A 70046-nucleotide genomic window follows, 5' to 3' on the forward strand; every position below is an offset into this window, starting at 1 on the left:
CACCCTCCAATCTCCTCTCCTACCCCAGATGCTCTGCCTAGGTGCATCCTGTGTATTTTTATTTGGGTCGTTACAGATTCTCCAGTGGGTGTATCCCAAATGATACAATTATCCACTCCACGAGAATTCCCAGCTGCCATCAACCGTTGAAAATTTGAAATACATTGCAAAAATGACTTGCAATCAATCTTAAGACACAAGGAAGATGGCTTGTAACTCTCACCTCAATTAATGATATCAACCCCAACGGAAATAAATAGTGACAGGGTTTTGGGTTGTTTCCCTTGTTTTCTGCTCGTCTGAGATTGCCCCTATTGTAAATGTGTTATGGATCTGTGTTTTAATGGGCGAAGCCAAGCCTGTTTGTTTTGATGATGAAAGACTGTATTTCTCTTTCCTTACTATCCTTCACCTCTATTTTGATTGAAACTCGATATTGTTTAGAAAAGGTATTGTTCTAAACATCCTCTGCAGTGAGTGCAGTGGTTCGGTGAGCATCGGATGGCTGAACGAATCTTGGGGCATGTGTCTGGATGCTCTTAGTCATCATTGATGTTCACCGCATAGCGGCACTCATTGTAGAGAATAATCACCCGACATGAATAGTGTTGAAATTTTTTGGACATCAAGTTTGTCAGTGAACCACTCTTTGTTTGTCAGTGAACCACTTTTTGCTTGAAGTGGGGGGGGGGTTAAAGTTGTGTATATTATGACTTCTCAAACTTCATAGTAACAGGATTCTTGTCCATTAGGTATCTTCTTTTTTTTTTTAAATTGTGCAAAGGTATCAAGTTTCAGTCAAAATAGAGAAAATAGAGTTGATTAATGGGGATAGTGGTAGCACACCAATGAATAGCAACGAAACGGTAAAGTCATTTCATAAGATAGAGTGTTAATTGTTACTACCGCTGGAGAACTTTTTTTCCCAACTTTTATAAGAGCGATCCAACACAAAACGAGGAGAAGGGAAAAGATGATTGGACCTACTACACTCCACGATTCCATCTATACGGGTGGATTCCTTTCCTTTCCTTTCCCATCACTTTTTTTTGTTGACAAGTAATAACTGAAGAAGAGAGAGGAGGAGGTAAGAGCATTGGAAACCTTCAAACCTCACCTCCCCTAGTGCAAGGTTTCCTCAAGCAGTAACTGCGGGAAGCCGTCTTGTAACTAGTAGAAAAAAGTCTTTCTTGAAAGGCTAGCCTCCCAGTCATTATTAGTAATGTGGTCAATGGTTCATATTTTGGCTCTGTCTATTCCTCTTCCTCTCTGCTCACACCTCCATTGCACTTGATGGGACTTGGGCTTTTTTAGCTCAAAGTGGACTGATTCAGGAGCTTCATCTTTGGCTCTTGCTCTCTGTGCAGGCTCCAGGTAACCTTTAATCGCATCTTAGGGATATCATCATCTTCATTGATCACTATAGTTCTCTGTTTTCATTTCAGCTTAAATTGTCCTCTTCTCCCTTTGTGTTTAGGAAGATAAATCCTCAAGTAGGTATTGGGTAATTGTTGGATTAGTTAAATCTTGATGAAATCGGTGGAGGAAGAGAGTAGCTTGGTGACCGTGGAACCAAAGAAGGCAGTACTAGTGCGGATATCTATATCGACATCATCGATATGTGGGTGGTGCTCCTGCCTGAGCGGCATAGTTGGGGTCATACTCTTGACGTGGTGGTTGCTACGGCATAAACAATCCAATACCCAACTATGGATGGTCCCTTTCGGCCTTGTTCTCTTTGCAACGCCGGCGGTTGTATGGTTCTCCGTCTTCGCATCTGGCACCAGCCCTTCTTCTTCTTCTTCTTCTTCTTCTTCTTCTTCTTCTTCTTCTCTCCATGGTGATGATCCACTTCCGAGTCGACTCGTCATTCCCAACGACTCAGTTCACGATCCAGAGAGATAATATAATCAGACATGTTTGGTGTGTCCTTTATTTTATGATGATATTTTCCCTGTATAATATATTATAATTAGATGATCAAGTTCTGAGTTGTCCTCGAATCCCCATCCAATGGTCTCTCTCTCTCTCTCTCTCTCTCTGGTTTGGTAGAAGACTAACAGGTGGGGCGTCTGGGGACTGGGGACTAATGCAAATGGTTGTTTATTCAGTCTGCATTATATATTAAGGGATTATATATAGATATATATATATACAAAGAATCAGGTGAGCCTAAACCAGAAAAGGGTAGGGGGAGGTGTCACTCTGCCAGGTTTGCCTGGTGAGGGACCTGGGATTAAGGGATATCTGTTTCACTTTTTGCGCTAATCACGTAAGTATTGAAGGTTGGTTCCAGCGGCATCTTTAATTTGACTTATCTTTACACGTGAAAGCAGTTTTCAAATAAGTTAGGCGTTAAGTGTCTTTAGTCTTTACTATCCTATACACAAATGTCCCCACTTTTTTTTTTTAGTGAAACAAATGTCCCTTTCTTTGTTGAACGGGTGATTGACGATATCTCTCACTTAGTTTCTTATTTTTTTGCATTATAATTTCTTATATATATATATATATTTTTGTAAGGAGATAAACACTATGATTCTTGAGTTTGGAAGGTATTTTTAGTTTCGAGCAGTACAGTTTAGTTAAATTTCACTTCATAGGAATCTTATAATCCGACATCTACGAGATTTTCTTATTTATTTAGACAAATTCGATCATGGTTGGTTTTCTCGTTTATTTAGATAGGTTGGATCATGGTTTAAAAAAAGGGTATAGATATTGGGTGCATCAATCTATTCGTATACCCAATATCGATACAAACCTATCTTGTATCAGGGAAACAATTCTAATTGAAGAGAAATTTGTCCAATAATAATATTATTTAATCAAAATTAATTAAAAAGCCAAACCGTTCAAGTCAGCTGATTCGTATTGATATTGGTATCAAAATTAAAGGGCAGATACCAATTTTTAAAACGATGGATTAGATATAGAGTTAGGGTTTAAAGGAACGGAGTTGAGTTTGAATTAGTTAAGAATCTACCAAAATATGCCCTAACCCTATAAATCTAGTACAGACTAACCTATCTGTGTTGGGAGACCAATCTCAATCCGAAAATGGTAAATCCAACCAATCCGATTCTTAAAATAGTGTGGAGTGGATGCTAAAGAATCCATATTTGATCCGTTAAATAAACCAGAGACCAGATATCAAAGATTCCATTATCCATTAGATATAGAACATCTTATCCATATTGTATTCGATATATCGGCCAGGATATTAGATATTTGATTAACTGGAATGATTATTAAAAATTAAGATATAAAAATTTTGATTAGATTGAATAATACATAATATTTCGAAAAATCATAGAATTGCTATTCAACTAATCAAGTATTGGGGGGAAAATAAGAAAATATCGCTTATAACAGGTCATACCATAATTTCATACTTACTTTGTTTTTGAAGGGGAAGAGGGGGAGGGGAATTGAGTTCCTATGAATTGGATATTAGCCTATTACCTATGAGTTTATGATGCAGGGAGCTTTAAGGTACCTACAAGCCTATCAGCACTCACAAGGGCCTTGGCTTGTTGTAGCTAGTTCTTTGGAACAGATTCCTCCCTTCAACTTGGGGGATTAGGTAGGGGAGGGGTCAAGGGTGGTTATATATATATATATATATATATAAAATAAAGATGAGGGGGAGCTTTGGCCTCAATCTTTAAGTGTCTTTTAGTTGGTTATCTATTGGGTCCTAGGGAACAAGCAATAACTATCAATAGTTCATAGATTCTAATAATAAATAATGATGATGAGGGGGCCTTGAGCATCCATCTTTTAGTGTTTTTTAGTTTGCTATCTTTTGGATGTTGGGAAGTGAAGCAACAACTACCAATACTTCGTTGATTCGATGCTCGATAAATAATAGGTAACTTATCGTTATCATAAGGGTTTATTATTTTTTTAAAAGGTCACAAGACATGTATTTTACCATGTGGATAGATGATATGTCCATTATTATTGGATAGAAAGGATGTTGTCTAGATTTGTCATTAGTTAATTTTAAAGTTTAATTCAATTGAATATTTTCTTGATAAGCATCCAAAGTATATCTAGACAATACTGTGCAGTCTTGCAACTCTAAGCAGAAATTGATAATTTAAATACAAAAAATCATAAAATTGGATGATTCAAAATTTTGTCTTGTGATTCCAAAAATATCACATTCTGTTGTTACATGGATAACTACTCTATCATAGTTATGGGCTCTGACATATCTACCAATGTTAAGCTGCCACATGGCCAATATTAAGTTATTAAATTACATAAGAAATAGTGAAGACATGATTAAAACAAATGGATTATGGGTTGCATGTTGAGTTTAGCCTTCCTAATGGGCTTAGATGAACCCGATGGAGCCCCAAGTCATCAATCTTGAACATCATTTGGGGAACAGAAGTCTCTCCAGCCAACTCTAGTCTTGATTTATCAGAGCAAATTAACATTAGGACTCAGAAGTTTCATCAGCATGGGTTTTTTTGCACACCACAGCTCATTAACTGTACCAGGCAGTTGTTATTCTCTCTTGAATGCTTAAGGTCGGTTTGATTTTGTTTCTAGAAATGGTTTTTTATTTTTCTGTGCTCAGAAATGGAAAAACACCCAAAAAACATTTTGATTTTTTTTTTTTGTTTCGTTTCACTTGTTTTTGGAAACAATAATAGAAATTTATGCCTATTTCTATGTTTGGAAACATGAATGGAGAAACAAGTTAGACTTGTTTTTATGTTTCTAGAAATAAGTGGGAACAAAAAAAATTGTAAAAAACCTGATACTTCACTTGACCTATCCAAACCCCCAACCCATCGTTGAAACTTCTTGCTATCCAAATGTAACGATTCCAACCTAGTTGTGCGGAGCTCACAATTTCGGATTGCTTTTATCCTTTTGAAGCTCATCTCTATGAAGCATACATGCAACTCCAACATCATGCCTTCACTCGTGAGTTGCATTTCTATAACGTCGTGCCTTCACTCATGTCTTGAACTAGACTATACTATTGAAAAAGTTTCGGGAAACAAAAAAATCAAACACCTTTTTACATTTTTGAAAAATTGTTTCTTATCACAAAAACAGCAAAAACTATTTCTATTGTTTCTAAACACAGAAACAGGAGAAACAAAATCAAACGACCCTTAATGTCTTAAAATGCATCAACTAATGGTGGATCCTCCTAAATTGTGGAGCCCATATCAAGTAATCAGATTCCTCTCCCCTTATGAGTAACCACCACAATCTATCTCACACCGTCCCCATCCACGTCCCCACACCCCCATGGATTGTGTGAGGTGATTTTCTGCAAGGGAGGGGATTCCGATCTTGAACGTCTTGCATGTGACGAAGCTCCGTCGATTCGACGTCAACGATGATGATGGATGGATACGGTACAAAAAAGGCCACGGCAGTTGAGTCAAACTACGACAATAAGGAAACTACGGAGCAACTCATATAGTTTTGGTCCTTACTCATTCTGGAGATTATCAATTGGACAATTGCTACCGGGTCCCCGCCATTATCCGGCGGCTGGAGAATCTTTTTCTCTAATTAATTTATGAAGAAAAAGACAAAATATTATATATTATGAGCGCGTGCAATGCGCGTAATCAGATTTGGGTTGGTAGAGCATTGGATCAAAATCCTTTGTTTTCCTCATTCATGTTTTTTCTTGTTTTGCTATCTGCAGAAACTGACACGTGGACAACAAGGAGACCAACGGTCAAGATTGAGTGAAAATTATTACATCCAGTGCGTTGGTCTTAAAGTTGTCCACGTGTCGCGTTCTACAGGTACCAAAACAAGAAAAAACTGGGATAAGAAAAACAGAAAATTATTTTCCTAGAGCCATAGGGGTAGGAAAGGAAAGAAGAAGATATAATTGAGCTTTGTCTTTTCTCAACTTTCTTCCTTATCTGTGCAAAGAGGGTAATTTGGTCATAATGTAGAACTGTACGGGGAAAGAGGGGGCAGTTTGGGAAACAAGAATGTTACTGGTATATAGCGAGGAAGATGAAGGAGCAGCACCTGGGGAGGACAGAGAGGCTGGAGGTGGTTGTGCTAGTATCAATGAAATCATATTTTGTTGGTATTAAAGGATAAGGGTCGGTTGTTGTGGTCAAGCTCCTGCATCCTCTCTCTGTAACCGTTGCCATTTCCATGATAAACTCTTCTAACGCGGAGTCTATTTCTTCTCTCCGCTCCTCCTGAGTTCTGTATATCTCCTTTAGATTAAATTCGATCCGTTCATTGGTTATAGCTCGCACCCAGTACAACTATAGATAGCGTAAACACAGAGAGAGAGAGAGAGAGAGAGAGAGAGATATGAGCACGACGGTTCCTGCGACCCGCACGCGTGTGGGGAAATACGAGATCGGTAAAATGCTTGGGGAAGGCAGCTTCGCCAAGGTGAAGTATGCCAAAAACATTGAGACCGGCGATAGCGTAGCCATTAAAGTCCTCGATAAAGATCATGTCCTCCGTCACAAGATGGTGGAACAGGTCTCTCTCTCTCGCTTGTTCTCTCTGCGTTTGTTTCCATACTGGAATTGTATTGCTTTTTCTTTATTCAATCCTTTGTTATTTGGAATAATTGAACAGGATCATCATTCCGATTAAATTTATGATTAACGGTCGAAGTCAGACTTATCATTGAAAAAATTATTAGATTACTGCTTTCATTTTCTCACTCTCCCGTTTCTGAATCTGCTGTACCTGGAAATTTAAACATGGAGAATGGTACAAGGAACCAATACTAATATTAAAATGGATAATCAAGAAAAAAAAAATTGCAAAAGGGTAGATGTTCTTGTCGCAGAAATCTAATTAGCTTTCTGTTATGGACCATTGATCTTGTTTTGCCTTGCTTTCGCCAGATACAAAGAGAAATTTCAACCATGAAGCTTATCAAGCACCCTAACGTCATCCAAATCCACGAGGTAAAAGCTTATCAAGCACCCTAACGTACATCCAATTTAGTAAAACCCAACTGATTGGATGTTTAATACTCATCGAGAGGACATGAGTTTCATCTGTGGCCAATGCAACTCGCGGCTAAATGTTTGGGTGGTCTGCATTGTTGGCCATATGCCCTTGATGCTTCATAATGTGAAATATGAATTTCTTTAACGGACTCATCTTTTGCCTTCTGTTTCTTCGGTGCTTATGTATGTGTGCAGGTGATGGCGAGCAAGACAAAGATATACATTGTGCTTGAAGTTGTTGATGGAGGAGAGCTTTTCGACAAAATAGTAAGGCATTTTTATATTGGGTTCATTTTCATTACCTCTAATTTATCCGGTGATATGTTAGATTATTGGGATGCACTACATAATCATGTACACTTGCTCACCCAGATTGCTAGCAAAAAAATGAATGAGGAAGAAAGGTTCCAGTTTAAAATGCTCTGTTTTAAAGCATTGTCAGAATAGGAAAAGCAAATCAAAACACTGAAAATACTTCCCATGAATTACTCATGTTTAAATAACGACCGTTGTCACAGAGAAAAAACATAAAGTCTTACGCCTGTATGATTTTTTTTTGGTGGTTTTTAATTAGCAACAAATATTTATTTTGAGTTTTTGACATTTATTAGAATTAAAAATCAATTCAAATTAATAGATACTCAGTATAACTCTAAGAAAAATAAAACTTTTTCTTGAATCCTTTCAATGTAGTTGTCATAAAATGCAATTTTTATTTTATTTTTTAATTGTTATCTTCCTCTGTAAATGACATTTTTAATGTTTCAACATGAAAACTTGTTTTTCCCTCCATTTTCTGAAGAAATGTGTTTCAAATTAAGTTTTGGTACCAAATCGTTATGCATTTTTCATTAGGGTTTTACAAATTTTCATTGCACCTGCCCAATGAAGCTAATATATTACTCTTAATCATATGAAGTTATGATTTTTTTCATGAAAAAGTCTAGTGCTGTCTACAGCCATTCCAGTTATAGAGGATTTTGTTAATCCAATATAATTTGGATCCCAATCTGATTACATGTGTGCATGCATGCACATGTGCAAAGAACTTGCTGAATACACTTAATCAGAGATCTGGATCCTGGAATACAAGTTTCTTCTAATGTTTGAATTAATGCGAAGATTTAGTATCATAATTGGATTGAATCATGGTTCCCTAGATCCCTTTAAAATCTATGCAGTTTACAGAGTTTGGGGCATGTGTGTTTATTCATGACTTCAGCGTTTCTGACTAGTTCTTTGTGTTTATGCATGTTTACAAATTTAAGTAACATTTCCTTACAAGTTATTTGATTTGTAGGTGAAAAATGGGAGACTTAAAGAAGATGAAGCTAGGAGATATTTCCAGCAGCTAATTAATGCTGTGGATTACTGTCATAGTAGAGGCGTGTACCACAGAGATTTGAAGGTTTTGCAAGCTTCCCCGAGTTATCTTTCCTTAATTTCCTAATATCCTGTCTTACATTGTGTTAAATCACACCCCCTCTATTTTTATCTGTGGCTGAGCTGCGTGGGTTGTGATCTGCCAAGTTTGGTATTTAGCTGTAATTCTTAGCACCCAGCTCACCATGACTAATGTTGTACATTTTCATATTTGGCAGCCTGAAAATTTGCTTCTCGATTCTTATGGTGTTCTTAAAATTTCAGACTTTGGATTGAGTGCATTTTCACAGCAAATACGGGTAAGTTTTTGTCAACATTTCTGATGTTCATGGTGTTAGAGTTGAGTATTGTGTTGAATTTGGTACCTGGCCAAATTTAATGAACAATTTGTCAATGTCCTTGCAAAATTCTGTATTAATATCTGGATTCTTTTAGGAGAATTAACCAGTTGTATTCTTCTAGATCCTAACTAACTTCTACAACACAAATATTACTTGGGTTGTCCAGAAGAAATTGCAATATTGATGAATGTTCAATATGCCAACACTGATGGATGCCAGCTAAGATTCTCTAGCTAATGGTGAATGGATGTAAAGCATAGTTGTAAAGGATGGTGCTCCTATGCATTGAGCTCACTAACAACACCTATAAAAGAGCTCAAGAGTATCACAAGTATTCACAACCAAAGGAACATGTGGGGCTTAATTTTTGTAACTTTAAGTCATGGTTTTCATGCATCAATTCCTTGGCAGTTCTTGGATGCACCAAAAGTTTTTGTAGGACTCATACGTGGTTAAGAAAGCATCGGATTCCTTGCACATAAGTGATGACTAGCTTGTTTGTGGGATGCAAATTAGGAAGAATGCAGAGTAATTCTCATCTAGTTAGTTTTGTTTGCCATCTGTACTTAGGTTTAGTATTTTTTCAATTGTATGATAACAAGTCCTTGTCTTTGAAGTATATCTGCTCTGCCTGAAGGCCCCAAAACTGAAGTGATTTTAGGAACCAACAGTAGGAGATTGGATCTGATATGTGTTTTACACTAAATTATGCATGCCTGATCGATTCATCAGTGAGAATAGAAAATGTGGTACAGGGTACCATTAGTGTAAATTGCTATAGTTATTCTTCACAGAGACTTATTTTGATTAAGCAATATAGGAGCTGTTCACTTTTAGTCATCATTATGTGGTGTTAAATGGTGACTGGCTTCCCATGAAGAAACCTGTGTTCTCTGCACTGAAGTTACCTTAGCTTTATATGCAAATATCAGATTTCTTCTTATTACCCTTCTATTTATTCTAGGATGATGGGCTACTACATACTGCCTGTGGGACGCCAAATTATGTTGCTCCTGAGGTGTGTATTTTCATCATTATCCTTTTATGAACTGATCGTTATATTGAATGATGACACTTTATTATTCTTTATTTCTTTTATAAGTGAAAAAATGGCATTGTAATTTATTGATTTTATTTTCATTTTTATTTGGTATTTATTTTCTCTCAGGTGCTCAGGGATAAAGGTTATGATGGTACAGCAGCTGATATTTGGTCTTGTGGGGTAATTCTTTTTGTTCTTATGGCTGGGTTCTTGCCTTTTGATGAGCCAAACATCATGGCTTTATATAGAAAAGTAAGTATTTCAATGTTATGAATCGAACCCTCTTGTTTCCCTTTGAGTCATATGCGAAGAACTTATGTGTACTTATGTACTCAAATTGCAGTTACATAGGGCTGATTTCAAGTGCCCACCATGCTTTTCATCTGGTGCCAAAAACTTGATAAATCGTATTCTTGACCCAAATCCTCTCACGGTAAGTGAACTTAATGCAGAGTTATTGGTTTTTCAAACTCCACAACTTACTGCTTCCTCCTGTGCACCTTTACTAACAACTTGTTTAGTAGTTTATTACAGATAGGCAGTATTGCAGTCGTTTAAATAGATTTAAACATGTCATTTTCCTACGTTCTGGGATCTGATGCTGAAATGTTGACATTCATTGTGGTTTCAGCGGATAACAATTCCAGAAATCTTGGAAAATGAATGGTTTAAGAAAGGGTACAGGCCACCAAACTTTGAGCAACGGGAAGTTGTCAGCCTTGATGATGTAGATGCTGTTTTTAATGACTCAAAGGTGAGTAAGTATATTTGAAATTGTAGTGATCATATTTCAACCTGGATGTCTGTACCACTTCTTGAATTAGGAACACTTATCTTTTTGCTAACGTTCAAACCCTGCTTTAGAAAGCACTCCGGTCTGAGGGCCTTAAATATTTTCCATTCTAGTTAAAGCTTTGCTTGACCAGTTGGCTCTTGATAGTATTACTCAAATCTAGTAAAAACTTGCTCTTGGTAGTATGACAACTGTCTATTCATCTCTAAACTGAATCATGATAACAAATGCCTTATGAAGTTCCTTATTTTACTTTTGCAGGAACACCTTGTGACTGAAAAGAAAGAGAGACCTGTATCAATGAATGCATTCGAGCTTATTTCTAGATCGCAAAGCTTCAATCTCGAGAATTTATTTGAAAAGCAGAAGGTATGTTTAAACATGAAATTATTGGTTTAAATATCTTTAATTGCTTTTTGTAAACTAATTCTCATTTACACACTAAAATTCATCCCAGTGGCTATCTACAAGTTGTACTATGGTCTATGGGGCCCCTGAGATGAGTTTAGATCCTTGATACTGTAGAACCCAAGAGATGGTGATGAGTGCATTCATTTACCCTATGCCCACGTTGCAAAGATGACTTTCAAAAGAAATCTGCACATTTTCTTCTTTCTAAATTGTAAAATCTAGTGTTCTTGCCTGAATGATATATATATATATATATATATTTTTATTTTCTGTGTGGTGCCACCTCTTCCAAATTTTAGGGTCTTGTGAAGCGAGAGACGCACTTTACCTCTCAGTTCCCTGCTCATGAGATTATGTCTAAGATTGAGGAAACTGCAAAGCCTCTTGGTTTCAATGTGTGCAAGCAAAACTACAAGGTGCAGCCTCTTTGTTTTCAAGTGTTTTTTTATAAAGATTCCCAAACAGTGTTGTATGTTTACAACAATGAATTTGAACCTGAGCTAAGATTTCTATGTTGAACACTTTCTAGATGAAGTTGCGAGGTGACAAAACTGGAAGGAAAGGCCACCTTTCAGTAGCTACAGAGGTACTCAATTCCCCTCGTGAATGGAAACTCCTCTTTCACAACTCTGAATTTCTTCAGTATATCAGTTTAGTAGTACTTAATATTTTATGTTGTTATAGTATAATAATAGGGGAGACCTTCCTAAACCACCACCATTTTGAAGCATGTGGACAGTCGATGTGGCAATTCTAATCATCCAAGGCAAAGCATATGGTCCGGATTATCCATATGTAAAATTTCATTCTCAAATTAAATAAAATACCATCCCATGTATGCCCATGCACAGCTATGGTACTCTGACTACTAGCATGCACTCTTGATTCTCACATGGTACTGAATTTTTCAAAGTTCTATTTTGCCACAGGCAACCTCCTTTTGGGCTGAAACTTGACATGTGAACAAGGGACCTATGGTTCTACTTTTCCACAGAATTTGGGCCCATTCAATATGTCACATGGCAGATTTTAGGGCCATCTGGGGTAGGCTTCTTGAACAGACTGTAGGAAAAGACTCCATATTTCTGAAATAAGACAAGATATGGAAAATACCGTTTAAATGTTTGCATACAAGTTCCATATTGACAGATACATCTCTTCTTTGCTTTATTTTCTCTAGCTATCTTGTAAAATGATGTCCCTGCTCCCTCAGATTTGGCTGTTGCATGGTGCCATTATTTTCTTTGTTCATGCCAATACCTGATTTGGATGCCTGGCCATAGCAAGTATTGACAGAATGGTTTTTCCAATTTTTTTTGTTGGTTCTTAATCTTATCCATAAATTCATTGCATTTCCATTCTAGGTTTTTGAAGTTGCTCCTACTCTGCATATGGTAGAGCTCCGGAAGACTGGAGGTGACACATTGGAGTTTCACAATGTATGTTGAACCTCAAACTTTTCCTGTAGGATTTTCAGGAAAGCTATCTGACTACTTCACAAATTCTTTGATGACATGACAGTTCTACAAAAGCTTCTCGACTGGATTAAAAGATGTCGTCTGGAAATCCGAAGAAAACACTGAAGAGACAAGGTGACCTGTCTGATAATCTAAACAAATGATGCTGTTGACTACTTTCTCTGAGCTCCTACTGTAGTATCATCATCTCTAATTCCTACCTTTGCATGGCTGCAGGTCATAGCCAATCACCTTCCTCTGCAAGGGAAGATATTTATTGGCTGCTTCTTTTTGTTCTTCGTCCTTTCTTCATTTTTATCTGCTAGTTTTATGATGTGTAGAGGTCCATGAAAGTCTTGAATAGATGAACTGAATCTTCTCAAGCATGAAGGTCTATGTAAATGGTGGGATTCCATTGTCACCACAAAATTGTGTACATAATGCCCAAGATTGTGAGTCGCATGTTAAAGCCGAGTGAGATCAATTGGCATGGTTTGAATGAGTATTTGGTCAGTTAGTATAAAAGAAATATCTGTGAGGCTTTCAAATAGGGGAGCCATTCTTATTTTTCCTCTGTATCAATGTATAGATGTACTTTATTGTTCATTTTGGTTTGTACAGACTCTTCTTATTTTCCTCCACATCAATGTATAAAGTACTTTATTGTTCATTTGGTGTATGTAGAAAATATGGTTTGAGAGATCAGACCCTAATCTGAATTGGTAAGAATGGGGCATAAATTTGCAGGAATCAGCCAAAACCCCAATCCAGATTGGTGGGAATCAGCCGAAGGTACTGATTCCCCGAACTCTGGTAGAGACTGTTGCAGATAGTGTAATCAGCCTCTCTTTCTTCCTGGCCGTAGGGGCACGTGACTAGAGAGTGTTCATATCCCTTTTTGTTAATAGAGAGGTGGGTTGAGGGTAGATCTCTCATCTAATGACCTTCAACAACTAGCTGCTCTTGATGTGAGTAAGGCAAAGCTAAAATTAGGAGTGTAAATGAATAGTTGAAAATTCTAATTCAATTCGTATATGTATCCATTTAGGCATATCCTGTAAAATGGTATCTGAATCCGAATCCGAATTTGAATTCAAATTATTTGTGAACTGTGAAGTAAAAAACTCAGTCCTTAAATTGAACCAAATAAGATAGCGATTAGAATCCTTAAATTTCTGTCTTTGAGAGATTTTTTATACTCTCTCTCACTCTCTCATATGTTCACACCAGTCATCAGCTCAACAAATCGTGTTAGGAGAAAGAAAGAAGTAGAAGGAAACGAGAGAGGGGGGGGGGGATATATGGAGATTATATAGATGGATAAGGAGAAGTAAACGGCAGAAGTGGAGGTTAAGGAAGATTCATTTTCTATAGTGATCAAAATCTGGCGGAGTTTGCCTGACTTCTTGATGTCTGTGACTCTGAAGCTCAAGTACGTGAAATTGGGTTATGTCCATGCATGTCACATGTTAAAGATTCTGTATATTTTACGTGTTAGAAGACTATTCCGGCGTAGTTACATGCATAGACGTAACCCAATTTTGCATAATGCTTGAAGAGATTGGATCCGCTGATTGTACAAGTCAGCATCCACCTGTCTCACTTTTTGCCATTACAATGGTGAGGAGGGGCATATTTGAAAGCCAAAAAGACACGTGTTGGATGTTAATTTGTAGGATCAGGTGATCATACAAGCAGCAAATCCTTTCTTCTACTCTTTGAGCTTCACTTAGGCAAAGGCCCGAGTGAGATGCGAACAATGAATCTGGTAGTTCACTTTTGGGTTGGGTTTCAAATGTAACAGTGCGGTCTGAATAGCACTAAGAACCATTCCAGCAACAAGACTGGATTAGGTTCACGTACAAAAACAATCTCGTTTGTTCTTAAAATCTATTCTTTCTCTCTTCATTTAATAGATTCTAAATCGACACATCAAATAATAGATTCTAAATCGACGGATCAAATAAGTATGTAAACCTGATCCGGATTCTCCAACAACAGGGGAGTGCCAAGCCTCCTGGACCAACAACCCATGGGCCGACTCTGTTGATCGCTACCCTGTTTAATTAGGTCCCATAAAACTCAATATCCCTGACACATGGTAGGTTTTAGCCAGCTAATTACCTTATAAATGTCAACGTGGCAGGCAGATATATGGTAGGACCTATGTCTATACTACCCATTGGTATATGCTATAATAACCGACGTTGTTATCGGATTATTATTAGGGGAGGGTTCCCTCCGACCGTATGCAATTTCGGGTCTTGGAGGGGTTATTATAGGAAACATGGAAATAAGAAGGTATGCAAGACATTTTACAGGGATTTGTTACAATAATGAGTTTCAAGTTTTGGAGGGGGTAATATAAGAAACACTGAAGTGATGTAAGATATTTTATAGGATTTGTTACAGTAATCTAAGTCTCTTACCCCCTCCCAAAAAAACCAAAAGGATCGAGTAATCTGAATTTTAAGAGGGGGTGTTTGCATGCATTTCTGAATTTCACTTGAGGCATGTGCTTATAATTAATTGGGAGAGTGTTCTTGAGCAGGTAGCATTAAGAAGCACACTAATAAGGTGTGCCGAACTGATTTCATACATAAAAGATGACAACGTCATTTCATGTGAGGAGAAGGAGACAGAGCGGGGAGAGAGTGACTTAGCGAATATTTTCCTTAATTTTAATTCTTTTTTAAGGTTTAAATATTTAAGTTGCAAAGAGTAGAGATTTAGTTTTCAAGTATCGGATCAATATTGATCTCAGCCAATACAAATCTGACACCAATTAAGATCAAACTGGATTGATCAATTTTACTCAAAGGAAATGATGTTTTCGAATTCGTTAATAGGTGATGAGAGTTTGTTGATGATTAAGGAATCTCATCCTATGGTCACATCACCAGCATGGGCTGGAAATTCTTCCTCCGTTAGTGAAGGAAAACTTTCGCCGAAAATGTTTTTCCTTTTCTATTAAGACAAAAGTTTTCTTGACCTACCAAGACTAGAGAGTATTTTTAAACTAAAACCATGTTTTGTATACAAGTAGGTCCTTTGATATCTTGATCACTTTTCAAATTTTGCTTAGTTAGAGTTGAGGATGTAACATTATAAACCTTTCAAGATTTATTATATTTTGAAAAACAAATAAATAACTTAAAATTAGAATAATGAGTTATGAAAATTGACTTGCGACCAATCTAGAGCATGCCATACCTATACAACGGTTGATTTACTAAATCATCTTTCTATTTGTCACATTAAGTACCAATGGGATTGGTAGCCTAGTGGTGAAAATGCTCTCAACCCATCACCGTTTGAATCGACTAGTTGTGGGTTTGAAAAAAAAAATTGTCACATTAAGTGGTTAATCGTGAAATCTTCCATGAGTGTAATGACCACAAGAAACTATAACTTTTTTTATTATAAAATCTTATTTTGCCAAAAAAAATTTGCCACATTAAGTGGTTAGTCATGAAAGCTTCCATGAGTGTAATGACCACAAGAAACTATAACTTTTTTATTATAAAATCTTATTTTGTCACTTGGCCAATTTTGGTTGGCCGAAACCTATCTAACTAATTTACCATGTGTAGATTGTTTTATTTTGCCCGAGACTCCAAGTTCTCGTCTAGTGCAATAGACGCGAGGACAGAGGTGTCCATGTGCCATATAGAGAGTTAAGTACACGAGTCTGCCGCGGCCCTCCCTTTCATGCTAGCCTGAGCCCATAGTTATTAAATTTGGAATAGAGAATTATTCGGATTAATTTGTTTCATTAATTCAATGATTCGGTCAAAATATCGGTCAAAAAAACAGAGATAATAAAATTTGAGTTCGGATTCGAATTCAGGAATTATTCATTTACAAAAATAAAAAGTGGACAAAAATTTCAAATGTTATTTCTAATATTTGCAATACTTGTTTCATATTATCTATCAATTATCATACGTACACAACACACAAATGATATAAAAATTAAAATTTTAAATTTTAAAGATAAAAATATTATATTTAGCTATTTTTATTTTTCTAAACTCATTTTCTATTACTCAAATAATTGAATTAGAGAAAGAGAGACTGAGAGGTGGGACCGAGCACAAATTCAGCTAAACCCACGTCACCCATCATGCATGTTGACCTTAAAGACTAGAAAGAGAATAATGACTATAAGACTTAGTCAAATGAAAATGGGGTGAAAGATTTTTTTTCGTAGAAGTGTGAGAGATTATCTCAAGAAAGATAAGCTTTGTTGGTTTTTGTTAAAAAAAACGAAGAAAAGTAACATTAGCATAATAAATGCATTATAATCACATTATTTTTTAAAGGCTTATTGACTTATTAAAGGAAAAGTTTTTTTTTTACATCGGATAATTTGGTTATAATTTGGATAAAATTTGATTCGACCGAATTATTTATAAATTTTTAAAAAAACTATAAAATTCGAGAATTTTTTCTTTGATTGGAATTCGGACAGAATTATTTGTAAAATTCGGTAAAATACTGGTCGGCTTATTTGAGAATAATTCGGAGAATTTAATAAGTAGTCCTGATCCTGGGGTTGCGACTTCAAACTCTAGTTTTCTGTCAAGCCCTTCAGCAAACACAATACCTGCACACTTGCATTCTCTTCGCATTTGTTGTTTTTGTCTACGAAGAAAATCAAAGACTCCAATTCTGATCTGATCTGCGGCACAGGAGAAAGTGATGGGGTACGTTCTGAGAGTTAGGTTGGCATCTTTCTTTGCAGGTGCTGCAACAGCGTCAGCTGTTGGTCTATATGTCCTTCAAAAAGATTACAAGGTCGCTCACGAATCCCTCTCTCGGCAGGTTGGTGCTCTCTTTTTCATTTCTTTCAATCATATTGACTTTTACCCTGAATATCTCACACTGGAGTGGAATCCATCTATCTGAAGATGGGTTTTCTTTTCTGTGAATTTATTGAACCAATTTAACTTTTAGCCTCTACCCTTCTCTCGCTCGCTTTGTGTGTTTGTTTTGATTCAATTCCTTTTCTCCTTTGTACTTTGCCTTTCTACGATAGAATTTCGTTATATAGGTCGTGTAGGGGATTGCTATTCATATTATCTGCAGAACCCAGTTTAATAGCTGCTTTTCGTCTTTGGGGCTGCCCCAGTGTCCAATTCTTAAGCCAAGGAGAGGGATTTATCGCAAATGCAAGGAAAGAAATTTCAGATGATGGAAATGTATGCTGCCATCAACAAGTGAAATGTCCTTTTTTTTTTTTTTTCTGGGGAGTCCTTCTGTGAAAGGAGAAACCTGTGGTTATCTGGAATTCCATTTCCATGGAAGGGCTAAAATGGATTTTAGGAAAGGTATTTAGATGTTCCAATTGGGATCAACTTTACCTGCTGCAAGGTACTAAACCGGGTTAGGTTGACCTGGATGGGGCTCTAGGGGCTAGGGCTGACATTTGATGAAGAAATTGTATCTATTAGATTGTATTAGTTTATGTTCAGCAAACACCAGAAAACTTGCAGAATTGTTACAGAAAATCAGAGAAAAGGATGGGTAAGCAGATTTATAGGCCTTAGGCACTCTCATTCGGAAATGTGATATCCTGATGTCGTCAATAGCGTCCCTACTGTTTCAGGGATGGGGATGTCATAAAATTTTGAAAGGTAGAGAAAAGTATAAATATTGATAGGATGATGGCGGAAACCCTGGTGTCTCAACTCTCAAGCAGCAGCTGAATACCCAACGGTGGAGTGGTATGAAATGGGAAACCTGAAAAGATCCCCCTAGGGGGGGTGTTGTATCCGTAGTGTTGCTGATATCGGAGCTCTCTGAATGTTCAAATGGCATCCTAGACAATCTGGCAACTGAAATGGGGAAATTGTTCATCTCAGAGGAAAGAGTCCATTCAAATAATAAGACTTGTTCTAACCAGTTAAATGGATGTCAGGCTCGAAAATCTCACATCCTGAACATCCAAAACAGCATCCACAGCACTGCATCCTTCCTTTTAAGCACTATGTGAAAGCATCATAACTTAAGGTGAGAAAAGCTCCCATGGTCACCATAAATCCCTACAGTCCTTTACTTTGAAATGGTATAGAATGCAAGTGTACACAGACCAGTCTGGTTGTTCCGACTACTGACATTCTAACGTTAACCTGTGTCCTGATAAGTTCGAATCTACAAATTTAGATGACTTCCCTGAACTTGCCACCTCTTGAGGCTACCCTTAAGTCCAATGTGTGTATCCACTGCTTGTTCTGTCCTTTCTTATCTTGCCACTTATCCATCGCGACATCATCATTGTAGCAATATTTGTTCTATACAGCAGAATTGCCACGCTTTCTGCTCCATAAAACATGGCTGGTATTTTATGGTAATTTATGGTGCTCTGATAGTTGAGACATGTCTTTTTATGCCATTACTTTTTAAATACTTCCCTATGAAGGATGATTTTGAATATCGATTCATTAGTAAAAACCCTTCTCCCACTATTGAATTGTCGAAACATGAAATTTGCTCGAGTAATGTAATACATTGGCATAACACTTTCAATTTATATGCATGTTTCTTGGTCCATTAGCTCTTACATTTCCTCCAACACCAAATACTTTAAAACTTTTGTGTCACCTCTTGTGCATGCTTGTTCTGTATGAGATATCACTAAGAACAGAATTGCAAGTCCCTATTTACTGTATGAGATCTTTATTAAGTGCATTAAATTTAGATTACATGGACAATTCTTAGTTAATGTGCTCCCAAGCTCAGTTTTCATGAGTCTGCTTGATCTCAAAATACATTATCTTTCATGGCAAATAACCTCTCTGGTACCTAAGATATATATATATATATATATATATTAAATCTCCACCAAAGATTGGCACATTTCTAGTTGTCTTTGGAGCTCGAAGAATACCAAAATTTAGAAACATAAAAGTGTAGGCCTGTAGGCTATGAAGGAATGGAAAAGGTGAAAATATGATTTTATAGGGAGAAAAAAGTTGGGAGATAATATCAGAAAACCATGAAGTCCAATAAATATCAGCATCTCTTATTGTTCACCTTTGCGAAGCATTTTAATGCTTAGATCTTGACTCTTTGTTCTTTTGAGTGTGAGGAATTTTTTGTTCCAACTGTATTCGATTTCCCAACATTCAAGGCATATCATGTGCAAGGTGAAGGAACTATGTTCTTCTCAAAGGTAGAAATTGAAGTCCCTGTGGTCTGTTATATTGGTAGTAAACTAGTAATAAACGTGAGAATGGTGAGATAGAAAGAAAATGAGTGGGGATGCTTTGCACACACCCTGTTTTTGATAAACAAAATAATTTCTTTAATGAAAACACAGGAATTATCTCCCGATGGTGATTTTATTTTAATTAATAGGGTAATGTTTACTTATGTTGATAGGTAAGTAAGAATTTCATAAAACAAGAAAGTCATTACTTTCGGTAATTAATTCACTCATCAGAATCATTTTACAAAACTGTTCTGGAAAATCAGAAGGATAGATTATATAGGCTCTACATCCCCAGAAGGCATAGACGCAATGTAGTCCGCTGGTTGATTAAGCTCCTTCCAAACATCATGATAATCACTCCAAGGAAGCCTATCCTCCATATCCGAAATCAGACTTCTTCAAATGCTAAAGTGACCCTGGGCTTCACAATTCTATTCTATTTTTATTGTTTTTGGTTGGGTGTTTGGCCTGTTTTATCAAAAACAAGGTATCCTGAGATCATTATGTGAAGCAGCACTCTTAATCTTCTTTGGGACAAATTGTTGATTTGTGGATGAGTTCACATTCTTGTAGCAACCTGAATGATCTGTGTGAAATTATGCCATTCTGCTAACTGCTGAACTTGCTTTCTCCAGATGAAAGGCCTCTATGAGTCTTTGGATGGACGTATCTCAACTCTGGAGAAGTTGAAAGAAGCTGAGGCTCCTCAGCCTGTGGAAGCTGCCGAGTAAATGTCACGGAGGTTTGGTTTGTCGTCTCCTTGAAATATTTGTTCCCAGCATGCCAACTGTGTCCCTTTTTTTTTTTTTTTTTTTTTTTTTTTTTTTTCATTTTTTACAATAATTTCAACCCAGCTGATTTGCATGTGACTTTAGTTGGTGATTATAACTGAAATGAAGATGTTCTGCATACAATTTTGAGCAAGTCTGTATGGGCTAATATTTATGCAGCCATTTGGACAATTAAGCATTTGCCATTATTGTCTGAGTTTGTTTTTTGTTTCCACCATTTCACTGAAACAGTACTTGTAGAAGTTTGAGGTAGTATCAGTACTAAAGAACCCTACCTTCTTGAAAGTCGCGGAGAGAGAAAATCATCCGTCTCACATCTATCTCCATCTGCATAAGGAAGGTGTTTTGAAAAATTGTAACTAGGTGTTTCAATATATGACAGGGCATATGCAATGTACAAATATGAGATAAAAACCCTGGAAAGTTAAGTCCTGCTATTGTGAGCACGGTGGTTGAATATGTATGTTCCATTTGTAGGTGGGTCATTGGTAATCCCATGTTTCTGAGGCTCGATTAGCACAGATCAAGGTGTTGGCTGCCAGTGGAACAATTTGGCATTGGAGTCAAAATCATTTTAGACCTCATATGCTTGTAGTGAGCTGGTTAAGGCGTTTCAGTTTGTTTGGGGAAAATTTTGATACATAATTGTAGAATTGTTAATTAACTCCAACATTGGGAAGGAAGACTTGGTACAAAAATGCTTAATGAGTAAAGGCCTAATTGTTGGTTAGTGCATGAATCTCACAATTCCTCTTTGAGTGAGCTTTAGCTTGGCTTAGGTTTGTCTGGGTATTCTCTGCGCTTTGGGTCTGGTTAACTCAGTTCACTCAAACCCAAATGTTCCAAGTCTGAGCTGGCACTGGTCGGAAACCCTAGTATACCAAAGGGGAAATTCTTCTTGTCTGGATGACCCATTGAAAGAAGATCTTGTCCCATGGCATAGAATGCCCTTGTGTTTTACTCCCTCTTTCACACAAAGATAGTTTTGTTTGAGGTTTGTCATTGTTCCAAATTTTTTGTCCATTTTAAAGACCAAAATATAAAGTTTTGGTGGAATTTTAATAGTGCCTTTATTTAATCATTCATGCATTAAAGACAACCTCATTAAGATGTGGATTTTTTCCCTAACTGGATAGTCTTTTTTGGGATTGAAGGAATGGGATGCATGAGAATTGGATGGTGTTATCTTAATCACCCTACCCAAACAAATGTTATTTATCAGCATATATATGTATTATTTTTAAGTCCCCTAACCCAGTGACGGCAGGATTTAATCCCTAGACTTGGTTACAATAAGGGAAGGCCCCCTTAGGTTGCACCTTTAGCAACTCACATATTGAGAGGGGACAGTTCCTTCCAACATTGTAATAACAAATCAACTGTAGAGAGATGGAGAGTGTTCTTCCGATGTTGAAACAATCATCTGTTGACCTTACCAAAAAGAATGTGATCGTTTGGGATTTAGATTCTCTCAAATGATTTTTCTTCCAACTAAACATATGCATGAAATTTAACCTGAGGGCATGCAATTTCAGGCATGTATGCGTCTAATTGGAGAGCCGTTGGAGGGAGAGCTGCCGGAAATGATCCCAATCTGATATTTTTGCCTTTGCGCAAAAGAATCTTAGGACATGTGTAGAAAAACTATTTGCCACCATAGCTAGCTCTAAATTCAGAGAGAGTTACTCAAGCAGGAGCTTTGTAGGGAAAATTTCCTCAATATTTAAGGCTCCATTTGATTGCAAATGAAATTAAGGAGAAGCAAAAGAATTTCAAACCTAAAATAACTTTTGGAATCAATACCCACATGATTGTATGAATTGCTTCTTTTTATATATATATATATATATATATATATATATCATATTAGTAAAGATACTTCTTAAATATAAAATTTACTTTACTTTTCAAATCCAAGGATTTTTTTAGTAAAAGGATTTGAATGCAAAGTAAAGTGGAATTTAATAACAAAAAATGGAATAAATTGTATTTAGACAAATAACCATGTGGAGTAATTATTACGAAAGTTTATTTTATATAATGTTTGAAAATTTCACTTATTTTATTTATTTATTTATTTATTATTATTATTATTATTATTATTATTATTATTATTATTATTATTATTATTATTATATTTTAACTTTATTTGTAGCCAAAAATAGCATAATGTTTTGTTTGGAGACACCAAGTTTGCGTCAAAATGAGCATAATGCACAAAGACTACATTAGGTATGCATTCTAGTTGATAAATTATTCTGATAATAATTTTCACTATTTTTATCTTCTCAATTGTTTGTGAATTTTTTTCCTAGAGTCCCAAAATGAATCCAAGCTGTCTTCTACCAAAAACAAAACAAAATAAAAATCCAATCTTTCCATTTTCAAGCCTCCTCCCCTCATCTACACCACCGTATTTCCATAGCTTAAAAACCTCGTTGATGGATTGCTAGAAAAACGTTATCTGAGGACACCATGAAAGCTAAAACTGAAGAACCTCAAAATCAATTAACTTCAAACCATAAATCTTAAACCCAATTAACCCTAAACATTGGAAACTTAAATCTAGACCTTACCATCACGTTACTATTATTGTTGCACAATCACCATGCGACCTCTGTTATACACAAGCAACTTGGATTGTGCTATTTGTAGAAGAAAACGAGAGACAAGCGCACCAATGAAGTGTGATAAAGTGCATTATAGTTTGTGTGAGAAGAAGAGAGATAAACAATACTGAGTATACTTTAGCCTTATGTCTCAAAAACACTTATACCCATAATGTATATACTTACACCATATGTGCTGGGTACGCCCTGGCCGGTCTTACATATTAAAGCCCAGGAAGAGTATTAGTTTTGGTTTGGTTTGGTTTACTGAGTCGGGAAATTCGCAATGGAAGTGGCAACCAAGATTGCGGCTTTACCAATCCCAGCGAGACCCAGGCCTTACTTGAACATGTTGAGAGGGAGACGAAGGAAATCCACTTTCCTGTCAGTGACGGACCTGACCCAGCAGCTCAGGTGGTGTGGTGGTGCCTTCGCCGTGTCGGCCAGGCAGCAGCGGAGGCCTAACTGTACGGCGGGCCAAGAGGAAGTTGCGGAAGAGATGGGGGACGTAGGCCAGGCCGTGCTTGCCGCCTTCAAATCGGGGGTTCCAAAGCCCAAGAACTCGAGGATTTCAAGGGAATTAGGAGGAACGGACGAGAGAAGAAGCGCAGGGGGAAGAACGGAGACAGCGCTAAGTGGATCGGATGTCCTGTTGGCATTACAGAGGACGGCGGAGGCTGGGAAGGTCAAGGGCAGTAGGAAGCGGCGGAAAAATGGACGAGGAGGAGTGGCACAAGAGGAGGATGCCATGGACTATAGCAGCGTTCGTCCGTTGAACATAAACAGGGATTGGGGAGTTAAGTTAGACAACCTGGAGAGGCGTCTCCAGGATCTTCTGCAATTTTGACCTTTGAGAATTGGGAGGCTTCGAGAATTTCGGTGTTCAGACCCATCTCTCATTAGTAGTTATTCATCAGTTACTTCCTACCGCAAGGACAAAGACCATGAATCCATGACCACGATTCAATCAATTAGTAAAACCAATGTAGACATTGTTCACCTTCTTCCTTTTTTTTTTTTTTTCCCCTTTGAAATTTGAAATTGATATAGATTATAAACTGAAAGGAAAGATGAAGAACTAAATTGATGGATCATAGATGACCATATTGGCCTGGCATGGCGTTGCTGTTGTAAGTTCTACTTCATCTTCAACCATCATTATTCATTAATCACTGAAAAGAAAAAGAAAAAGAAAAAGAAAAAAAAAGATGCCCCTCCTTGGTCTGGAATTTATCATTTATCCTTCCCAATTGTAAAATTTTTGTGGCTCTAGTTAATCCTGAATCACTGGTGTTCCATGCCATCCAATGGCATTTTGGGTTTGGAGTCCGCGTGGCTTCTAATTGGGCCTCATATAACTAATTCCATTTTTGGTGGTTGTAATTTGGTCACTTCAGAGTTCAGAAACCCAAATAATCTTTTGCTTACTTGTGAAAGAAAAATAAAGGATAATGAAATTCATCTAATCCGGAAGCCAGATTGGAGAAGAGGTGGAACAACTCTAACCAAATGTTATGGTCAGTCTTTAATCCCGAGTGTGAGAAATTGAGATGTTCTCTGTAGTTTGTGCTTTGTAGTGCGAGGGAGTTTGGGGTTGGAAGCCATAAGACTAGAGTTCAGAGAGAGAGAGAGAGAGAAGGATTGATTTATTTCATGGTAGTTCTTATCAACTTGCAAGGGGTAGGGGTAGGATGTCCTCATCCTCCTCCCACTCCCGTTCCCACCATGCTTGCTGGTTATCCACATGGACATCATACGAGTGGGAGATGGAGGAGGCGGAGGAACGGTGACTTTGTGCTCCGATGCGCAATTGCGGAACCATCGGGAGAGCCGGCTCCACTGGGGCAGAAGACACAGTACAGAGATGGGTTATTAGAGAAGGCTTTCATGGCTCTGTTCGCCCGCAAGATGAAGAAATATGCTGCTTCCCCCAACACCAGCACTGCGCTTTCTGCTTGGAATTTCGACTACGACACCTTCGTGGATGTATCGAGAAGGGTAATGCAAGGAAGGTCTCGCTTGCAACAGCAGGAAGTAGTACGAGAAGTCCTCCTTTCTATGCTGCCTCCCGGTGCTCCTGCTCAGGTCCTCTGCTGGTCTCTGTTTTCTTTTCCTTTGATTTTTACCTGGTATTTGGGTTATTACTGCTTTATACAATGTACTTGTGTTGTGTTACTGATCATGGATTCCATCATTAATGAATAAATATTGAAAATTGTTGCAGTTCCGAAAATTGTTTCCACCTACGAAATGGGCTGCAGAGTTCAATGCTGCATTGACAGTTCCTTTCTTCCACTGGTTGGTTGGACCCTCTGAGGTAAGCTTTCTGAAATTTCATGTATTTGGTTCAGTGTTTTAAGCTCCCAACTCACTTGAATTCATAGGCGTCAAGTCTCTAAAAGTGATTCAGGTGACTGAATTCCAAAATTACCATCCAACAACACTGTTCAACTCAAGCTAAGCTTAATTTCGTCTACTTGCCACCAAAAATGTCATTTTTGTTGGATAGGTTTGGATTCACCAGATGTTTACCCCAAGCAACCATGCTTTATGTATTAGATAAAGCTCCATGTTGATTTTGCCAAAAGCAACCATTAGTACTGTGCTTTTCCACTTCCTTATCCTCCTCATTGCTGCCTTGTATTTGATGACCACCAAAACTTAGCTTAAAGATCATGCAACAGTTCCCAATCAATGTCTTTTACCTTTCCAAACCATGCAAAGAAGCTGAAAGTTTGAATTTCAGTTGGTGGATCTGCTTTTGTTTTCGGTTCATACTTAGCCATGAACATCTTTTAGGTTGTGGAAGTGGAGGTAAATGGAGTGAAGCAACGAAGTGGAGTCCATATAAAGAAGTGCAGGTAGGAAATTTTTCTCTTCTCTGGCATAACTTTTCGAATGGCAAGCTGTGGTGGTGATGCTGGCAAAAGTTTGGAGTTCAAACTATCTTCAACAGATTTCATAATTCTTTTCACTTGTAGAATCAACAGTCACTTCCACCAATTACTTCATGCAACTGATATAGATCTAAGCAATTGGCATGGATATTTGTCTCTTAAAAACCTGCCGATGATTCCTTTAACTCAGTGACATGTATGTATTAGTGCCTCAGTAAAGTCTTCATTTATTTTTTATTGTATGGGAACACTAATACAAATTTTATCATTTTGATTCACCAAGGTACTTGGAGAATAGTGGTTGCGTTGGAATGTGCGTGAATATGTGCAAGATCCCTACTCAAGATTTTTTCACCAATGAATTTGGACTTCCCTTAACAATGAACCCAAGTACGCAGCTTTATCTTCCTGAACTGATTTTTGTTACACATTCAATAAAATTTTAAAGGACCTTTAATATATTACCCTGGATTTGGTGCAAAGATTTCGCTTTTTTGCTTATTATTTTCCATTCAAATCTTTCATTACTAGATTCATATAACATTACGAGATTCATATTACTAGATTACCTTTTGCGTATAACTGATTTTTGATTTTCTCTCTTATCTAGTCCACAATTGCCTATAAATTTTGATTTGAAACATTTTCCTGAGACCCAGCTGCTTTGTTCTTTGATATTGTAAGTTCAAGTGGCAGCTCCTTTTGGTCCAGATTCTCTCCAGACTTGTCCCTCTTTGATGCATCATCTAATGATTTTGACCTTGTTACTACAACCTATGTTAAGTCTCTGAACTTTAGTATCTTAGGTCTGTTGTTCCAGAGTTAATTTTTGTTGATTGTCATCCCTTTTTTGCTGTCATTTTGTTTCTCTGTTAACACATTATGGGATTTACCGTGTTGTCAATTTTTTTTTGCAGATTTTGAAGATATGAGTTGCGAAATGGTGTATGGACAAGTGCCACCTCCCTTTGAAGAGGACCCAGTGTCCAAACAGCCTTGTTATGCTAACCTGTGTAAGACATCGAAGTTGCAGTAAATAATGGTATGAGAAAGTCTTACATTTTCTAAATGCTGAAAGGTGTCTGCAGGTTCTGTGGCAAATCCCAGCTCCAGTGTTTGCCCTAAATTACAGGCGTGAAACTATATAATTTTCTACTGGGGAATCTGAAAGAAAATGAGGGTTCTGGAGTATAATCATGTTTATTCACATTGGTCCCGGCTGTTCATCCTTCTTAATAGGTAAACACTCCAATTCCTTCATGTATCTGTAACACTGCCTAGTCCTTTCTCTCTATGCTTTTGCTCAAGTTTGCCATAAATCTAACTGTCCTAGGGGAACAAATTAAATGGGATTATATTGCCACTAATATCAGTATTCAGTTAACTCAACTCAGCTTTATCCAATCTAATTGGGATACGGCCATCTGGATCCTCTTTTGTCAATAAAATCAATATGGCTTGTCGTTCCTATCTTCTCAAAATGCTTTCATTTATTTGAGAACCATCTACAAATATGAATACATGGGTTTCTTTGGGCACTCATTAAGAAATTAAAGCTTAAGGTCTTGTAGGAAGAAACTTTAATGTTGTTTTCTTGATGACCCAGGTGACGGTCTCACATTCTACATCGAAAGGAAGCAATGGTACAGATGCGCTTGTTGAATTTTATCTCCAACTTCTTTTCCCTTCTCATTACATTGGCTTACATTTGGTTACTGGAGGGAACGTTTGTATCCTCCAAAAGGTTGTAAATGGATGCATGTCTAATTCATCTCTTATAGATTGAATATATGGATGATTAGAACTGAGTCTTAAATGTATAAGAAATGATAAGGTATACCATATTAATATACGTTCCTGTTGATTCAGACAAGTTTTTCACAAGATCCGTGTTAGATGAATTATTAGATAGTTTAATATTTATTCTTCTCACCAGCCGATGCTTAATACAGACTAACGGTAACAAGTGCTTCTAGCATGGGAGAAGGGAAAACTACATGATTACCCACTTATATGTTTCCTTTTACAAAACTATCCAACTTGTGTTTTAGTTAACAAAAAAATACAAAATCATGTTTGAGTTTACAAAACTACCCAATACACTGATTCTCCTCCATCGACCTACATTTTTAGACATTTTTACCCTTGACCTGCCCTCCACCCCCATTCTCTCCTCTTCTTCCTTCAACTATGAGATTGCCTACAATCCGGTCCCCTACCGTGCCAGCCATCTCATATCTCATGGCCGAACACCTCGCCCGCCTTGCCATCATCATCAACGATGCCAACATGAAAGGCATACATGCCGACCACCCTCGGAGCAGCTCCCCCTCACTGCTTCTACCAACATGACCCACCTCCTCTTGCCCACCGAAGGCCGATCGTCCATAAGAGCCTCTCTTTCTGAATTCATTCCCGTTGCTAACGACTACCCACATTTGTTGCTGAGTATGAACAAGGCTATCTAAATTCCGTGTGCAGTCAATTTTCAATTGAGTTTCAGGTATCCATAGTAATCAATTTCCGGTCAGATCTTTCAAAACTGCATCAAAAATCCGATCCCAAAAACTGACAAACATTTTAGCACGTAACGCATGCACACCGCAGGGAGGAAAAAGATAAAAGAAGAGATAAACTGGAGAGAACTCAGAGAAGGGTCTCTGATAACTAAGAAAAACCCATATTTCTTCCTTTGAGATTCATGGATTTGACCCCCTTTTCCTTCTTTTTATTCTCTCTCTCTCTCTCTCTCTCTCATACCTTTTGGAGGAGCTTGAAAAAAACAGAGCCTTGTTAGAAGAAGTTGGAAAGAATATCGTCGGAGTCGTTTGTCGCAGACTACCACTGACCTTTCCTGAGCAGACATTGACGATCGCCCAATACAGCAGACCTTTCCTGAATAGAGCACTGACGATAACTCTCTCTCTCTCTCTCTCTCTCTCTCTCTCTCATACCATTTGGAGGAGCTTGAAAAAAACAGAGCCTTGTTAGAAGAAGTTGGAAAGAATATTGCTGGAGTAGTTTGTCGCGGACTACTGCTGACCATTCCTCCTCTTGCCCACCGAAGGCCGATCGTCCATAAGAACCTCTCTTTCTGAACAGAGCACTGACGATAACTCTCTCTCTCTCTCTCTCTCTCTCTCTCTCTCTCTCTCTCTCTCTCTCTCTCAACACCAGAAAATAACAAAGACAGAGATCTCTCGATGGTGGCGGAGGTGATTGTGGCCCAATGGTGGCAGTTGTATGTTGAAGGGAAGGAATTAAGGGTGAAAATATCAAAACATGTAGGTGGATGGACGAGAGTCACTGTTTTGGGTAGTTTTGTAAATCCAAACATGATTTTGTGTTTATTTGTTGACTGAAACACAAGTTGGATAATTTTTAAAATGAAAACCCAAAAGTGGGTAATTATGTAATTTTCCCAACAAAGAAATATGGTAACTATTGTGACCCCGGGGTTCTTTTCACTTGTTCCCTACCAATGTGTGTGTGTGTGTATATATATATATATATATCCTGATATCAGGGTATCTTGTTAGCATACCTATCATTTTCCCATTTTTTTTGGGAGGGGGATAGGCATGATAGCAGGATACCTAGGTATCAGGTATGCTAGCAAGCCTATATTGTTGGATTAGAAGGATCAAATCTACACCATTGAGTATTTGTTGTTTTACATAATCTACCCAGTCCCGACACTCTACCGTCGCTCTTTTTCTCCCTCACTATTTCCAGCAATCATACCTTTCCCCTTCCTCTCGGTCTCCAATGCCGTTTTCCTTCCAAAAAATTCCTCAATCCACCTGCCACCCCAAGATCCATTGCTCACATATCGAATTTCAGCTCAAATGGAATTTTCATATGGCAAACTACCATTGAAAAATCTATAAATTTTACATAGGTGCAAGGGACTACCAAGTGAGTGCATGATGATGCATACGAAGGTATGACATCACTTGGGGGAAACTGTTGAATTTAGGTCTGAAATTCGATATGCCATCTATCAAAACCATTTCCTAGATATTTATATTTAGATTCGAGTTAGATGTCCCAACTAGAAACCCCCTTACCTGGACTACCGACTGGAGAAACTTTCTTCATGTTGATCGTGAGCGTGTAAAATTAGCCCATTTACTGGCTTCTTACACTTCTAGATTTTCTGTTTCTTGGGTTGCCTTTTTCTCCCCTCCTTCCTGTTTTGTAAATTTTCCTTTCAGTGGGAGTTTCTCTTGTGCTGTTTTCTCTTGATAAAATTTTCAGTTTCTGAATGAAAAAAAAAAAAGAAAAAACAAAAAATCTATTAAAGGGGTTGAAGACTAAAAATAATGCCACATCAAAGTGGGGTCTTCTTAGTTCTCACATGAGTTGAATTAAAAAAAATAATAATAAATAAACTAAAATAAAATAAAAGCTGGCCCCAAGGATTGAAAAATCCACCAAATCTTTTGAAGGGCGGAAATGCCAACCGTCCCAAGTTCAACCGGTTAGATCCCACATCAGTTGTGAGTAAAATCTCCATTTCATTTACATACCTTTTAATAGAATAGAATTATGAGACGGAAATCTAATACAACCAACAAAGGAAAATATTTCATCTCCTTTAATGGAAGGGAACATAACTTTAGTCTGACTTGAATATCTAGAGAATGATTTGGATTGATCACTACCACTTCACTCTCACATGCATTTTTTTTTTTTAATTTTTTGGATGAATAAATAAATATATTAAATCCCAAGGGAAGGAAAAAAATTACAAGGCAAAGATGCTAATCAAAACGAGGACAATAACTAAAGTACTATTGGATCAACAAAAAAATAAAAAAAATAAAAAATTTGGCCAAAGAACAATCAAATTTGGAACAAAAAAATCACATTGCATTAGGTTTACGTTGAACGAAGAAAATAAGGCGCAAACCTAATACGGTGACTCTTCAACTTGTGAGTGTCTTCTCAATGAAGCTCCTCCTCTTTTAGCTTCAAATTTGAAATTTTCTCTATATTTTCAACATGTTAGATTAGCTCTTCTATCTCTTTCTCCTTTGACTCTTCCTAGAGATCAAGTTAAAGAAGTTGCATACGAGTCTATGAAGGAATTATTTTTCCTCATCTGAATCCATCTTATTATCAGGTGAAAATGCCATAGATTTTGAAAGCTCCTCAGAAGAAGCAACTACTGAATAATATTATCAGCCTTAAGATTTAAGTTACATTGAAGATTGAAGGGCGAGTGACCATCTTCTTTTTTTTATCTTCCTTGTGCTTGAGGATCGGAAAGGGAGGTGTGCACCATCTTAGTACTCTATACACCATCCACCATCCACGTAGTCGTAGACCTTTTAATACTTTGTTTTCATATACATACCACACGTCATTGAACTGTTGAGGTCTCCCTGGCCCTGGCTGATAGCCTGATACTATACATTTTTCTGTTCTTGCTGTGACGACTCAGTGATGCAGATTGGGCCTCCATCACTCAGGTAATAGTAGGAGACGTGATTGAGCCGTTGAGGCCGGCATGAACCCGTGAGGACGTCGATCATGGTGAAAATTTTCCACAAACGCCAAAACCGCCTCCAAGTCTGAACACCAAAATCCAACGTTCAATCCAAAATTCCCATCCCCAGTGGAACGATTCCCCAATCCAAGCCTCTTATTTTGGCTATACTTCAGTATTGGATACTTTTTGACTTTCCAGTTTTAATTGAAACTTGCAAGTAATCTTCAATTAATTTTTCTGAATTACTATTTAATTTTACCCACAAATAGTAATCAATCAATCTGGGTTCTGGCAATTCTGGGTCTCTTGCCCAATCTGAACCTGCTCCCTCTGCCTCAAGCTTCGACCCTCAAATCAAGGCAATAATTAAGTAATAAACATTAGGCTAATCTAGACTTGGGAGAGCAGAGCTTGGTGTGAAAACTCATATGTGAGTGATAATCAGGTTTCAGAATCATCTGCTTGGATATGGTTACTTGAGAATTTCAGGATGACGGTCATGCGAAAAATATTGAGAAGTCCCAATCTTGTTTTCCTCCCCGTGAATTTGAAAGAGAACCTTTTTGGAGGCACGGGAGTCAGACATTAGAAGAAATAAGAATCACGTTTTGCTCCATTGGTCCACATCCTTTTCAGCCTTTTTGACATTAATAAATTATCAGGGATAACGTTTTTCTTGTCGTCCTCATCCCCTCAGACAAGAATTTCTGGTTTGGCGCAGTTGATCCCGTGATCAATTTCAATTTTTCCCTCCCTCATCTCCCTCTCCCCAAAACCGTCACACATGCACTTCCATACCTGATCCTAACGACCAAGAACTCTTTTCCTTAACTTCCGCTTCTTTTTTTTGTCTATAAAATGGCATCCCCACTTCGCTACTACCACCACTAAAGCCCCTAAGCTAAGCCCACTTCCCTTCGTGTCAGTAAATACTAGACTCACTAATAACTTCTCTAAGGGGAGGGAATTAAGTCCTAGTGAGAGAATATAATGGCTCTCACAAAACAAGTTTCTCCAATCCTCCTGCATCTCCTTTGCCTGACCTTTTGGGTGCTTCTGTTGTGTTGCTCTGCCTTCAATTCCAATGATTATGCTAATGCTCTAGAGAAATCCATTCTCTTCTTTGAAGGCCAACGATCAGGAAAATTACCTTCTGATCAGCAACTCACATGGAGGGGCAATTCCGGGTTATCCGATGGCTCCTTTTATCATGTACTTAAAGACTCAAATTTAACTTTGTTTTATTTACTTCCATGTCATTCATGAATCATAATCAGATCAGTGAGAATGGATGACAATTATATTTCTTTAGGATGTTAATGATATGGGCATTACTCATTTCTATGAACTTAATGGTTCTAATACCAATTTTTTCTTGTGGTGGCTTACGTACATTCCAGGTGGATCTGGTAGGTGGATATTACGATGCAGGAGATAATGTCAAGTTTGGTCTGCCTATGGCCTTCACGACCACAATGCTGGCATGGAGTGTCATCGAGTTTGGTAGCTCCATGAAGGATCAGATTCAAAATGCTCAAGCTGCTATAAGATGGAGCACAGATTATCTTCTGAAAGCATCAACTGCCACCCCAGCCACCTTATACGTTCAAGTATGCCAAACCTCAAATTGTGCTCTCTCTCTCTCTCTCCCTCTCTCTCAACTACTCTGGTTTCTCTGTTGGTATTGCAGGTTGGAGAACCCAACATGGATCACCGGTGCTGGGAGAGGCCTGAAGACATGGACACACCTCGTAATGTATACAAGGTTTCTACGCAAAATCCGGGATCTGATGTCGCTGCAGAGACTGCAGCTGCATTGGCTGCTGCTTCTATTGTGTTCAAAGACTCCGATCCTTCTTACTCTACCAAATTGTTAAAAACCTCCATTGAGGTGATTATAATTAATCCCACACCTTTTGTTGTTTCCACCTGCAGTTGATTTATGCTTCAGCCCTCAAAATTGGTGGGTGTAAACAAGATTACTGTGATAATGCAGGTCTTCGACTTTGCAGACAGATACAGGGGATCTTACAGTGACTCTCTCAGTTCTGTCGTGTGCCCGTTTTACTGCTCTTACTCTGGATACCATGTGAGTGACACGCCATGAGAATAATCATGTGCACTGAACCCCCCCCCCCCTCCCCTGGTGGTTGAAAGTTTAGGGGAAAATTTTCTGATCCTAATTCTATTCAACAGGATGAGCTTCTATGGGGAGCTTCATGGATCCATAGAGCCTCACAAAACAGTTCATACTTGGCTTACATCCAATCCAACGGCCACACGCTTGGTGCAGACGAAGACGACTACTCATTCAGTTGGGATGACAAGCGAGTCGGAACCAAAATCCTTCTCTCCAAGGTTTTTATCTTTCCCCACTTCCTTCCCCTTTCATGATTTGAAAATCATTGTTGCTGAGCTTTACCTTCTTTGAGCACAGGACTTCTTGGAGAAGAGATTGGAAGAATTTCAGTCATATAAAGTACATGCAGACAACTACATCTGCTCTCTGATCCCTGGAACATCCAGTTTCCAGGCCCAATATACACCAGGTTGAAGAGCTCTCTCTCTCTCTCTCTCTTTCTCTCTCAAACTTTCAATGTATGTTTAATCCTTGACTGCGTGACTATTTATGCTTAATAGGGGGACTTCTCTACAAAGAAAGTGAGAGCAATCTCCAATACGTTACCTCCACAGCTTTCCTCCTCTTGACATATGCGGAATATCTGAGTTCGAATGGTGGGGTTGCGTCGTGTGGGACCTCAACAGTCACAGCTGCAAACCTCATCTCACTGGCAAAGAAGCAAGTGGACTACATTTTGGGCCAGAACCCAGAGAAAATGTCATACATGGTGGGGTTTGGGGAGAAGTACCCGCAGCATGTGCATCACAGGGGCTCCTCCTTGCCATCTATTCACGCACACCCTCAACATATCGCCTGCAATGATGGGTTCCAGTATCTATACTCCAGCTCCCCCAATCCAAACATCCTCGTTGGAGCAGTGTTAGGCGGTCCTGATAATAAAGACAGCTTCTCCGATGACAGGAACAACTACCAGCAGGCTGAGCCAGCCACTTATATTAATGCACCACTCGTTGGTGCTCTTGCATTCTTTGCAGCAACACCGACGACTTAACTCTAGCTGAATTGAACATGATCTAAAGACCCAATGAGAGAAAATTACTATTAATATATAGATTGATGCCACCAAATTTCTCTAATGAATGCACTCATCATAATAGAGAACTTTCAGTCAACCAATTTCTCCAATATTATCATCACAAACAAAGAATGAATCCAGACAACTCAATCAAACCCAGATGAAAGACCACAGTGTATCAACAACAGTCTAGGAAGGTTCCAGTGTGATTATTCTTTTTCTTATTTCTTGGGTAACATAATCACAAACAGCCCAGAGGACTGTGCTGGAGTGGGCCAGTTAGTGTAACCAGGTTTGGCAGGAAATGGTGTCTTTCAGTTCCTATAAAGTTGACAAAACCAAATAAGAACCTTAAAATCAATATCCGGCCAGGTTTATAGAACTATGGACTTCAAAATGGGAATGAAGTTGGTTTCTTTTTTTCGGTCAAAGAATGAAGTTGGAAATTAAAGCACTGGAAAATGGAAGTCTACAAGAACATCCCACACCCCCATACTTTCCTTCCTGACCACCCTTGGTCCCTAATTTTGTTAATGCTTCGTTCATTTCCTAATGACAATCACGTGAAAAGGATACTTCTCAAGCAATGCCCCATTTTTTCAATACTGAAATTAGCTGATAATTTTACCTAAATATTAGGTAAAAGCCACATGAAAGGAAAATGTTTCAGTTAAATCCTATTAGGATTTTTTAATACTCATTTTACCAGGTAATTTTCCTTTTTTACATCGGTTTTTACCTTCAACAAACGAAGCCGAAGAGAATTTCACAGGAATACCCTCGTCAGTTTTCACCTCTCTCTCTCTCTCTCTCTCAAATTTTGAGTTTGAATTGTCTATCCTACAAAAATGTCCCCCTGCCCTATATCACTGGCTGCTCAAATAGAAAAATCCATTAGATTAAAAGATAATAAATTTATATGAAGGATAACAATAATAGCCAGTTTAACTTACCTGCTGAAATCCAGTAGCAGCACCATATCCTGTGCCTAGAGTTCCATATGGATTCCCCACCAAACCATAACCAGCACAAGGTAGGTGATTTGGGATAACTGCCGGTTTATAGGAATAAGCAGCATCACTTTTCTTGTCCTTCTGAGGCTTAGCAAGGGAAACATCTAGTATTTGGCCTATAGGGCAGATCAGCAAATTAATCCATCATAACATAGAGAGCAATCATGATCAAGAAGAAATCTAGCAATCAAGGGGCAAGTTGAAAATCTTTCCTAGTATACAGCTTGCATAGAAACTTTTTTCCCATTTTATAAGATAAAAATAACAAGAATACTAAGGCTTTCAACAAAAATGTGCTCTCTACCCTACATAGCAGGCACACAATGAGATTAGCACACACCATTGAATGGATAACAACAAAATATCCACCTAGGCCAAACAAAAAATCCATATCAGATTATTCTAGTCCATTTTCTCTGCAACCATCCACACCATTTTCCCGTGATTCAGAAGTAGTCAAGACATTGGATCTTATCATGAGGATATTACGACCGATTTTGGCAGAAAAGTGGAATCAAACATTCCTACATGTGCCATTGGTACCATAGCCAGCAGCCATACCCCTTTCATGTCAGCTCAAATGGTCTCTTAACAATTGTAAGTCAAACTCCAAAGACATTCTTGAAGAAAACAAATAAGACATAAGATTACTTGTGACAGAAGGACGTCCAATTTCAGTTCTTCGCTGGATGAACTCTCCTCATTGGCAGATCCTTGATATAACAGTTAACTCTTAAAATGGGGCTTCATTAATGGACTCTTTGATGAAAAACACCTCATTCCGTTGGAAGCCTAGGTCGTGCAATTCCATGGCAGATCACTAAGGATGATACCTATCCCCTCCAACAGAGTGGGATTCATGATGAATTGTATGTAGGCATTACTGCTTTGTATGTTGCTCTCTCCCATTTGGGGGCCTCTCATCAATAATTGGTGGTTGTTCATCTAAAGAAAATGTAACTTCTCATACAACTATCTAATAAGCTGAAACAAACATTCAAGGCTTCAAGCAATTGATACAACAGGGGGTGAAAATTGCTTCTAAAAGTTTGTCATATTTGTGTATCACAAATACTGGCAGCATGTAGAAGAACATTACCAGAAATTTCATATTTTTCAGTTTCTTTAACAGCCTTCAGTGCACTTGACCTTTCTGCAAAATGGATGAATCCATACTCCCACTTGCTCTGCCCAGCTTTAGCAGGAGGCAGAACGACTTTGGCGACTTCCCCATGCCGCTGAAACAATTCCTTCAATTGCTCAGAGGTAGTGTTGTCAGGCAAGTTTTTCACATAAAGAGCCTTCACCTGAGATATTCCAACAGAAGTGCAGAGACTAGTTTAGTTTATCATGCACCAACTGCTTAACATTTGGCAATAGGAGGCATAAATTGAAAACAAGAAAACATCTCCAAGATTTTCCGCACAGAGACATGGGTTTTCTAAAAGACAAGAAAAGTTCCATGAAAGTATCCACAAAATTACCCATCTTGCTGCACCTTTGATTTGTCACAACCAGTTCAAGATATTGGTTTATACATGAATTTCCAACACCATTTGTCTACTTGTACAGAGGTGAGGGTGGAGAGAAAGGGAGAGGAAGAGGCAAGGAATTTTTACACTCAGAAGTGGCGAAAACAGATATCAAAGACTTTTTTTTAGAAAAAAAGGAAAATAAAACATAAAACTCAGACAAAGATAAGATAAAGAAAAAACTAAATGGATACAATAGAGGAAAGAGAAAATGCACCCGATGTATAGAGAAACTAGGTTCAACAATTGTATGACTTCCCCCTCCCTTTTAAACAACTTTAAGTGCCTTTTTCTTTTTTTCTTTGACAAATTATTTGAACTATTTACTACACAATACAAGCAACTATCCATATACATATGCACTATGGTAAGTCTTGCAAGAAAGTTGCCATACTCTTCACAGTCTATAAAAACATTAGTATATAAAATTCCCTTCTGATTTATAATTTTCCCTCATTCTGGATAGTCTAAAGTCTAAGCTTGACTTAATGCAGGTTTTGCAGCATTATTTAGAATGAAAATCAAAAGTCAATATAAGAATCCGCTTAACGCAACTTCTTTAAGTTATTTAGCAGGGTCAACAACACTAAGAATACTTGCAACAGATGCCTAACTTCAACAAAAGAAGCAAATGTTTTAGACAATTCAAGCAGCCACTTGGTTAATTCACAAACCATAGTTATGCTAAGGTTTTTTATAAGGAAAAAAAAAGCTACGAAGCTACATTTTACTCCTCTCATATTATAGTTTTAGATCAGCAGGGAATAAATGATTATAATCACCAAATACATTTACTCAAAGCTTTTGTTCATGGGGTCGGGTTTTGGGTCCATTACATGTACGGGGTTAAAATTGTAATTGCATGGGGATTAGGGTTTACTATATATTGTCTCCGTGTGGAAAACCCTAGACACAAGCAAGGGGAATCACATTGTGAAGCGGAGAGTGGTGAAGAGAGTTTTTCTGGTTTAGTGAAAATCTCTAGTTCTCTCATGTGGATGTAGGCATTCATGCCGAACCATGGTAAATTCCTCGTGTCACGTGTGATTGTTTGCTTGGTTTCTCCCTCGTGGTTGTGCATTCGTTCCCAACAATAGGTATTTTTATTTTTTTCCAAATAACTTATAATATATAATGAAAAAATATAACAAAACATATTCTTAAATTACAACCATATGATGTATCTAGCCTCTAGCGGTGTATCAAAATACAACTAGGATTGGAAGATTGGAGAACTTCAAGTTATTTAATCAAAGCATTTTACCTGGGCTGCAGCAGAAGAATCAGGTGCACTCTTAGGATCAGCCCAGCTGACAGTTGGAGTGTTGCCATCTAGCTTAAAATTCACATTTGACATTTTTTGTAGAGCATAATCAGCACATGCATTATTGTAATACTCAATGAATGCAAAACCCAGGTCGCGGCTCAGATTTTGGGATCCTATAAATACCAGACAACAAAGCATGTAGTTACTAGAAGATGGGGATTTCCTTCTTAATGATAAGTTAGTGGGAGTTTTCAGTTGAACAAGAGAACTGCACCTTCAATAGTTCAATGTTTGCACCTTCAATAGTTCAATGTTTTCAACTCCTCGACCATTCTCCTCAATGACTTTTCTAAGTTCAGCCTCTGACCAGCTCTTTGGGATGTTGCCAATGACCAAACTGTGTTTAGATTGAGAGAGTGAACACCTTAAGGTTCTTCCCTGTAAATGCCAAGGGGAAGGGAAAATCACACAGATAAAATTGTGAAGTAAAAATACGACAGCACAGACCATAGAGTGACCAAGCCCATGACCAAAATAAGAATTAGGCTTACCTTAAATTCTTTGTTATGGAGCTCTTCAATGGCCTTTTGAGCAAAATCCTTCGATTTAAACGTTACAAAAGCATAACCCTTACTTTCTCCTCTGTCGTTATCCTTCACCAGCCTTATCTGCAATATTACTACTTACAATTACAAAGATGGGATGCCACCAAAGAAGAGCACAAATTCCAAATGCACAAAAGTTTATATTACTAACAATTAGTGAGATAGAACACCATTAATAAAGAAAGAGAGCACGGGAGTATAAATGCCATGCATAAAAAATTTACAATTCTCACCTCTGCAATATTTCCAGTTGGTTCACAGAGCTCCCTCAAATCATCTTCCGTGACTTCTCGAGGAAGGTCACCAATAAAGATCTTAGAACCATGAGCAGGAAGGGCAAGAAGCTCCGCAAATTTCTCTTTGTCCTCTTCATTGATAGGAGGGTCAGGCTTCTCCCCATCCTCCGCGGATGCAACAGCATGGTAAACTTCATTGGTTTCCAAAGATGGAAGAACATTTCCGCTATCGGTTTTTGAAGCCTCTTGCTCCTCATCTGCATGTTCATCCTCACCACCTTCAACTCTGTCCTCCTCTGTTGGTTCTTCAACATCATCATCCATCATCTCTTCAATATAGTTGTCACCATCAATATCCACCTGCTCCTCAGTTTCCACAGGGGGAGGATCCTCAGCCATGGCTCCTCAGATCCCACTGGTGCGTTCTACCACCATCTAAACCACCTGCAAACTTGCACGACAACTGTGGGGGATTCACAGAAGCCAGGAGCATTTCCATAATACAGGGATATGGATGGGAGGTGGATGAGAATAAAAACATAAGGCCAACAGGATTTGCAGAGTAACAATAACTTTGATGAGATTTGGGCAACATGAGTTATGCTCAGAGAGAAAACTGGCAGATTTACGTTAATGGGTCGATTTAAAAAAAAAAAAAAAAATGATTTAAACAGAGAATAGGCATGAGCTGAGAAAGACGAATATTTAACAAAGTTGATCCCCACTGGTGCAAGAGGGAGAAGAGAGTTTCTCACCGTTTAGACAAATATTGCATCTTAAAACATCATAATTCTAACAACTACATCAACATGATAACAAACTTCTATTCAGAAAAAAATTTGAGGGGGAAACACCAATTAAAGTCAGAAGATGCAAAATTACGAAAGAAAAAAGTGAAAATTAAATTCAAAATAAAATCAAATAATGACAAAATCAAACCTACTGAAAATTCACGATTAAACAAATATTAGAATAAGGGATTTTTATTTTTTTTCAGTGCAGAACAACATGAAAAAAACAAAAACATAAGAGGAAACCCAGCTTCAGTCAAAACCCTAATAGACGAAAGTAATGTAAAAGGGGAAAAAGGGTGAAGATTCTATTGTGTAAATCAAATTTAACTAGAAATAGCGAGATGAACTATACCAAATATTAAACAATAAAAATTGGATGAATCCATTCAAAATGAAATGAACAATCTGGCTGGATGAACGTTTCAAAAAAATAAAATGTATACATTTATATAAAGAACAAAAATTAGATTTAGATAAATAGTGAGGCTTTGCTTTTACCGGATATAAGAACTTAGATTCAGTTCAGTTTATGTTTTTTGGACTCTTTCTTTCGTCTTTGTTTTCTCTCTCTCTCTCTCTCTCTCTCTCTCGTGTTGGTAGAACGTTGTCTGACGACTATAAACGATAAACTATTCAGGGAGGAAACAACTAAACCGTGACACTATTCGCGAGTCTGCACTGTGACTCCCTCATTCACTGTTCGTTACTTCATTTGGCAAACGTGTTCACCTTACAGGGTTATCTTAAAACTCCCACCTCCGACCTCCCACGACTTAAATAAAAATTTAAAAAAAAAAATCTATTTTTTTTGTGGATACTTTCTTTTGCTTCCATTCGCTCTCCTGCATGCATAGGAATCGCATTTTTTCATGGGAAACATTGCCTGATAAACTTTCTAGACTGCATATGCTATGCTAGCACCACTTTGTATTAATCTCTACTCCTACATGCGTTAGCGTATGCTACTTAATTGGATAAGGAATTTAATCTTTTTTTTTTTTTTTTTCTCTTTCTTTATCACTATATTTTGTGGAAATCCTTCCCTGATCATGTGAATTTATTATTCCTTGAATAGTCATTGGTGTGGTTTTGGGAAATTTCTCCACACTAGGAGCATATACGCACCATCTCATAAAATAAAAATATATCATATAATTAATATAGGAAAAAAAGATCTTGTATTCCCTCATAGAGGTGTGAAAATCTAACTCGAACCAATGAAATCAAATCAAATTAAAACTTATATGAGCTTATTAATGAGATTTTATGAGATCAAAACTTAACTAGACCGTATCGAAACCTATAAAACATTGAATCAAACTTAAAAAATGGAATCAAAATCAATATAATCCGATAAATAATTGATATCCACTGAAATTAAAAATAATAATAATAATAATAATTAAAGTTATTTGAGTCATATGTGATTATGGGAATTAGCATTTAGAACATTTTGAAATAAGAGCAACTTAATAATAGAAGGTTGGGGTTTCTTGGTAGTCGCTATTTAGTTTACTTGCATTTATGGCCACTTGGTAGGTTTTTTTTTTTTTTTTTTTTTTTTAGAAAACCACATGTAGGTTTATGTGATTGAATATTTAGCTCACAGTGTTCGATGGATGGAGATAAGTTATGTCAATATCATGTAAGCATGAAAATTTAAACAAAGCATGAGTGTTGGGGATAAGATATTTTGTATATGTGGTAAAAGTGGGTTAAAACTCTAGAGGGTCATGGGATAAATGACCATATGGATATTTTTTTTAAATTTCTTATATAGGGTTTCATTATATATTAGTGAAGAGATTTTTATTCTCTGTAAGTAATCTGTTTTCATTCTCTATAAGCAATCTGAGAGAGGTATGAAGATAAGTGTTGTAAGCCTATTTTTATTGATATTGAAGCAATATCTAATTTAACTAAGAACATAGGCAATATCAGGAAACCTTGTAAATATGTGTGCATTGTTAGTTCTTTTTTTTTATTATTATTTTTTACATCGTTTTAGGGTTGCATTTCTACACATGATAGTGCATAAACATATTGCGAGAGTAAACTATGAGTCTAGATCACTTATTCAGTGTTTACATTTCACGTATGTTTTATGATGACATGAGTCATTTTGTTTTCACAAATAGTTTTCATATTATAATTAAATGAAAACAAAAAGATATACAATATTACTAGCACTAGCACGAAGAGTTCATAGAAGAGACTACGACGATGGCCGAATGATCTAGATTTCAAAAGAAAATTGTGATTTACCCATGATATTACATTATCACCCTTATTGTGGATGGAGAGATGGACACAAGGATGTGCTAAACATATGTTATGCATTCGGACACAAAAGCTAAATCTCAAAATTGTTTTAAAGAAAAACACTCTTAGCCTATGGTATATATTGTGCCGCACATATATATTTTTATATTAATTTAGAGAGAGATAATAGTTCCTTCCTTGTTCTTTATACCCACTTCGCCATGTGTTTAGGTGCCAGAAACATGAGCCATGGGGTTTTCTTTCCCTTAATTTTGTTGAAGGGAAAAGATTGTCTAAGATGCCATGGTGAATGGAATCTCTCACTCCCCTGTGTTAGCATGTTTTTCAATCTTTTTTATTTCTTAAAGAAAGAAAATTAATAATGTAAAATAAAAAAAATAAATGTAAAAAACCCTTTCCGCCTGCGTCCTCCACGCAGACACATGATGTGCAGCGTATCGTGCTTGAGAAGATAACCCTCTCGGGCCCTCGGCCTCTCCCATTATTTTATCCCACAAGGGTTATGCATTCTAAATTTAAAAGAAAATTCTAATTAAGACATCACGGTTCAACGTAGAAAGATTCCAATCAAACTGTTACGAAGGACCAGCGAAATTTCTCGTGTTCAGTGCTTCCCTGTTACCATATCTGTCCTCCAACAGGAATCATTTCAACTTTGTCGGCGTTTGCCCCCCGAAGAAAACCAAAGGATGGGTCGGCGTTTACTTGCCATAGGGTTCTTCTTCGGGACGTCTTATAGGTAAAATCGAAGCAGAGAAGATAAGAGACAAGAGCGAGAAAGAGCGAGAGATCTGAGATCTGGTTCGCAGGTCTCGTAAACATGGTGATCTCTTCTCGATCCTCTCCTCTGCTCTCTGTTGTCATTGTTGTTGCGTTCTTCTTCTCGTTCGCATTCGCTGAGATTCGTTACTCGGAGATCCGGTCCGACGATCGATCCATAATCCCTTTCGATGAGTTCGGATTCACGCATACAGGTCGCCTCGAGCTCAGTGTCTCCCAAATTTCACTCTCTAACCCCAGTCCGGAAATCGATCTCCAACAGGTTGGGTTTTTCCTCAGTACCAGAGATTCCTGGATCCATGTCCTCCAACAGATCCAGGATCTGGACATAACCTGTGCTCTCCAATCCGATCTTGTCAAGGTTGTCTACACCTTTGATCATCTCAAAGGTGCTAAAAGCTTCGATCTTGTCGTTACGGAGACTGATGCGAATCAGTTCACTCTTGTCTTCGCCAACTGCCTTCAGCAACTTCAGGTCTCTATGGATGTTCGGTCCGCGATGTATAATTTGGACCCAAAGACTGGTCAACGGGACTACTTGTCGGCCGGCGTGACCATTCTTCCAAGAATTTACTTTCTGTTTTTCTTGATTTATTTCTCTATGGCTGGTCTTTGGATCTATGTCCTTTACAAGAAGCGATTGACTGTCTTCCGGATACATTTTTTTATGCTTGCCGTTGTCCTCCTGAAGGCGCTCAATCTTATCTGTGAGGCAGAGGACAAATCGTACATTAAGCGCACCGGCAGCGCTCACGGTTGGGATGTCCTGTTTTACATTTTCAGCTTTTTGAAAGGGATTACGCTCTTCACCTTGATTGTTTTGATTGGCACGGGCTGGTCCTTTGTGAAACCCTACCTGCAAGACAAGGAGAAGAAGGTCTTGATGATTGTGATCCCTCTCCAGGTTGTTGCGAATATAGCGCAGGTCGTGATAGATGAGAGCGGGCCCTATGCACAGGACTGGATTACGTGGAAACAGGTTTTCCTGCTTGTTGATGTTATTTGCTGTTGCGCTGTGCTGTTCCCTATTGTGTGGTCCATTAAGAACCTGCGTGAGGCTGCTCGCACTGATGGAAAGGCTGCCGTAAACTTGATGAAGTTGACGCTGTTCCGGCAATACTACATTGTTGTTATCTGCTACATTTACTTCACTCGCGTTGTGGTTTACGCCTTGGTGACTATCACGTCATACCGCTATATGTGGACCAGTGTGGTCGCTGGAGAATTGGCTACTCTTGCATTCTACGTATTCACGGGCTATAAATTCCGGCCTGAGGTGCACAATCCATATTTTGTAATTGATGATGAAGAGGAGGAGGCTGCGGCTGAAGCCTTGAAGCTGGAAGATGAGTTTGAGTTGTGATCACTTTGTAGAGGATTTATTGATGCTGTTGGACTGTGTACTTCGTCCGATTGTTAAAGAAATACGGTGATAAAGGACATCGCCCTTGAGGAAAATATGCTACAGTTACTGCATTGGAAGGTCAAGGTAGGAACTCCAGTGGGTTTAATGGATCAATCATTTTTAGGATGCATGGAGCTCTTTTCCAGCCTTAAGTTTGTCTTAACTTCTCCCCTTTTCTTTTTGGTTTATGATTTTCTGTATGTGTTGTACTAAAGCAGCTTAGTTTCATAGGCATGGATGTTTCTTTGTTATACAGTGCTTAGATGTTAGAACCATAATACTAGATCCTCTGCACAACTTTGGGTTAATAGGTTCTGTGTTTATTTATTCTTTGAAACCCCACCCATGTGTTCTTTTGTGTGTCTGTGTTTAGAGTTGTTGCTGTTGCACAGGCACATTTGTGTTTGGTTTGGTGGAAATCGCTTGAAAAAGCTGTTTTTGATATATTTGAGGAAAATTGTCAGTTTCATTGTTGCAGAAGTATTTTAGCCATAATTGAGGTGTTGTTGGATAGATTATCAAGTACAGATCCATTAATACCATTAATTTCTTTTCTGCAGCATTATACTGATACCATTCATTATGCTTGCTAGCTTTTATCAATACTTCAGTCGAAAGCGTGGATATATGAGGAGGTTTTTAGGTTGTCAGTCAGCATAAAACCTTTAGTTAAAACAGTAAACGTGAATTGATAGTTCTCTCTTTTTGTAAACGTAGAGAAGTGTTAGAAAATATAAGTGGACATGAGGAGGGTTTTCTTAGGTTGTCAGTCAGTGTAAAATCTTTAGCTAAACAATGTGTGAATTGGGCATTCTATTTTCCCTTTTTATCTCAAGATCTGTAGCTTATAGAAACATAAAGAATGCAGAAAGAATGGCATAACAGGGAGCTTCCTGTATTTAATCTTTCCTGGATATTATGATCCCATTTGGTTATTTTGCTGGAGAGTTCTCATCTCAGATGATTTGTGGGATGAGTTACCGAATATCAGAGTGGTGAGTTGCAACATTTCTCGAAAACTCCAATCTCCTAACTGTGTTAGTCCATCTTACAAGGATGTACTCAGCCAATCAGTTTTAGTTGTCCTCACTATTATGAATGACTCCATGAATGGGTGATGGACTAAAATTTGAGGAGTTGCCTGTGTTTTGTTTTAACTCACGTGATGCAGCTGTTATTCAATGAATGGATAAATTTGCTAGGCTTTGGAAGTCCAGTCTACGATAAAATCCTATCCAAATTCTAAGGCAATTGGCTCTATCCATATTGGTAGTTCAGATAGTCTTTTATTTATAAGTATTGAGTGCACATTTGCAGTTTTAGTCCTTTATTTATTTATTTTGTTGTCAAGGCTTAGTCATGAGTTCCTTTTGTTGGTGTCAATATGCAAGTTTTGGGTTAGAAGTTGTGTATAATATAGGATTTTGGGATTAGAAGTTGCTGTAATAGGGTCCCAAGACTGATTTACTTTTATTTTTATTGTTTTGAGTCTATTTAAACTTTTGTAATCTCTTTATCAATTTAGTGTGGATGAATGGAATTTATTTGAGTTTTGAGATTTGTTTGGTTGGTGCTGGGGATATGTTCATCAAGGGGCTGATTTGAGAGCTTTGACAGCCTCTCTCTCTCCCTGTCCCTACTATTGATTCTGTCTTTCCAGATCAGAATCTTTATTTGTGGGCCAGTTTTATTTTGCTGACTTTTCTATCATTGAATATGGTATATCTGAGTTCAGATTTGTTACATCTTTTAAGTCTGAACTTCTGTGATCAGATTCTCTTAAATCTGGTCAAGAGACTTGATTAATTTCTTCTTCATAGCTATCTGCTACTTATGTGCCTTGTTTTGCTTAGATTTTTAGAATCATACTTAATTTCATCTTCGAATTCAGCAGAGGAAACTCTGTTTCTGGTTTCTTTTGACTGGTCTGAATTCCGAGAACAGTTGGCCATAATTTTTAGGGTTTTGGATTCCTTAGTTTATGGTTATGAGTTTTCTCTTATTCCTTATTCTGATAATTTTCTGGTTATCAGATTCTGCATAATTTTTAAATCTAAAATTTTATTTAGTCTAATTTTAAAAATCTGTTTTATCTTCTCATATTCTCCAATTTGTTTCTTTACTTGAATTCATAAATATTTTCAAAATTTCATGATATCCGCTACTGTTTTAGTAGATATCAGCAAGCTCTATCCCTCTGTTTTTAATTAAGGTTAGGGTGGGGTTCTATAGTCTATCCCTCTGCTTCTTTAATTGAGGTTGGGGTTGTTTGGCCGATCTATGTAACTCAGTTTACTTGAACCACTTTGCTTCATCTAGTGAAATGTTTGGTACATCCAGTTGAGGTTTCACCCAAGTTTTTAGATGATCTATCCTTTATCTATCCTTTTACACTCTTAGTGCAATACATGTGAGTCATTTATGACAGTAAATTTGAAAGGGTTCTGACCTCCCTATGTTAGATTTGTAACTCTTATTGACTCTTTAAAGCTTGGAGACATGGTCCTGATTTCAGCAGGGAGTCCAAAAAAATGTGCTTGGGCTGCCTGAGTTTCGTGGGAAGGGAAGAAAGTCTATCTCCCCTATGTTCCTTGTTTTGGCATTAAAGATTCTGGAAAATAGTTGCGGTTCCTTCTTGTCTAATCGGTAAGTAAAGGAACTAAATGTGGGCTAAGTTTCTGCCTTAAATTTGACCTGTTATTTCTTACTACTGTGCATTTGCTGTTTGTCCCATGCTTGCTCCAACTTGGTGCTTTGGGCACTAAGGTGTTCACAATTCCTAACCCAGAAATGGCACATCTTTGCAAAGTCACCTTGGACTTCCCAGAAGATGCTCGAGTTAGATCAGTTATAATTAGCATTTTTAGTTGTTTCTTTGGATTCATGAGAACTTTTTTTTTTTTTTTTTTTTTTGGGTGGGAAGAGGGCGGGGTTGAATGGATGATGACCTTTGAGAATAGTGATAGCAATAGAAGGTGCTAATTTTGGGAAATCTGTAGAGTGGAGGCAGATTTAGTCCCGAGTTATGAGTACCGATCATCTGTTGAAACTGTTCTTTGGTGGGCTACTTGCTGTCCACGGTCTTCTCACACTGTACTCCCCAAAGGGCAGCAGCAGAGGAGTTGGATAACTAGAAATAGGTGGAGCCAGAAAACCCTCCATGGATGGGGAGATGTTGAAATGTTGAGGCTGTTGTACTTGAACCTTTCTGTTGTTTGTATCAAGGTGTAAAAAACATGTGAGGGGAAGTCTTTTTTCCTTTTTTTTTTTGGTTTTTTTTTGGTAAAGAGAGGAAGTCGTTACAAGGAAGACAAAGTGGAAATCTCGACTGAAAAAATTCTTCTCACTGACAATTTTAGAGCTACAAGCCTCTTTCTGCACTGGGGGGGTTGCTTGGGTAGCACCTCTCTTTAATAAAATATGACTGCTATATTTAGATTCCTTCCAAAGATGTCCTTACTTGTTATATTTTTGCTGGTTTTGAAGGAACATGGCCGGAATTAGATAGTATATCCTGATTCATCCTCATCTGGTTGACCCAATCGATTCCGCATATCCAATCCCCAAGTTTCAAAATCATGTCATCAGTGGATCCCAAGGGAGATGGGCTCTCCTGCCCCGGTTTGTATCTCCTCCCATATATGGCTCCTACTCCTAGGAGAAAAAAAAAAAGATCTCAATCCGTTCTTGCTCCTCCTTTATTAGATAGTTGCAATCACAAATGATTTACGGAGGAAAAATCTCTAGAGGGGAACTAGACATGTACGAAATGCCTCTTGTTGGCACCCCACCCCAAAAACGGAAGTCTGAACCCTCCCACTTTAAACTGGGACAAAGTCAAATGTGACAAGGGCATTGAAAGGAGCACATACGTAATATTATTCGGAGAATTGATAAATGGGTCAGAGGCTCGAACAATGTTGACAAATGAGCCAAAGGCTTTCATCTTCTTATGGACAATATGTTAAAAACGAAAACACAAACAATGGAAAATCACTAATAAACTATCACACAATGTAAATGATTTACGTGGTTTAATAAGATTGTCCACGTCCATAATGATATGAGATTTGTTTTACAATCAATGGAGAATAGGGTTATAGGCGTGGGTCCGCATGTCTCTCTTAAATTACGAAGAATGAATTCATTACAATTCATAACAACATTATATAGTACACTTTACCAAGAAAACCCATATAATCCAACAAAAAAAATTGAGATCCTTCTGAATCAATTAAAAATCCATGTGATAGAATACATCCCAACATAAAAAATTGAGATCAAATCAATTAAAAATCCATGTGATAGAATACAAGACATCGTACTCTAAAACATCATTAGGGTGTAAAGATGAACATAGAAGCTTGGTCTTTATGGACCACAATTGTTAGCACAAAAGGTGAAATTGGGTTGTGAAATCTGTCCCAATGGTGCTAATGGAGATCAAAAGGACATGCTGATGTGGGTTTAATAGAGGAGAGAAAGGAGAGAGAAGAGAGGAGAGAGAGAGGAGAGGAGATGAAAAAAGAGAAGATAAGGGGTTGTTGAGACTATGTTAACAGTTCCGTAAATAGTGATTTATAAAGAAAGGGTTAAATATTATTCATTTTCCTTGAATTATGGTGAAATATCAACTTGACCCTACATCTTTTCCAAAATATCACTCACTTTCTTGCCAAGAAAAATATTCTATCTAATAACCTCAACCGTCATAAATTATTCTTAAGTCAGTTGATTTTTTCTCTTAATATCTAAAATACCTTCCTAAACATAAAAAAACCCAATATACCGTTAATGAAGCAGAGGCTCTCCAAGGGTAAGTCCAATTCTGATTCCAATTTGGATTCGTTGTCATTGGAGGAGTCGACGCGGCAATCAACGAGGGAGAGGTCCTTCTGAACAGGGAAGAAGGAGAGCCAGCGGGAAGAGAAAGGACGGATAGAGGTGAGGGTGAGAGAGGAGAGGTGCTTGCAGGAAGAAAATAAAGAGAGAAGCATTAAAGGTTGGTAATCAAACAGAAACCCAGATACCCGTGTTCTTGGAAAATTTCCGTCAAGCGCATGCGAAGCATTAATTTTCACATTAGAAGAAAGTTAACCGAGAAAAAAGTGAGGATACCAGTAGTTTTGTGGCGAGGCCTCTGAACGACGTTTCAGAACGTAAGGCGAGGATCATACTTTCCCGCCCATCTGAACCAGGGTTGAGAAAGATTGAATGATCAGGACCATATAGTGAAAGAAGGAATGTAGATACAAAATTATAAACGAGATAATAATTAGGGTTTTCTGCTTCTATTTTTTTCCAATTTACCCAATTCGGAAGTTGGAACCGCCATTGTCGATGACCATAGGGTAGCTAATCGGGAATTTCTTGTAATCAAATAGCCGCGATGGTCGTGTGATGTATGGCATTTTCAGATTCACTCAATGATTGTCGTGATTTGATTAGTTTCATATGGAACAAAAGCTCTAATGGAAGTGGGAATTGAAAGCCCATCATCCGACATCATCTGCATCTGAAATTGAGTTTTCTTCTTTTTTCTCCAAACTCCAAAGAACATGATAATACACAGAAAATGATAAATTGACCTTTCTGTGTATGTTCAACTTCTGATTCTCCAATTCTGCTATAAAAAAAATAAAATAAAATAAAAAAAAAACCCAAAACCCAGGCTCTAATCTGACAACAAATTAAAAAATCCTCTTGTTAGATCAAACACCAAGAAACACGAATAATAAAGAGACAATAGATCCGTACGACACAGAGATTTAAAGAGGTTCACATACCAGGGTGGTGTGTTACGTCCTCGGGGGAAGAAGAAGATTCACTATGCAGAAGAGAAATTACACCTGAACAGCGGCGGCTAAAAAACTCACCCTGAAACCCTAGCTGCGTGAAAACCCTAGAATACAATGACTTTCTCAACAAGCAACAGTACATTATATATATACTCCAAAATCGTGGGTCGATCCAGTCGAACCATACCGTGGGGGAGCAACAATACATTATATATACTCCAAATCGTGGGTCGATCCAGTCGAACCATACCGTGGGGGCTACGCCCCCGCACCCCCATACGAGATCAGTGATGGGCTCTGGGTTTGGGCTTATCAGCCCAACCCCTCTGCTTCCATCACAGATCTCGGAAATTTTCTCATTCGGGTCGCCACCAAAATATGTCAGATCGGGTCAATCTTCAAAACGGGTCAAGAATTCGAGACAAATTTAAAAACCCTCTCACAAAGACAGTCTATAGTATCGGATATGCTTCGTGGTTCTTACAGAGATCTCCTTCACCTTGTTTGAATCTCACAAGAAAAAACCGCTCGACTTCCAGTGCATTCCTCGGATATGCTTCATGGTTCTTACAGAGATCTCCTTCACCTTGTTTGAATCTCACAATAAAAAACCGCTCGACTTCCAGTGCATTCCTCTTTCCTCTTCCTTCTCAATTGTCGCTCGCTTTAGTTACTTCTGTACTGGTTTGTGTCAACGTTAGCCGCCGCTTGTTCTTTAACAAAGGTTTTTCATCTCTGTGGAGTTTGTGGTTCCTTCAACCACACCGGTTGGGGCGGTGCATTAGGGTTTTTCAGCTGAGATCTTCCTATTCACAAATTCATTTTATCATTGTCGGATTGAATTACATAAATGGGAGTTGCGAGTAAGGTGGAAGACTGGACATTTAAGGCCTTCACGACGGGGCTCAGGGTCGCCACCATGTATCTCACTGCCACCTTCTCCTCCGACACCATACTCACCGGAAAAAGGCAAATCGTTATTAGGAAGATGGGTTTTTTGCATTAAGGGTATATTGGGTGTTTTATGTTTAGGAGGGTATTTTGGGTATTAAGAGAAAAAATCAGCTGACTTGACAACGATTTCTCTAACAGTTGAGGTCGTTAGATAGCATATTTTTCTTGTAGGAAAATGTGGGGCTAAATTGATATTTCATCATAGTTAAGGAGAGTGGAGCGATATTTAACCTAAAAGAAAATAGGAGAGAGAGAGCAAGTGTTTTCTGTTCAAGAGGAACATGTGTCAAGACACAAGGGTGCCCCCGTGAGGGCACCATGGTCAACCGTAGTCATTGTGTGCCTCTATGGGTATGACGCAAGGACCTCTCTCAGACAAAAATTTGTATCCTTAAAACTAAACCTTGACTCATTCCATTATGTAGCATATTTGATGATTAATTTATCCCTTTCTAATTGAGTCCAACAAATTCTCGGCTGGTTTTGGGATGACTCGAATCAGAATCGATGGAGACAATCCCATATATCAGCGTATCTGATTCTGAGTTTTTAAGTCTTGATCTGATATTAACAAAAATCAATAAATAAATTTGGTTCAATGCGGTTGGAAATAATTTCATATAAATTGTGCTCCTCTCTTACGGGTTCACTTGTTCATCCATCGAATTTCTCGGGTTAAAATGCAGAGGGAGATATCCACGTCCACCAAACAAGGAGAAGAACGATTCCAAGTCAGAAGACTAGAGATCTCAGACAAGAGCAAGGGTTTCATAGAGCTCCTCCCACAGCTCCTATTTTTGTTGTTAAATCATGCAAGAACATTCATAGACCTATGCATTGAAGATTAAGATGTTCATTTCTATTAATCAGCTTCTTTTTCTAACTAGAGTTGTTGCCATTTATTCAAAAGCAAGTAAAGGAAGAGGGAATTACTTATGTCACTTTTGTGGTCCTTGCTTCCGTTCATGGGGATTGTGGCTTGTGGAGAATAGCTCTATCATTTTAATGCAATATCATGTTCCTTCCCACTCATTGGACAAGATTAAAATCAGTGAATCAGACATATGTGATCCCTCTCAAATGATTAAGCATTCAGTTCTGTTGGTGGACTCTAACCTGATGCGAACAATTTATATGATGTCATGAGGATAATAGTCAAGTTCAGTTCAATGCTTATCTACAATCTACATACAGCTAGTGAGTATCTCTTATGGTGCTAGATATTAGCTTCTTATCTTATTCTATTGTTTAAAACTATATGTTTTTGGTAACAACAACTTGGTCAGAATGATTTGAGAGGGCCCGATGATAATTGGTTTATGGATAGTGTTGCTTTCATGGTGTCAGTATTGAAGAAGAGTGTTTAACCACCCACCCCACCAAGAAAAAAAGTATTGAAGAGAGGGCTTAATTTAGTGGGAAAGGGGATTCTTCAGTGATGCTTTTGTGATCAATTGCTTGGAAAAATGATATATGTAGGATTGGTTGACATGGTTGGGATATCTGGTCTTGGTTTTGAGTGATTTAAAGTCTTCCAATTGTTAATAGTGGGGGTGTTCTTTTTGAATTATAATACTGTGAGGACAGAAATGTGATAATGTTAGTTGTTTGGGTATTTAGTATCTTCTGTTTGATTTTATGAGCAGTCCAATTCAAGCAATGTTAGTCATTTCTTCTATGTTTATTATGTTTAATTTTCTTTGTGTCTATTCCTTTGAAAATCGAAGGAATATGGTGAAGCACCAAACCTAAGGCTAAGTTGTTCTGCAGTCTGAGTTTAAAAAGGATGTGGTGTGGCCGTGTGGGTGGAAGTGGGCGGTGAAGAAGAAGTTCCAAATTCTTCCATAGAGTATTATTTTTTTTTTCTATTCTTCAAACGAAACAAATATTTACCTTTCCTTGGCTAGCTATGAGAATCAATGATATTATTATTGAATCGGATTGTAAAGATGTGATCCACCTTATCTCCTCTCCGGAAGCCGCTCCACCAATCAAGATAGCCCCCTCTCACTGAAAATGTGCACAGTATCAATATTGCTGCTAATGTCACTACTTTCACTCTTCCACATTCTCATATGTTCCAATGGCTGGCTAATGTCAGAGCAGACTCATATGTTTCAATGGCTTCTTCTTCTTCCAATGAAATTAACTTATTCAATTTTGCCAAGATAAAGCTTTGGTTTGTACACAAAACTCAAATCAATAAATTATCTTCTTACCAAAAAAAAAAAAAAAAAATTCTGATATACTCAAATTACGCTTCAATAGTGGCCTAAGTACCTACAAGTCATCTCTTCAGGCTATCCACTTATGATATAGGATTATTATTTTTTTCATTTACATGAAACCCCAACAATCTCTCCTTCGACTCCTACGAGAGCCATTGAGATCTTCGATTTCATCTTTGGAGGCACACTGGATTCTCATATCTTACTAAACCTCAGCTATGATATCACTTGTTATGGACTTGATAAAATTCATTTTCAAAAGTTGCCACAAGAAAAGGTGCTTAAATACCTGAGTTCACAATTGGGCTACCCATTTTTGATATGAGAGTACACTTTAATTGTTCTTTTTCATTTAATTAGTTATAAATTTATGGCAAGATAGGTATTACAGATAACCTAATTTCATATTACATAATCATTATTTTTTTTTTCTTTGGTTGGAATCTTACATAATCATTATCATTATGTTAGTCCTTGTAAACTTATATTTTATTTTAGCGTCCACATGTCCAACCTCAATCACATTGTACACTTTCTATGAAACGTTTATGTTAGATCAAACACCAAGAAACACGAATAAAGAGAGACAATAGATCCGTACGACACAGAGATTTAACGAGGTTCACACACCAGGGTGGTGTGCTACGTCCTCGGGCGAAGAAGAAGATGATTCACTATGTAGAAGAAGGATTACAATCTAGCAGCGGCGAGGAAGAACTCGCCCTGAAACCCTAGCTTCGTGAAAACGCTAGAATACAATGACTCTCAACAAGCAACAGTACATTATATATATATACTCCAAATAGCGGTTCGACCCATCGGGTCACGGTCGATCCGGTCGAACCATACCGCGGGGGCGTAGCCCCCGCACCCCCATACGAGATCAGTGATGGGCTCCGGGCTTGGGCCTATCGGCCTAAGCCCTCTGCTTCCATCACAGATCTCAGAAAAATTCCCATTCGGGTCGCCACCAAAATATGTCGGATCGGGTCAATCTTCAAAACGGGTCAAGAATTCGAGACGAACTTAACAGTTTATGGTACAAATAGAAATAAAAAAAAAAAATTTATAATAATAAAATAAAAAACCAGGGGAAAAAAATGGGTACAAGTTAAATCTTGCGTTGAATTCAAGTTTTACCTGTACTTAGCAAACTCGAAAGTCGAAACAAATCAGAGGAATGAGAAACTAGGAAATAGGAATGGAGATTCTCTTGTTGCACATGAGCATGACACGTGGTAAATGGTCAAAGAAAATGCACAAATTAAGTGTTGTTTAAAGCTTTCCATTGATGCATGTATATGCACATGCTCACTTGTTATCATGCAATAAATCCACAGGCTTCTCTGACCTTGACTTCCTAGATTGTTACTTCATTTTAGTGATCCAACAAAGCTGATTTAAAGTCATATAGTTTCTTATCATTCATTGAAGTTATTGTTAGGTCTGTGATTTAGTATGAACATAGGCAGGTATTATCCCAGTGGGGATGAGATCATAGCTCCATTAATTCAGTCCTTGCCACTGATACAAGCAGCACCTTTTACTTGTTTAATAACTTCTAGTTCAACTCTACTTCGCTGTAAAGATCAAAGCATTTAAGAAAAGGTTACGATTTGATTAATTTTGAGAAACGACTTGATCGAATCAAGCAGATCAGAGCAGTGGCGATTTGACGACCCATCAGGCCATGATCCATTAACCAGTTTTGATTACGATGGTGAGGTTCGCAAGGCGCATGTGATCCACCTTTCTCTTTTCGACCGATGAAAGCAAGTGGTTGGAGAGATGGGCCAGTCACCGTTGCTTTTCTTAATTTGTTGAATCTTGAATACTTGATCTGGAGGGGTCAATCTTACTAAAAAGAAGAAAGGCAAATAAATTTAAGGAAGGGAATATGGAGGAGATGATGGCGTTGATAAGAAACCCAGAGAAACAGAGGAACCAACTCATCAGTAACGCCACTTTACCAAGCTGGAAGCTTTACGAGAACCCATTCTTCTATTATTCCCCAAAACGACGAAAGCGTCACCATCGTCTCCATCTGCCACTCTCGGCTCGCAAGATAGCTGCTTCTCTCTGGGATCTTAGCTTCTTCACACCCATAATGGACTCTGAGCTAATAAACGTCAGAGCCCAGATCGCGGAATTGAGGTCAGAGCTTGAGTTGGAACGCAAGGCTCGTAAGAAGGTGGAGTCAATGAATAAGAGATTGGCCAAGGAGTTGTTGGAGGAGAGGAGAGGGAGAGAAGCGGTAGAACGAGTGTGCGAAGAGCTGGCTAAGGAGATGGAATTGGATAAGGCAGAGATAAACCGCGTGAGGAGAGAAATGGAGGAAGAGAGGAGGATGCTGAGGATGGCTGAGGTGTTGAGGGAAGAGAGGGTTCAGATGAAATTGACTGAAGCGAAGATTTTGTTCGAGGAGAAGCTGCTGGAGCTGGAGTTGGATTTCACTAAACCCAAGAGAAGTTTTCAATTTCGGTCTCCATCCCCATCTCCAGTGGACGAGGCTAAAACAGAGGAAGAGGAGAGTAGTAATAGAACTCGTAAAGAGGTCGCAACAAGCATCACATCACCTGGTTGTGGGAGTTATTTGAAGAATTCCCACATTTCAAATTCGACGAAATTGTCATGTTTTGACAATGTAGGTGGTCGATCGACATCGACAGTGAATCAGAATCACAGAAAAGCATCACCGGAAGTAGAGAATCCCCACATACAGAGAGGTATCAAAGGCTTCGTGGAGTTTCCTAGAGTGGTTCGGGCAATTGGCCCCCGAGGAAACCATTTGGGCTCCAAGTTGAAGTGTCAGAAAGCTCAACTTCGCCTTCTAATGAGACACAGGAGCCCCGTCCGAAGCCATAATTTCATCCTGAGTTGATCTTTCTCTCTTTCTTGCCTCAGTGGATTCCTTTTTAATTTATTTGTTATTTTTTTATCAGTTGGGATGAGTACTCTTTTGAGTCTTTCTGGGTTCATATTTTTTTTTCTTTTAAATGGTAATCTTTGTAGTTGCTCAGTTTGGTAATGGAGATCTGCTGCAAACCGGATATTGTAGTACGAAATCTGAAAGAGAAAAGGCTGATGCACTTCTTTTCTTGCATCATTTCTCTGTTTGTTTAAAAGGTTAAGCTTTAAGAAATGGATGTAGTCCAATCGATTCTCCATGTTTGACTATTTTGGAGAGAGATGAAGGAAGGGAAAGGCTAATGAATAATCATGTGATAATGTGATTGATACAAACTGTACATTCTTAGACTGCAAATCATGTGGAGGCTTTCAGTCCAAAGGTGTAAAGTGGATACTTTGAAAAACCCATCCTTAATCACAGCTTTGTCATTATCAAATTAATGGAATCGTCAAGAACTAAAGAAGCATGGCTTTATATAGCCTTCGAAAAAAGAAAAAAAAAACCCTTTCTTCTCGGGGTGATTGGAATCATCGAGACCCACCTAAAATTCGACTGAAGAGTGAATATGAAAGTCTCAAAAGGATAAAGAAAAGGAGAAAGGTCCTATTGCTTTACTTGAAAAGAAAGTGACCCAACCCAAGTTGCCATTATTTTTCATTACCCAGACTCAAGCCTGTCTGGATGTCTCCAGCCGGCTGTGCCCTCCAACCCTATCTCACACCAATTAAATTCGGTCCATAAATGATGGTGGATATCTTCGTCCAAATTTCCCTACCGAGGGTTTAGACATTCATTCCCTCCTACCCCTCAAGTGTGCATGATTAAAGTTTCATTGGACAGTTCATTAGAAAATAGCAAAAATAAAAGGAAAAAATAAGGACATTGATCTGCAAGATAAATCCCCCAATGCCGGGAAGAAATCGTCTACAGTTTCGATCTCGTACAATTCTGTACAATGCCACCCCAGGCGACTGACACGTGTAATATTCCATATTCACGGCTCAGATGAATCTACCATGATACAATCTTAAACCAGTGAAAAAACCGTATTGAATCAAACCATTGGAGAACAAACCGAAACAAACCAAATTGGTTTATCTTTTTGAAATAAAAGCTGAAATATTTTCCCTCTCTCTCTCTCTCTCTCTCTCTCGCGGCCTCTCTGTCTCGATCTCGACTCTCCCTCTCGGTTCTCTATAAGCCCTAACCCTGAAATCTCACACTCCCTCTGTTCGTTGCTCCCTGCTCTCTGCTCTCTCGATCTGTTCCACGCTCTCGACTCTTTCTCTATTCATCGCTTGACTACGGTAGCTCTCCCTCTCGGTTACTAGAAGCCCTAACCCTCTCTGTAACCAAAAACTTGGACTTGCTCTCTTGACTCTCCCTCTGTTTGTCGCTCCCTGCTCTCTCGATCTCTTCCAGACTCTCGACTCTCTCTATGTTCGTCGCTCGACTCCGGTAGCTCTCCCTCTTTGCCCTAACTCTCCCTCTCGGTTACTAGAAGCCCTAACCCTCTCTGTAACCAAAAACTCGGACCTGCTCTCTCGACTCTCCCTCTGTTCGTCGCTCCCTACTCTCGATCTATTCCACGCTCTCGACTCTCTCTATGTTTGTCGCTCCCTGCTACACCAACATTTCTTCTTCACTGCAAAGGTATGAAGAACAACTCCTTCATTTTTATGCAATCTTGTGGATGTATTTGTTATGTCAATTTTTTTTTAATTAATTAAGTGTATGATTAAATCCCCACAAAAATGATACCAAGTATTGCTTTACCTGGATCACCAATTTTTAATAGAATTTTTTGATTGCATCCTATGGTCTGTGGCTTTGACTACTGAAATATTATGGGAAAAGGGTTGTCCTTCTCCGTTGATTTCTCATATGTCCAAAGTTGTGTCAAACATTCCTGATGAGAGTTAGGGACCAATGTGGACATGGCTAAGCATCTCTTGCATTGAAGTGAGAGAGTTTTTTTTTTTTTTTTTTAATGTATGACTCAACATATGCCTTTCACTTAATACCATACCTTGATGTTTGCTTTCTGCCTTTAAATTTTTTTTTTTTAATAGTTTCCTTTTTGCTTCTTCGCTTATATCATATTAATTTAAGCATTACATACTCTGTAACTATAAGTTGTCCATCAAATATCCATGTCAATTGGATTTTTTTGTCACTATTGGAGCCTTTTTTTTATATAAGCTTCTCTTAGGGGTATTGCATTTTACACGGAAATGGATGCACAATAGCGGATGTGTAGCTGTGGTGAAGAGGTGATGGTCATCCGGACTTCTCGAACGATGAAGAATCCTGGACGACGATTTTACAGATGTCCGTTAGGTGAAAAACATCCAGACTCTTTCATTTGGTTGGACCCAGTGTTGAGGAACTACACAGACACTGTAGACACAGGAGCATGTCATTCAAATGAAAGTGTTAATAGGAACACACGGGTCATCTCGGCTATTCGTCAACCACCCTATAGTCCAAAAGTGCGGAACCAAGTAGTAGTCGATCAGTCATTGCTCAACCATTATTATGGTTTAACCATCTTCCTCTGTATTTGGGTGCTAATTCTTTCATGCTATATCTTCTATGTAACGTCCTTGTAAATAGAACTATTGTTTCGTTAATGAAGTTGGTTCCGTCATGTAACAATCATATGTCGGGTTATTATTATGATTATTTCCTTGTTACTGTAATGTACTAACAATCTTTTTTGTAGGTAAAAAGTCTTTAGCTCAAAATGGTAGAGCACCTGGGCTAATGCCCAAGTTATGGTGGTTCAAATCCACCAAGACTTTGAAAGTGAACGAATGTGTTCTACCTTACTGCTGTCATATGCTTCTGTTGGTTTATCAAGAGTTGGGTTTTTTTTTTTAAATACTTTCTATTAATGAAATTTCATTTTGTAAAGTTCAGTTATGGATTTGAGAGTGTTTGGATGGAATCCTTTAGGGTGAGACTGGTTCTGGCACTTTACTCTCCCTGGGCAGCTGGTGGTGTACAGTGTTGTCAATGGTTTTTTTTTTTTTGTCATTTTTATGTTCATCAAGTTTTACTAGTAAGCTTCTAGAAGCATGTTTTTATATATTTCATTATGTTTCATATTCATCAACTTTCGATTAATGTTTTGGCAGATTTGTTGATTCCCCTTGTGAATTCTTTTGAAATGAAAGCTCTGCAACTTCAACGTCTGACATTCTGAATTAGGAAGCAGAAGCGCCTTAGCATTTACCATCGATTTCAAGGGTTTACCATCTTCAATATAGGCTGAAAAGTCCCAAGAAGTGAGATAAGAAAGATGGATGCTGAGGAAACTGATCAAGATGTTGTTGATTTCTGTTGCTGTTTGGAGAAGGACATCATCACCTGTGATTCTGGTTTGAAGGATTTCTTCTAAGTTGCGACTATGGGTTTTCTTCTAATGCTTGCTATATTGCTTAGTGAGAATTATTCTAGTGTTGTGTGGCTGTTACCAGGGATATCAAGAACTGTTCAGAGTCTTGGTTTAGTTGCCGAAAGCTAATTTTACATTATGATTTAATTCTTAATCCAAAGTTCCCATGAATCCAAAGAAACAACTAAAAATGCTAATTATAACTGATCTAACTCGAGCATCTTCTGGGAAGTCCAAGGTGACTTTGCAAAGATGTGCCATTTCTGGGTTGTGAATTGTGAACACCTTAGTGCCTAAAGCACCAAGTTGGAGCAAGCATGGGATAAACAGCAAATGCATAGTAGTAAGAAATAACATGTCAAATTTTCCACACCTATTTTCCAGAATCTTGAATGCCAAAGCATGGAACATGAGGGAGATAGATTTTCTTCCCTTCCCATGAAACTCAGGCAGCCCAAGCACATTTTTTTGGACTCCCTATTGAAATCAGGACCATGTATCCAAGCTTTAAAGAGTCAATAAGAGTTACAAATCTAACATAGGGAGGTCAGAACCCTTTCAAATTTACTGTTATAAATAACTCACACGTATGGCACTAAGAGTGTAAAGGGATAGATAAAGGATAGATCATCTAGAAACTTGGGTGAAACCTCAACTGTATGTACCAAACATTTCACTAGATGGAGCAAAGTGGTTCAAGTAAAATGAGTTACATAGATCAGCCAACCAACCCCAACCTCAATTAAAGTACTAGATCATTATGCTCTGAAATTGCCCCTGATTGGTTCGTTTGATTCCAACTCTTGAGCAAAACTAATATAGTGAAACTGAAACTGACTCGGCTGAAAAAGAAATGTGGTTTTCCTGGACTTTGTCTTAGCAAGCCAGGATTCGAGTCATGCTCAGCCATGGCTGAATCTGCCAACCTTAATGAGTCAACCCCAAGTTCAACAAACCATGGTTGATGAGACCCAGCTGAGCTATGCAATGGTCTGCCAGTCTCCAAAATCAGAAATGGCAATCTGCAAACTATACAGCACTGTGTAAGTTGAAAATCCTACATTGTCCTTTCCAAGTTGTGCATTTATTGGAAGTTACATGTGATGGTACTACAAAAATGTCTAGCTTCAAATATAATGTTATAGATGTTCAAACTTCAAATGTAGTGGTGATTGGTACACCTAGTAAGGACCCCCCCCCCAAAAAAAAAAATCTAGGTTCATGTACATAGACTGCTAATTAATGGTGCCCTTATGTCAAAAGACACTCACTCCCTCAAAAGGAAGTTGCAGTATTGCCTGGACTTGCACTAATAACTACCTGAAACCCCTGAGTGGCTGATGTGGAAAATATAGAAGAATGCATGCATAGGCTGTTCATAGTAAAAGATGCCATCAACATCCTAACCATTCATCTTAACATGGAATGCTAATATAGAATCCACCAATGCTAATGTCAGTAAGGTTGAGTAGATAGAAGGTTGAAAGAAGCAGAGGGATAGACTATAGAACCCCACCCTAACCTTAATTAAAAACAGAGGGATAGAGCTTGCTGATATCTACTAAAACAGTAGCGGATATCATGGAATTTTGAAAATCTGGACTGAATTCAAGTGAAGAAACTAATTGGAGAATATGAGAAGATAAAACATATGTTTAACATTAGACTAAATAAAATTTTAGATTTGAAAATTATGCAGAATCTGATAACCAGAAAATGATCAGAATAGGGAATAAGAGAAAACCCATAAACATAAACTAAGGAATCCAAAACCCTACAAATTATGGCCAACTGTTCTTGGAATTCAGACCAATCAAAAGAAACCAGAAACAGAATTTCCTCTGTTGAATTCTAAGGTGCAATTAAGTCTGAGTTCTAAAAATCTAAGCAAAAGAAGGCACATAAGTAGCAGATAGCTATGAAGAAGAAATTAATCAAGTCTATTGACCAGATTTAAGAGAATCTGATCACAGAAGTTCAGACTTAAAAGATGTAACAAATCTGAACTCAGATATTGTTGGTGTATGATGTCTTGTATTCCGTCGCAGTTTAATCCAGGGAGTACTGGTGCAGCACCTAGACAGGCAGGACGGCTGTCCTGCTAGCCAGTTAGCGGGCCGTGGGGGTTGCAAGGGGGGCAGGAGGCCCCCCTGCATAGCAGGGGGTGTAGGGGGGCGCCCCTCTCAAATTTTTTCATTTGAGGGCAATTGTGTATTTTTCGGATTAGGATTTTTTCGCTATATATTTGTAGCGAGGGTTTCTTTCTCTGTAATGCAAGAAATACTGAGAGGTGTGAGGACGAGCGCTGTAACCCTATTCTCCATTGATAATGAAGCAGGATCTCATCTCACTGGGGACGTAGGCAACCTTGTCCAACCTCGTAAAATCCGTGTGCATTGTTTGTTTTGTTTTTCCATTATCTTCTGTATCGTTTTAGGGTTGCGTTTCTACAAAGAGATGGAGGAAAAGGCGGTAAGTGCTATTCGATTAAATCTTTCTGATGATGCCCTACAATATGTTGTGGGTATCGAATCTGCACCGTAGTTATGGGTGAAACTTGAAAGCATCTACATGACGAAGTCCTTAACGAACAAGTTGTTCGTGAAGAAGCAATTGTATTCTCTACAGATGGAGGAAGGTACGGATCTATTAGAGCATCTTAACATGTTCAATCAGATCGTAAGTAAACTTGCAAACCTGGAGGTTAAGATCGAGGATGAAGACAAGGCGTTACTATTGCTGTTGTCGCTCTCAGAATTATATGATCACCTAGTAACGACTCTCTTGTATGGGAAGGAGACCCTTGAGATGGATGAAGTCGCAGCTGCCCTCATGTCCAATGATACAAGGAAGAAAGCCAGTAGTACGAAATCTCAAGGAGAAGGTTTTTTCAGAGGTGATAAGGAGCAGGAAAGAGGGAGATCAAATCAGAAGGGATCTGAGAAGAGTCGATCGAAATCAAAAGGGGCAAAGACAAAGGTCTCTTGTTACTATTACAAGAATGAAGGTCATCTGAAGTGAGAGTGCTTGAAGAGGAAGGTGGACTTAAAGAAGAAAGGTGTAGATAAGGCATCTAAGGAAGCTAGCGTGGCTTCCAGTTCAGATGGAATGATGGAGATGTACTCTCTATATCATCAGGTAAGAATCAACCTTCGGATTCTTGGATTTTAGATTCTGGATGTTCATATCACATGTATCCACATAAGGATTGGTTTGATACATATCAATCATATAATGGTGGGTCTGTCCTAATGGGGAATGATGATGCAAAGACCATTGGGATAGGCACTATCAAAATCAAGATGTTTGATGGGATAGTAAGAACCTTAGCAGATGTGAGACATGTACCATAATTAAGGAAAAACTTAATATCTTTGGGGGCACTTGACTCAAATGGCTGCAAGTACATAGCAAAAGGTGGAGTTCTCAAAGTTATTAAGGGTGTAATGGTTGTTATGAAGGGACAGCTAGCAGGAAACCTATACAGACTCATAGGGAGCACAGTTATAGGTGGAGCATCTGTGACTACAAATGCAGTATTTGATACAGATGATACCTATCTATGGCATATGCAGTTAGGGCATATGGGAGAAAGAGGATTGATGGAGCTTCATAAAAGAAAAATGTTGGAGGGAGTAAAAACTTGTAAACTGAACTTCTGCAAGTATTGTGTGTTTGGAAAACAGTGCAAGGTTAGTTTCAAAACTACAATACATAAGAGTAAAGGGGTGCTTGATTATGTACACAGCGATGTATGGGGTCTTTCAACAACAAAATCTAAAGGTGGGCAGAATACTTCGTGACCTTTGTTGATGATTACTCAAGGAAAGTCTGGATCTACTTCATGAAGCATAAAAGTGAGGTGTTCACTAAATTTCAGGAATGGAAGGCTGAGGTAGAAAGGAAGACAGGAAAGAAAATTAAATACTTGAGAACAGATAATGGAGGAGAGTACACATACAAGCCATTTCTAGAATTGTGCAATGCTGAAGGGATTACACATCACTTCACGGTTCCAAAGACACCATAGCAAAATGGTGTAGCTGAAAGGATGAACAAAACACTTCTAGAAAGAGCTCGGAGTATGAGGCTGAATGCATGGTTGAGCAAGAGATTTTGGACAGAAGCAGTGAACATGACATGTTTCCTCATCAATAGGTCTCCATCAAAGGCGATTGATTATAAAATTCCTGAAGAGGTATGGACAGGAAAACCAGTAGATTATTCTATTCTAAAAATATTTGGTTGTCCAACCTATACGTATGTTGAGAGTGAGCAGCGTTCCAAGTTAGACTCAAAGTCTAAGTAATGTATCTTTCTTGGTTTTAAGAAAGGTGTAAAGGGATTCAAGTTGTGGGATCCAAGTTCACAGAAAAGTTGTGGTTAGCAGAGACATTGTGTTTGATGAGTCTCATATAATGAAGTCAAATTACAATTCACAAGCAGTTGATGAAAATAAAGAAGGTTCTACTGTGCAGGTGGAGTTAGGTGAGTTAGAAACAACAAGAGAGAATGAATCATCAAGTGATTTACCAGGACAACAGGAAGCAATAGAAGTTCCTTATACTATGACAAAGGGTAAAGGGAAACGTACTCACAAAGCACCTATGAGATACGGGTTTGAGGACATGGTTGCCTATGCCCTCCCTGTAGGTACAGGTGATCCATCTTCCTACCATGATGCTTTGAGTGACGCACAGCATGATAAATGGATGACAGCTATGATGGAGGAAATGGAATCTCTACAGAAGAACAAGACTTGGGAGATTATGGAAAAACCCAAGGGAAAAAAAATCATTGGGTGTAAATGGGTCTTTCGTAAGAAAGAGGCAGCATCTGAGAAGGAGCGTGAAAGGTATAAGGCCAGACTTGTAGCCAAGGGCTATGCACAGAAGGAGGGGATAGACTACAATGAAAAATTTTCTCCGATGGTGAAACACACTTCGATCAGGGTACTACTTGCTTTGATGGCCATGTATGATTTAGAGCTTGAACAACTTGATGTGAAAACTGCATTTCTTCATGGTGACTTGGATGAACAGATTTACATGGAGCAACCTGAAGGTTTCAAGGTGCGGGGAAAGGAAGACCATGTTTGTCTGCTTAAGAGGTCGCTTTATGGCCTTAAGCAATCTCCTAGGCAGTGGTACAAGCGCTTTGATTCCCACATGATGAAGATTGGCTACACAAGAAGTGAGTATGATAGTTATGTTTATTATAAAGTGTCAAGTGATAATTCCATTATTTTGTTGATGTTTTATGTTGATGACATGCTCATTGTTGTAAAGAACAAACATGATATAGTCTCTTTGAAGTCTTTATTGGGTGCTGAATTTGAGATGAAGGATCTTGGTGCCGCTAAGAAGATCCTTGGCATGGAAATCCTTAGAGATAGAAATGCAGGTAAACTTTGGGTAACTCAAAAGAGGTATATTGAAAAGGTGCTAGAGCGTTTCAATACGAAAAATGCTAAGCCGGTTAGCACTCCATTAGCTGGCCACTTTAAGTTATCTAAAAGGGAATGCCCTACAACACATGAGGAGGTGGAGCAAATGTCTCAAGTCCCGTATGCTAGTGCAGTTGGGAGTCTCATGTATGCTATGGTTTGTAGCATGCCAGATTTGTCTCATGCAGTCAGTGTTGTTAGCAGATACATGAGTAATCCAAGGAAGGAGCATTGTAATGCAATTAAGTGGATCTTCAGATATTTGAGCAAGACTAAAGATATAGGTGTTATGTTCAGTGGCAAGGGAAGTTCTACAGAATTGACAGGTTATGTTGATTCTGACTATGTTGGTGATTTAGACAAGAGGAGGTCTACTACAGGGTATGTGTTTACATTGGCTGGTGGACCTATATCATGGAGGGCGATGCTTCAGTCTACAATTGCATTGTCTACTACAGAGGTAGAGTACATGGCAGCAGTTGAGGCTGCCAAGGAAGGAGTCTAGTTGGCTGGACTGGTTCGTGAGTTGGGGTTGGAGCAAGGAGGTATAATGTTACATTGTGACAGTCAGAGTGCCATACATCTTGCAAAGAATCAGGTGTTTCATGCAAGGACAAAGCATATTGATGTGAGATTTCACAAGATCAGGGAGCTTGTGTCAGAAGGCAGTATTCACTTGAGAAAAATTCATACAGATCTCAATCCTGTAGATATGTTTACAAAGCCAGCTACTACAGAGAAGTTCGAGTCCTGTTTGGACTTGATTAATATTACTCATTGTTGAAGATAAGGGACGCACCAAACAGGTGCGGGTTTGTACCTCTAATAAGGTACAATGATGAAGGCGTCTACAAGTTATCTTTACAGGAGGCTCGATAGAATTCAAGCCAAGGTGGAGATTGTTGGTGTATGATGTCTTGTATTCCGTCGCAGTTTAATCCAGGGAGTACTGGTGCAACACCTAGATAGGCAGGACGGCGGTCCCGCTAACCGGTTAGCAGGCCGGGGGGTTGCAAGGGGGCAGGAGGCCCCCTGCATATCAGGGGGTGTAGGGGGGCGCAGCCCCCCGCTCGAATTTTTTATTTGAGGGCAATTGTGTACTTTTCGGATTAGGGTTTTTTCGCTATATATTTGTAGCGAGGGTTTCTTTCTCTGTAATGCAAGCACTACTGAGAGGTGTGAGGACGAGTGCTGTAACCCTATTCTTCATTGATAGTGAAGCAGGATCTCATCTCACAGGGGACGTAGGCAACCTTGTCGAACCTCGTAAAATCCGTGTGCATTGTTTGTTTTGTTTTTCCATTATCTTCTGTATCGTTTTAGGGTTGCGTTTCTACAGATATACCATATTCAATGATAGAAAAGTCAGAAAAATAAAACCGACCCACAAATCAAGATTCTGATCTGGAAAGACAATCAATAGTAGGGACAGGGAGAGAGAGAGAGGTTGTCAAAGATCTCAAATCAGCCCCTTGATGAACATATCCCCTGCACCAACCAAAAAAATCTCAAAACTCAAATAAATTCCATTCATCCACACTAAATTGATAAAGAGATTACAATAGTTTTAATATACGCAAAACAATAGAAATACGAGTAAAACAATAAATTCCATTCATCCACACTAAATTGATAAAGAGATTACAATAGTTTTAATATACGCAAAACAATAGAAATACGAGTAAAACAATCTTGGGACCCTATTACAACAACTTCTAATCCCAAAATCCTATATTATAAACAACTTCTAACTCAAAATTTGCATACTGACACCAACAAAAGGAACTCACGACTAAACCTTGACAACAAAATAAATAAATAAACAAAAGGACTAAAACGGCAATGTGCACTCAATACTTATAAATAAAAGACTATCTGAACTACTAATATGGATAGAGCCAATTGCCTTAGAATTTGGATAGGATTTTAGTCAATCACACATTCACGGAGTCATTCATAATAGTGAGGACAACTAAAACTGATTGGCTGAGTACATCCTTGTAAGATGGACTACAATTAGGAGATTAGAGTTTTAGAGAAATGTTGCAACTCAACACTCTGATATTCGATAACTCATCCCACTAATCATCTGAGATGAGAACTCTACAACAGAATAAACAAATGGGATCATAATATCCAAGAAAGATTAAATACAGGGAGAGTATGGAACAGTAGCTGGTTAGACAAGGTTTGACTGTACTAACTATTCCGTTTCCCACAAAAAGAGTATGGAACATTGCAGACACTTTTTGAAGTCTTGGTGGATTCGAACCACCATAACCTGGGCACTAACCCAGGTGCTCTACCATTTTGAGCAAAAGACTCCTTACTTATAGAAAAATAATGTTAGCTGAATCCTGGATGTATTGGTAAGCACAAAAATAAAGATCCAATGAAACTTTGTGTTTTAATATCACAAAAATAAGCCATGACATTAACTGGATGTATTTAATAGCAAAAAACAATAGTCCTCATTAGCTGAATTGAAATATAATCTTCATCCAGTGATTGATGAGCTACAGATGCTTGAGATGATACATGGGAAATAGAATCCTGCAAGTGACATTGAATATTAGGCAATCTAGATTGACTAAGAAAAAAAAAATACAGCAAACAACATAACAAGCCAAACCTACTCACTATAAGTGACATGTAACTGGGATATGTGTTATCCATCAGTTGTGTAGGAGTTGGTGCATGTGTTGGTTGTTGTTCTTGTAATCGTTGACTGTTACTTGGCCCTCCACTTTTCTTTTTTTGTCCTTGTTTTTCAACCCAACTCTTTAACCATCTACCACCTCTTGTACTTTTCTCTTTATGCTTCAAATGTAATCCTGGGTATACGTTATCAGATAAATCAGGAAATATTAGTATATCAGGGCAATCAATTGGGTTGATTCTAATATTACCAAGCTTCAACCTTAATTCATTAACAGCATCTTTCACCAAATTGTATCCCTCAATTGTATTTGAAGCTTCAGATGCTATTTGAATAAGTTCAAGACAAATACGCTTATACCGTTGCGTACAATCCAAGTTGATATCTTGTTCAACTTCTTTCCCCCTACTGTCATTGACCACCATAGGTCTTACTCCCCGTGTCCATCTCTTCAAAATATAGCATTCAAGAATACGCTTTATATCTAACACATTAAAAACTTTCAAACAATGGCAACACAGAATACCAGTTGTCTCAAATTTCATGCAACTGCATGCTACAATTCCTTGAAGTGGGTTACAACATACTTTATACTCACAGTTTGCTTCAAAAATCCCAACCCGAAAATTAATGAAGGACATTCCATCAATTCAGCCTATGATGGTGCAAACAGTCATCCAATTATATTCCTCTTGAAATAACTGAAAAATTACAGGAGTGTAAAGTTCCCGAACTTGTTTTTGTACAATTGACATTGAATTTGCAAGTCGTGGCATCTTATTTCATGCATCAAATTCAGCTTTTAATTCATTACCACGCTTCTGGTTAAGAACTCTCTCAAAATGTTTAAAAAATGCACAACATCCAAAGTTGACTTCAAATAGTCCTTCAAGTCACTGTTCAGACTCTCATTGAGCTGTGTACTTTGAATGCCTATTATGAATGTGTTTTTCATATAGCACTTCGCCCATTGACTTTTAAGACCATAAATGCGCTGCAACCATGCATTATCCTTAATAACACACTCGTTCAGCAAATTATGCCATGTTGTCTTGAATTCATCTTCCACATCATATTGGTATATGCATTTCTTTAAATCTGTAAGAAACTTGGAGCCATCTTTCATTATATGACCCAAATGTGTAATGCCATTCTGCATTAAGTGCCAAGTACACAATCCATGCCATGTCTGAGGTCACATTTCTTTTAATGCTCTAGCCATAGCTTTGTCTTGGTCTGTGAATATAGTTATAGGCTTCTTTCCACCATGTGCTTCAGCGAATACCTCAAACAACCATTCGAAAGATTCCACTGTCTCATCATATAAAAGTGCGGCCCTGAATACAGTGCACCCTCTATGATGATTGAATCCAGTAAATAACCCAAATGGCCTACACTCTTCGTTAGTGCGAAATGTAGTGTCAAAGCTGACTACATCTCCAAATTGTGCGTAGTCAATGATCATTTTTGGATCAGCCCAAAATATATTAGTTATTTGTTCTTCACTATCCAGTTGAAACGAGTATGTGAAAGATGGGTTGTTCCTAGTTTGGGTAACAAAGTATTTCATCAAATTACCTGCTTCACCATATGTCAAGGCACGTTGTCTTTTAGTGCGGAGATAGTTCCTAACATCTTGGGTCAAACAACTCAAGTTTTCGATCCCACCAGCCTGCTTACCCATCAACTCAATTGTGGATCTAGGCCTGATCCCCGAGTCATCTGTCAAATCAATTTCCTGCCTATGTATGTCTAACATATTCTTCTATGAACGCATCATATGAATTGTTGATGTAATATGAAGCTCATGATTATGTTCCCTCACAAAGTCACAACATTTGTATTTTCCATCATCAACCAAACATATGTTCATTCGTGCCTGGCAATCTGTTCTTGTCTCAGCTCGGGGGTTAGTAGTATTGATGTCTCGCTTATCACTCAACCGACAACCACCTTTTGAATAGACAAATCCCCTAGATGTTATGGTCATCTTGTCTTTCTTGATCTTATTCAGAAAGTGTTTCCTAACACTAAACCCCATTACCCGTCCATAACTGTTGTAATAATCATATGCATCCTGTTCTGAATTGAATAACATCCCAAAAATAGGTTCACTCACATCATTCATGCTAACATTCTCCATACTAGACAAAACAA

At 38.2% G+C, this 70046-nt stretch overlaps 7 protein-coding genes, 1 long non-coding RNA gene and 1 pseudogene across 13 annotated transcripts; 8 read left to right on the forward strand and 1 right to left on the reverse strand.

The window, feature by feature from the left end:
• The first annotated feature begins 833 nt into the window (after positions 1 to 833).
• On the forward strand, positions 834 to 2009 carry LOC122081488. Its single transcript, XR_006141100.1, has 2 exons — positions 834 to 1374; positions 1478 to 2009. It is a non-coding gene; the product is annotated as an uncharacterized LOC122081488 (long non-coding RNA).
• Positions 2010 to 6034: 4025 nt separating this feature from the next.
• LOC122081486 (CBL-interacting serine/threonine-protein kinase 9-like) lies at positions 6035 to 13080 on the forward strand. Of its 2 annotated transcripts, XM_042648632.1 has the most exons (15): positions 6035 to 6501; positions 6876 to 6938; positions 7179 to 7250; positions 8284 to 8391; positions 8585 to 8665; positions 9672 to 9725; positions 9876 to 10001; positions 10093 to 10182; positions 10381 to 10503; positions 10804 to 10911; positions 11253 to 11369; positions 11483 to 11539; positions 12318 to 12392; positions 12475 to 12545; positions 12648 to 13080. In XM_042648632.1, exons 1-15 carry the CDS (start codon positions 6325 to 6327, stop codon positions 12652 to 12654), a joined length of 1329 nt encoding a protein of 442 aa, XP_042504566.1. In that variant the 5' UTR covers positions 6035 to 6324; the 3' UTR covers positions 12655 to 13080. The 2 variants fall into 2 exon arrangements, with proteins under 2 accessions (XP_042504566.1, XP_042504567.1); XM_042648633.1 differs by lacking the exons at positions 12318 to 12392; positions 12475 to 12545; positions 12648 to 13080 and adding an exon at positions 11638 to 12299.
• A 3875-nt stretch (positions 13081 to 16955) lies between these two features.
• LOC122081478 lies at positions 16956 to 21147 on the forward strand. 3 transcript variants are annotated; one of them, XM_042648629.1, is made up of 3 exons: positions 16956 to 17237; positions 20262 to 20368; positions 20800 to 21147. In XM_042648629.1, the coding sequence occupies exons 1-2, from the start codon at positions 17115 to 17117 to the stop codon at positions 20355 to 20357; spliced, it is 219 nt and encodes a 72-aa protein (XP_042504563.1). In that variant the 5' UTR covers positions 16956 to 17114; the 3' UTR covers positions 20358 to 20368; positions 20800 to 21147. The 3 variants fall into 3 exon arrangements, with proteins under 3 accessions (XP_042504563.1, XP_042504562.1, XP_042504560.1); XM_042648628.1 differs by having other exon boundaries at positions 20895 to 21147; XM_042648626.1 differs by lacking the exon at positions 20800 to 21147 and adding an exon at positions 20649 to 20793.
• A 2067-nt stretch (positions 21148 to 23214) lies between these two features.
• Positions 23215 to 24262, forward strand: LOC122081947. Its single transcript, XM_042649378.1, has one exon. It carries the CDS (start codon positions 23313 to 23315, stop codon positions 23871 to 23873), a length of 561 nt encoding a protein of 186 aa, XP_042505312.1. The 5' UTR covers positions 23215 to 23312; the 3' UTR covers positions 23874 to 24262.
• Positions 24263 to 24457: 195 nt separating this feature from the next.
• On the forward strand, positions 24458 to 27804 carry LOC122081946 (beta-carotene isomerase D27, chloroplastic). 3 transcript variants are annotated; one of them, XM_042649374.1, is made up of 7 exons: positions 24482 to 25111; positions 25251 to 25343; positions 25826 to 25887; positions 26207 to 26313; positions 26841 to 26936; positions 27012 to 27162; positions 27530 to 27804. In XM_042649374.1, the coding sequence occupies exons 1-6, from the start codon at positions 24680 to 24682 to the stop codon at positions 27059 to 27061; spliced, it is 840 nt and encodes a 279-aa protein (XP_042505308.1). In that variant the 5' UTR covers positions 24482 to 24679; the 3' UTR covers positions 27062 to 27162; positions 27530 to 27804. The 3 variants fall into 3 exon arrangements, with proteins under 3 accessions (XP_042505310.1, XP_042505311.1, XP_042505308.1); XM_042649376.1 differs by lacking the exons at positions 27012 to 27162; positions 27530 to 27804 and adding an exon at positions 26008 to 26119 and having other exon boundaries at positions 24458 to 25111; positions 26841 to 26861; XM_042649377.1 differs by lacking the exons at positions 27012 to 27162; positions 27530 to 27804 and adding an exon at positions 26017 to 26119 and having other exon boundaries at positions 24458 to 25111; positions 26841 to 26861.
• Positions 27805 to 32290: 4486 nt separating this feature from the next.
• LOC122081944 (endoglucanase 1-like) lies at positions 32291 to 34675 on the forward strand. Its single transcript, XM_042649373.1, has 7 exons — positions 32291 to 32632; positions 32821 to 33030; positions 33111 to 33311; positions 33417 to 33509; positions 33617 to 33778; positions 33858 to 33969; positions 34061 to 34675. Exons 1-7 carry the CDS (start codon positions 32411 to 32413, stop codon positions 34552 to 34554), a joined length of 1494 nt encoding a protein of 497 aa, XP_042505307.1. The 5' UTR covers positions 32291 to 32410; the 3' UTR covers positions 34555 to 34675.
• A 202-nt stretch (positions 34676 to 34877) lies between these two features.
• On the reverse strand, positions 34878 to 39725 carry LOC122081945 (annotated as a pseudogene).
• A 3247-nt stretch (positions 39726 to 42972) lies between these two features.
• Positions 42973 to 44973, forward strand: LOC122082506 (protein CANDIDATE G-PROTEIN COUPLED RECEPTOR 7-like). Its single transcript, XM_042650121.1, has one exon. The coding sequence runs from the start codon at positions 43129 to 43131 to the stop codon at positions 44449 to 44451; it is 1323 nt and encodes a 440-aa protein (XP_042506055.1). The 5' UTR covers positions 42973 to 43128; the 3' UTR covers positions 44452 to 44973.
• Positions 44974 to 55360: 10387 nt separating this feature from the next.
• Positions 55361 to 56687, forward strand: LOC122082862 (protein BRANCHLESS TRICHOME). The gene has a single exon (XM_042650667.1). It carries the CDS (start codon positions 55371 to 55373, stop codon positions 56352 to 56354), a length of 984 nt encoding a protein of 327 aa, XP_042506601.1. The 5' UTR covers positions 55361 to 55370; the 3' UTR covers positions 56355 to 56687.
• The last annotated feature ends 13359 nt before the right edge of the window (positions 56688 to 70046 follow it).

Source organism: Macadamia integrifolia, chromosome 6 (assembly GCF_013358625.1).
Source record: "Macadamia integrifolia cultivar HAES 741 chromosome 6, SCU_Mint_v3, whole genome shotgun sequence".
In the NCBI taxonomy this organism is placed as follows: domain Eukaryota; kingdom Viridiplantae; phylum Streptophyta; class Magnoliopsida; order Proteales; family Proteaceae; genus Macadamia; species Macadamia integrifolia.

Bases quoted from the DNA above. Each gene is read 5' to 3' on its own strand.
- LOC122081486 (XM_042648632.1), top strand. From the start codon at position 6,325: ATGAGCACGACGGTTCCTGCGACCCGCACGCGTGTGGGGAAATACGAG. The intron at 9,726-9,875 runs GTGTGTATTTTC...ATTTTCTCTCAG, and splicing joins CAAATTATGTTGCTCCTGAG to GTGCTCAGGGATAAAGGTTA. The intron at 10,912-11,252 runs GTATGTTTAAAC...TCCAAATTTTAG, and splicing joins ATTTATTTGAAAAGCAGAAG to GGTCTTGTGAAGCGAGAGAC.
- LOC122081478 (XM_042648629.1), top strand. From the start codon at position 17,115: ATGGGGTACGTTCTGAGAGTTAGGTTGGCATCTTTCTTTGCAGGTGCT. The intron at 17,238-20,261 runs GTTGGTGCTCTC...TGCTTTCTCCAG, and splicing joins ACGAATCCCTCTCTCGGCAG to ATGAAAGGCCTCTATGAGTC.
- LOC122081947 (XM_042649378.1), top strand. From the start codon at position 23,313: ATGGAAGTGGCAACCAAGATTGCGGCTTTACCAATCCCAGCGAGACCC.
- LOC122081946 (XM_042649374.1), top strand. From the start codon at position 24,680: ATGGTAGTTCTTATCAACTTGCAAGGGGTAGGGGTAGGATGTCCTCAT. The intron at 25,344-25,825 runs GTAAGCTTTCTG...AACATCTTTTAG, and splicing joins GGTTGGTTGGACCCTCTGAG to GTTGTGGAAGTGGAGGTAAA. The intron at 26,314-26,840 runs GTACGCAGCTTT...TTTTTTTTGCAG, and splicing joins TCCCTTAACAATGAACCCAA to ATTTTGAAGATATGAGTTGC.
- LOC122081944 (XM_042649373.1), top strand. From the start codon at position 32,411: ATGGCTCTCACAAAACAAGTTTCTCCAATCCTCCTGCATCTCCTTTGC. The intron at 33,510-33,616 runs GTGAGTGACACG...TCTATTCAACAG, and splicing joins GCTCTTACTCTGGATACCAT to GATGAGCTTCTATGGGGAGC. The intron at 33,970-34,060 runs GTTGAAGAGCTC...TATGCTTAATAG, and splicing joins CCAGGCCCAATATACACCAG to GGGGACTTCTCTACAAAGAA.
- LOC122082506 (XM_042650121.1), top strand. From the start codon at position 43,129: ATGGTGATCTCTTCTCGATCCTCTCCTCTGCTCTCTGTTGTCATTGTT.
- LOC122082862 (XM_042650667.1), top strand. From the start codon at position 55,371: ATGGAGGAGATGATGGCGTTGATAAGAAACCCAGAGAAACAGAGGAAC.